At 42.6% G+C, this 72,089-nt stretch overlaps 1 protein-coding gene across 6 annotated transcripts; it reads right to left on the bottom strand.

The window, feature by feature from the left end:
• Positions 1–19,542: 19,542 nt before the first annotated feature.
• On the bottom strand, positions 19,543–61,250 carry ZNF217 (zinc finger protein 217). Of its 6 annotated transcripts, XM_074317171.1 has the most exons (8): positions 61,041–61,250; positions 55,777–55,866; positions 45,933–46,007; positions 30,110–31,856; positions 27,287–27,403; positions 24,994–26,538; positions 23,374–23,505; positions 19,543–21,752 (listed from the first exon to the last, which is right to left on the bottom strand). In XM_074317171.1, exons 4-7 carry the CDS (start codon positions 31,494–31,496, stop codon positions 23,396–23,398), a joined length of 3,159 nt encoding a protein of 1,052 aa, XP_074173272.1. In that variant the 5' UTR covers positions 31,497–31,856; positions 45,933–46,007; positions 55,777–55,866; positions 61,041–61,250; the 3' UTR covers positions 19,543–21,752; positions 23,374–23,395. The 6 variants fall into 6 exon arrangements, with proteins under 6 accessions (XP_074173272.1, XP_074173273.1, XP_019581624.2 ...); XM_074317172.1 differs by lacking the exon at positions 45,933–46,007; XM_019726065.2 differs by lacking the exons at positions 45,933–46,007; positions 61,041–61,250 and adding an exon at positions 57,253–57,298.
• Between the last annotated feature and the right edge of the window lie 10,839 nt (positions 61,251–72,089).

Below are 72,089 nucleotides of genomic sequence, written 5' to 3'. Positions count from 1 at the left end.
ACCTTCAGGGGGCACCATTCCCCAAGGACAGTGACGTACACAGCCACAGAGACACCTGCAGCAGCCCAGGGAGGCAGGAATCTTTCAGGGCTGCATTTGAGGGCAGGTAACTTAGGTTCAAATCCCCACTTGGGCACTTCCAGCTGTGCAATTTTGGGTAGCTTACTTAACCTCTCTGTGCAGTTTCCGCATCTGAAAAATAGGGATAATAGTCGTACTTACGCCAGAGGATTGTTGTAATTGAGTGAATTAACGTAGGCCTGGCACGCAGTGAGTGCTCTATGAGTGTGTCTATCGTCATCATCATCATTGTCAGCATCATTATTATCTGAGGTGCATAGACCAGAACACAAAAATTGGAAGCTTGCAAAGGTGTCTCATCTGTCCTATTATCTGTGTCTTTTAAATTTTGAAGCAATATTTTTTTATGTAGGGAGATTTCACATAAAAATTCAGGTTTCTGGCTTCTTTATAACAAAAACAAAAATAAAAACCTGAAGCCTCAGTACCGTTGGACTTGCTTTCCCACCTGGCACCCATCAGCTATAGCTAAGTGGGCACTGCTCCTTTTCAATAGGCTGAGGTCTCCAGGTCCCCTCCCCAATTACAGGTGCATATATCCACTCACACACCTGCGCCACTGTGGTCCACGTGCCCCGAAGGCATTGGAGTTTGCTACCTCTGCTCTAGTCCAACCCCTTTATACTCAGATAGGTTGTGTGGGCCCCCCAAAGTCACACAACAGGTTGCAGTGGACCTGGGGCTGGACCCCAGGCCTCTTGGCTTCCAGCTTCCTTATTGTCACTGAGATATTGATAAATATGGGATGACCCTGCTTGATGCTTCAAGATGATAGAAATGAGAAGAAAACGTGAGCTTCCTCTTCTGGTTTCACTTTCAGGCTGGCCATTTCCAAATGATGGGAGCTGGTCCAAAGCAGGGGTTCTTGAACTTTTTTGTGCCAGAGACTCCTGCGGGGCAGTCTGGTGAAGCCCGCAAAACCCTGCTAGAAGAATGTTTAAAGCCACATAAAATGAAATCCACAGGCTGACAAGCAAAATCAGTTTTTTTTAAAGATTTTTTATTGGGGAAGGGGTACAGGACTTTATTGGGGAACAGTGTGTACTTGCAGGCCTTTTTTTTTCTTTTTTCCAAGTCAAGTTGTTGTCCTTTCAATCTTAGTTGTGGAGGGCGCAGCTCAGCTCCAGGTCCAGTTGCCATTTTCTAGTTATAGGGGGCATAGCCTACCATCCCTTGCGGGAGTCGAACCGACAACCTTGTGGTCGAGAGGACGCGCTCCAACCAACTGAGCCATCCAGGAGCTCAGTGGCAGCTCAGCTCAAGGTGCCGTGTTCAACCTTAGTTGCAGGGGGCGGAGCCCACCATCCCTTGTGGGACTCGAGGAGTTGAACCGGCAACCTTGTGGTTGAGAGCCCACTGGTCCATGTGGGAATTGAACCAACAGCCTTCAGAGTTAGGAGCATGGAGCTCTAACCTCCTGAGCCACCGGGCCAGCCCAAAATCAATTATTTTTAAATAAAGTTATTAAAATGTAAATTATAAAAACAAATTTGAGATACTGTAACACATGTGCTTCTTTATTGATGCATTAAGTAAGGAAATCCGGAGCAGAGCTGAATAGCTAACATAATTCCAAAGCTACGATGAGAGACTTTCCAGACACCCAGGACTACTGTGACAGATAGAGGAATATCCATGGCTTCTATGGGTGGCAAAGCCACACAGGTGCTTCGGCCACTGCGTGGTTTGTTGCCAACTTTCATAATCAAGGAAATGCTAAATGAGAGTTGGTGAAAGTGCATGTCACGCTCTCCCTGCACAAGTTCATGAACCTGCTGACGTCTAGGTACCCAGACTAAGAGTCCCCATTAGAGGGAGGCAGACGAGGAGATGACCAGCTGTGGGACTAAGATCAGGACAGTGACACACAGATGGGCACTGAGTCGGTTTAAAACATGTCTGCAAATTCCTGATGCTCCTCCATCAAGGGTAGAAGCTGACAGGAAATAGCAGGAAACGAACAGAGGAAATGGGAGCTGGGAAAAGCAATACATGTTTCCAGAAACTCCCAGAAAGGATATAATTAATTCAGAGAGGACAGATACCTGATTAAAAACTCGGAGAACCATCTGGAGAAGCAAGAGACGACCCCTAATGCTTTTCCACCTTGGTGAATTACAATAAATTTTAAGTATTCACTGGTTGCCTTTGTTGAGAATTTACTATGTGCCAGGCTTCTCACAACTGGAATTAATTAACTCATGAAATCCTCTTAATAATATGAGATTGGTATTATCAATATCTCCATCTCACAGATGAGGAGACTGAGGCTCAGAGAGGTTAAGTAACACAACCAAGGCAACACAGCCAGGAAGGGGCAGTGTTGGGATCTGAACCCAGCTTCCATTGCCACTACACACACTACAGTGAGATTTTGACTACAGTCAGGTAGACAGAGCCAGGAACCTACTTATCACTTACTTCCGTAATCTCTCTTCCATTTCTTCTTTGTTCTTTCAACAACCCAAAATCGAGGACCTAACAGCCTCAATGTAGGCTTAGGGACACAAAGATGCGTGAAACCCAATACTATTAGATGCCTAAAATGCTATCCAAGTCATTCTTTTATTTAGCTGGGAGTTTTGATTTCTGCTAACAAATTTGGGGGATACCTTCAGTTGTTATAAAGTGTTCAACCCTCTGTGTGAATGGGTGTCTTGGTAGAGATGTTAGCTGTCCTTGAAAGATTCGTTTTCTCTGTAGTGTAGTGATGTTTCCAAGTTGAACTGTCTTCTCTTTAAAAAAGAAGAGTCTGGGCGGCCGGATGGCTTAGTTGGTTAGAGCACAAGCTCTGAACAACAGGGTTGCCGGTTCGATTCCCACATGGGATGGTGGGGCTGTGCCCCCTGAAACTAAGATTAAAAATGGCGAGTGGACTTGGAGCGGAGCTGCACCCTCCACAACTAGATTAAAGGACAACAACTTGACTTGGAGCTGATGGCCCCTGGAGAAACACATTGTTCCCCAATATTCCCCAATAAAAATTATTTTTTTTAAATGCTCCCCTTTTAGCAGGAGGAGCTTGGCAAGCCCAAATTGATTCAGAGCTCAGCTGCTTGCTAACTCGTAGTCCAGTGGCCTCTGGAGAAGTCACTTTGCACATGTGGATGGGCCTGGGGGCCTTTGGTTTGGATGAGGGAGGAGGCTGTGGCATTTTGTTAGTGGGGGGGTGGGGGTGCATGCGGGTGTGTGGGCGTGTACGTGCACATGTGTGAACTTTGCACGTGGGTGTGTATTTAATGTGTTTGCCTTGCCTGGAAGAGCACCCCCAGGAAGTGAGAGGGAAGGAAGGGGGCAGCTTAGGAGGGTGTCATGGCTCTCACCCTTGGAACCAGTTTGAAGGAGGCGAAACAAACCAAAGGGGCTGATTGATGAGAAACATCTGGGAGACGCTAAGTAGAAGCAGTGTGGCCTGGGCCGAGCTGAGACTTGAAAGAAAGAAGTGAGGTACCCACTTTGGGCACATTTAAGGACTCGCCCCAAAACTGAGTAATCAAGGTAAGTATTTGAATGCCATGTCTTTTAAAAATCAAAATTAATGCCCAAAAAGCTATGATGAAAAAAATACCAAAATTTCAAATCCAGCCAGGGTCAAGGGTTCAGAGACAACATGTGGCAATGAGCTGGAGAGAGAGGCCTTCTTGACTCTTCTGTGGGGAATCTGTATCAATGGGCAGCCACTGGAATTTTTCAGAGGCAGAACCTGCCTCTTAACAGCCGTCTGTTGCAACAAGGCAGGGGTCAAATGCTACAATGAGAAGGACATGTCAGCTTTGTTCCAGTGCTCACGTGAGGAGTACCCCAGGACTCCCCAGGAGGCTTGTGGGAGGCAGAGAGGCCCCACACTCCCCAATTATGGGCTAGGAGCCGCTATAATTTAAGCATCAGTGAGAAAGGGAAGCCTAGAGATATTTATGTGTTCTTTCAACAAAGATGAACGCACAGCATGTGCCCAGCACCTAGAACCCTGGACATTGACTGCTACCCCTCCTACAGTTTCCAGTCTAGAGGTAGGGTGGAGGGTGAACCGGTAGTCAAGGGAATTGCAAATTATTAGGTTGATGCAAAAGTAATTGCAGCTTAAAGGGTTAAAAATAATTGCAAAAACCGCAATTACTTTTGCACCAACCTAATATACAGCGGGTCTCATGGAGGAACAGAGAGAGTCGAGGTCAAGACCTCAGGCTCAGGCGGATGGATGGCTCAGTTGGTTAGAGCGCTAGCTCTGGGCAACAGGGCTGCCAGTTCGATTCCCACATGGGCCAGCCAGCTGTGCCCTCCTCAACTAGAATGAAGTGAATGAGCTGCAGCTCAGCTCCCGGGTGGCAGATGGCTCAGTTATGTGCGTGTGTGGGCTCTCAACCACAAGGTTGCCAGTTCGACTCCCACAAGGGATGGTGGGCTGTGCCCCCTGCAACTAACAACTGCAACTAGACCTGGAGCTGAGCTACGCCCTCCACAGCTAAGATTGAAAGGACAGCAACTTGACTTGGAAAAGTCCTAGAAGTACACACTGTTCCCCAATAAAGTCCTGTTCTCCTTCCCCAATAAAATCTTTTAAAAAGTAAAAATAAAAAATAAAGAGTAAAGATCATTTAAAAAAAAAAAAAAACCTCAGGCTCCTCGAAGACAAATAAGCTCTGGAGACCTAATGTACGTACACCTGGTGATTATAACTAATAATCCTGTATTAGATACTTGAAAGTTGTAAGAGACTAGATCTTAAGTGTTTGCAGCGCCACAACAAAGAAATGGTAACTCTGTGACAGGATGGCGGTGTTAGCTAAGGCTGTGATGGTAACCGTTTTGCAACACAGAAGTGTATCGGATCAACACATTGTACACCTTAAACTTACACAATGTCACACGTCACCTATATCTCAAGAAAGCTGGGAAAAAATAGTAAAGGAAGCTAAAGAGAAAACCAAAAGGCCACAAGTCAGCCCCCTGGGCATTTCCTCCCCGCCCTGCACTCTCAGGTGCCTTCTTACCTGTCTCTTCTCCTCTCTTCACTCTCTTCCCCCCTTTCCCCTTCCATTGGATGTTCTGAGCCTTGCTCAGCCCACTGGGAGAGCTCATTACACGTTCATTATGAAAATGCTTCTGATGTGAAAGAGAGGGAAACGAAGAGGGAAGACTCAAAATTGTATATTCAGAGTGATCTACGTTATGGAAAAAGTAAACTCATTAAAGAAAAAAACCAGAAGACTACCGCAGTGATCCCTGTTAAGGACTGTGCCCCCCTCCCCCCAACTCATGTGTTGAAACCCTAATCCTAATAGGATTTTTGGAGGGAGGCGAGTAGGTCCCGAGACCGGGGCCCTCATGATGCGTGCCCTTTTAAGAAGAGACATGAGGGCTTGCTTCCTCTCTCTGCTGTCTGCCACATGAGGATGAAATGACAAAACAGCCATCTGTAAAACAGGAACAGGGCGTTCACCAGACACCAGACCTGGTGTCACCTTGACCCTGGACTTCCATCCTCCAGAACTGTGAGAAACAAATGTATGGTTCGAGCCACCCAATCTATGGTGTATTTGTGACAGCAGACTGAACAGACTAAGGCAAGCTTTGTCTTGGAATGCTGGGACCTTAAGAAATAAGCCATCCCTCTTCTCTCTACATTCAGATTTTATTCCCCCAAAAAACATAATTTTTAAAAGATGTTTCTGAGTAGACTTGGGCTCCAGAAATGACTAACCAGAAAGGGATCGTTTCTCTTTTCACATAAGAAAATTCATAGATGATATTTCTATGTATATTAGATTAAATCACATGGCCTTTTATTATGACATTTTAAAATTTATGTTCTGCCTCATTTCACCAAGGACTCAAAACAGAAATTTGGAAATCTTATATGGAAATGACTATTTAACTGAAACTATGCTTTGTTACTGTAACAGTCAAAAAGTTTCTGGGAGAATTATATTTTCATGGGAACACATAGGCATCTAAAGGCCAGATGCTGGATCAGGGGTCAGTGAACGTTTCTGCGAAGGGCCAGATACTGAGTATATTAGGCTTCGTGGGTTACACGATCCTCGTGGCCACCACTCAACTCTGCAACACAAAAGCAGCCCCAGACAAACTGTAAGCAAGTGAGACTTCTGTGCACTCATAAAACTTTACTTATGGACACTGAGATTTGATCATATCATTTTCATGTGTCATGGGATATTACTCTCCTTTTGATTTTTTTATTTTTTTTACCATTTAGACATGTAAAAACCATTCTTATCTTGCTGGCCCTACTAAAATGAGCAGCAGGTGGGACCTGGTTCCTGGGCCATAATGTGCCAAACCCTGCACTAAAACGTTTTCCAGCGTTCCTTGAGAAAGAGTCCTTCCTTGAGATGATAACAGATGTCTCTCAAAAATAAAGATAAAGGGTGGGGGGAGCTCCACCGTCAAATAAATTTGCATCAACTCTAGGTTTAACGAGTTTCTGTACTAGAGAACCCTTCTGAGCCCTTGCTGGGCTAACGTTCTCAGTAAATCCATGAGTCACGTGACTATCGTCCAGTGGTTCCTACCTGCCTTGTTAATCGCAAGAATAACGGATCTCATTCTAGGGTGACCTGTGCCAGGGACCAAGGTTAACATTTTCCAGGGATTTACACATTTCTTCTTCAGCAGAGTTAAGAACTCTTGAGTTAAGAATCATGGCTAATAACGTATTCTGGAACACTGTTTTGGAATTACGACTCTAGATTGTCGCGCAGGGTTTATCCACCTTGGCAGTCCTCACATTTTGGGCCAGATACTCCCTTGCTGCGGGGCCGTCCTGGACACTGCAGGATGTTAAGTAGCCTCCCTGGCCTCCACCTATAATATGGGGACCTCCCCCTCAGTTGTGACAACCTGAAGTCTCCAGATAGTACCTGATGGCTCCTGGGAGGCAAAATCACCCCCATTTCAGAATCACTGCTCAAGAGTCTAGGTGAACGTGACAAACGTGAGCAGCCTTTTTTTTTTAAAGTGGAAACTGTGAAAAAGTGATCTTTTGACTGGATTTGAACAAATCCAGTCCCGGGGAACTATCTTAAAACAATTGGTACTAACTGCCTACAGTGTAATCAGCAACTAGTGCTATTTCTACTTGGCCTCTGATACAATGTGTGTTCCTTGTGCACCCTGTCTGAGAAATTCTAAGTCAGTGTAGCCTTTGTCCCAGTAATTCCACTTCTGAAAAAGTCTAACCAGGAGAAAATCTGAAATGCGAAAAAGAGCTAAAAGCACAAAGATGTCCAGCACAGTATTTTTTAATAAACAATGAATAGTTATTTGGATGCAATTTAAAGTAAGTGCTGGGGCCGAAGGGTGGCTGGCTCAGTTGGTTAGAGCGCAGGCTCTCAACCACAAGGTTGCTTCTTCGACTCCCACACGGGATAGTGGGCTGCGTCCCCCACAACTAACAACGGCAACTGGAGCTGAGCTGTGCCCTCCACAGCTAAGATTGAAAGGACAACAACTTGACTTGGATGGAGCTGATGAGTCCTGGGAAAAACATACAACTGTTCCCCAATAAAAAGTCCTGGAAATACACAATGTTCCCCAATAAAGTCCTGTTCCCCTTCCCCAATAAAAAAAATCTTTAAAAAAGTAAAAAATAAATAAAGTAAGTGCTGTGGTCTGTATGTTTGTGTCCCCGTACAATTCATATGCTACAATTCGTGTGTTGCAATCTTAATGCCCAATGGAAGGGTATTAGGAGGTGGTGCCTTTGCAGGGTGATTAGGTCACAAATGGGAGCATGCCTTCTAAAAAAGACCCCACAGCGTTCCCCCGCCCTTCCTACAGCAGAGCAGGAAGTCTGCAACCCAGGACAGGCCCCAGCTGCACCTTGATCCTGAACTTCCAGCCTCCAAAACTCTGAGAATAGATTTCTGTTGTTTGTAAGGCATCCAGTCGGTGGTATCCTGTTATACGGCAGGAGCCAGAATGGACTCAGAAACTGAGCATAGGGTGGTAGTGTCAAAATACACGTCATTCATCAGTGGAAGACATTACGACCTTCAAAATTATGGCTGCAAAGAGTGTTAATAACTAGGGGAAATGAAAGCATATCTTATACTGTTAAGTAAGCCAAGGAGCATGCACTTTTGCTTATAAAAGTCAACTTCAAAAAAAGAAAAAAAACGCCTTTTCTTTAGTAATGAAAAGAACCACACTCACACATTAGCTACCTCAAAACTGGGAGATTATGGGTGATTTTCTTTTCTGGTGGTCAACTGAGGTGGTTGTTTCTTAATTTATCAAGAAACCCACTGCTTTTTTTTTTTTTTTTCATCCTAGAGCAACCAGAGAACAGGAAGGCACGATGCCCAGTGGTTAGATGGGCTTTGCTCTTGCCCCAGCCTGGATTCGTATCTCAGCACCCTCACTAGTAGCTGTGTGCAGTTTACATAAACTTTGCAAGGTCTGGCTTCCTTCCCTGTAAAATAGGAATGATAAAAAGCGCCTATTTCAAAGGGGAGTTGTGAGAATTAAATGAGACATCGCTTGGAAAGTACATGGCCCATTGCATGTGCTCAGTAAAGAGGAACTCTTCTCTGGCCTGGTGGAAATGGGCCACGTGTTTGGGGAATTCAGAGGACTTTCTGGTCCTTTGTTATCTTGATGTCCTTAAGTTTCTCTCAAACCGAAGGAATTACCTTTAGAATAATGCCTCCCAGCGGGGGTCTTCGAGCAAGTCTTAATGAAGTTTTCACTGATTTGCTTTCCATGAGAGAGGGTTGCTTTTTGTGCTTTTTGGTTTTGAGGGGGCGGTTGTTTGTTTTTTGGTTTTGGTCAATTGAAAGGACTGCTCTTTATTCTTCAATATATTTTTGCGACGGTCTTGCCCTGGCTTTTATGAAATGATGGTGACACTAAATACCAACTGTGGGGTTTTTTTTATACCCTTAACTGACAAGATCAAAACTTGGTATCCCTCCCTACGATGACACCAGGTTTTTCAACGGTATTGGTTAATGAATTCCAAAAATTCTGAGCGCCGCTGTCCCCCCACCACAATGAAAGGTCGTCCTGGACGTTTGGCTTTCATCTGCTTTTGTAATAAGCCTGTGAAATCGGCCTGCCCTCTCCGAAAAAGGAGAGTGCGAACGTTCTCCCCGGGCTGAGTGGTGCCCTTTCGCTGGCGTCATCTGTCTGTGACAATATAAGCACTCAAGGGGAGTAAACCCCTTGGTCGCGTCGGGGCAGCTCTGCGTGCAATTGTCCGGTAAACAGGCCCTTTCCCTCCCGTTACTTAGGTGAGAATCCTCGCTGTGATTTTCTGAGCGGATGCCTGGTCTGTTTTATACTTGTTTACCCCGAGTTCTACAGTTGCTGATTAATTTCCTAAAGTTGCCCTAGAAATCTAGTAGCCACCTTCTCTGTGGGTGACGGCGCCTTTGTTCCAACAATTGCTACTCTTAGCTAATACTGCCCCCCTGTGGATAGAGGCTGCATTACCATGGCCTGGGAGGAAAAACCTTCGCTCCGCTCCACCACCATTTAAGGAAGTCGTTCTAATGGGCTTTTTAAAATAAAGTGAAAGCGCCCTCTCTACCAGTGTCTGGGTTCTGAGTGTTCCAGAGTTCTCCGGAGAGAGAAAATCACCCAATTGGAACCCACACTAGATGTGAGATTCAGACAGAAAAATTAAAAACACAACACGGCCTATGTTTGTTGGTGTAAATAAAAGTTCATTAAACATTCACTATAATTCAGTTTTTGTAGAGACTCAATGACATGCCCATATTAAATATAACAAATTTTCAGCTGTTGTAACAAATAAGGTACAAAATCATTGACAAGCACAATAAAAGTCGCCAACGAAAGGGCACCACTCAGCCTGGGGAGAACGTTCTCATTCTTTTTTTGGTGTTTTTTTGTCATTAAGGGTTGCAACGATATCATTCATTCATTTACCATAATATATTTATTTAGCGTCTCCTGTTTATCAGTTACTGTTCCAGGCATTAGAGATTCAATAGTAAAAAAGGGCAATTGCTAACATTTAGACTAAAAGTCTGGGGAAAAGTATCACACTAAAAATGAGTTCCCATATTTTAAAATAAGAGAAAAAAAATGTGTGATTTTTTTTTATCACTCATCTGACCCAATAATTCCACTCCTGGGTATACACCCAAAAAAACTGAAAACAGACTCAAACTAAAACCTGTACACGTGTGTCCATAGCAGCACAGTTCACAGTGTGGGGGCAAGACACACTAAGTGTGGAGGAAACGGAGGCGAGATGGCACTACTAGAATTACACAAGTGTAAGCAACAGGCAGAGGCTCTCAACTGAAGGGAGGCACCACCCACCCAAAAGGACGTTCAGACACACTTTCCTCATGTCACGGGCAGTTCCTCCACTTTGGGTGGGGGTGGGGACAGGAATACTCACAGTCCATCTTTCAGTGGCGGACAGTCCCACGCAACAAAATGTCCCACCCACAATGCCAACAGTGCCTGCAAGGGGCAACCCTACGATGTGTCCGCTGAAAGTCCCGGCCAGAGACATGAAGAGGCTGTGAGAAGAAAGCGTTAACAGTGTGCCTGGAGGTATCAGTAGAAGTTTGGCCAGATGGGAGCCTTGCATCTTAAGAGCAGGGATGGGATGGGGAGAGCCAGTGCAAGACCCTCGTTTTTCATTATAAATACTATTTGATTGTTTTAACCAGCTGCAAATCTCATTTTCTTCACGTTTGTTTAAATAACAATTTCAATGGTCCGGAAAGAGCTGTGCCATAAAGGAACGCGATCACTACTCAATTAAGGGATTAGCTACAATCTTTCATTTGAATTTTTAAGTGGTTTCTTTTGCCAAATGGCCTTTGGTTTCAAAGGCATATCCAGCTTGGAACTACAAGCAGCTGTGTGTCTTTCCAGGGAAGAAAACCCAAAGCCCCAACATCATTCGAAGCCACGTCTTTCAAACCTAATCTCAACAAAGGATTGCCCAAATTTCTCTTTACCTGATGACGGGCGCCCCCATGTGGCAGTGATGTTTACAATCTTCAATTCACCTGAAATAAAGTTCTCTGGGAATTTACTTCGTGGGATTCTCACCACTGCAAATTTGGTGCATACAATGGAACTCAACATGTCGCTAAGCCACAATTTTAGATTTGCCTCATTCAAATTTATGTGCAATAAGACCTCCCTGTGTCAGCTGGGGTCCAGTCAGGCTGATGCCGCTTTTGAAAATCTTTAAGTTTGTCAACTCCAGGCGTCGCTTGTGCTGTGGATGAAAGGAGGCCATCGAGCTGGCTGTGATTTGTGATTATTTGTTTTATATTAAGGATCAGCAAAAAGCAATAAAAAGAGTCATTAGAGGATTCCATTTTCCATTTCGCTACACTTGCCTGCTCACCTTCAAAGTCGAACCAGTAATAATGAGGGAGACAATACAAGTTCAACCAAAAGTTCAAGTCTTGCCATTGATATCTGACATTGCCTTTCTGCTTCTGATCGATAAAACCATGGATCCCATCGTGCTGCCACTTTGCACCCTGCATTGTTTCTACTGGCCACAATATGATGTGAACTCCCTTACCAGCTACCAGCACCTCTACAGCCTCTTCAGATCCCTCCCTGGCAGGAAACTCTACTCAAATGGTCCCCACCTGCTGATGAGCCCTTGTGCTGCTTTCATCCTCCCAGCTGCAAGCTCTCCTGGCTCCTAGTGCAAGTCTCAGATTAGATGACACTTCTTCCAGGAAGCCCTCCGGGCCTTCCTCATGGGAGTCAGATGCACCAACAGGTGGCATCTTCCCGAAGTGGAAATCAAGTTCCACATGGTGGGTTGAGCAGCCCTGTCAGTGTCTCTGTTGCATGTATGGTCAACCCCATTTGGAGGCAGTAACATCAGCAATTCAGTGACAATGGTCAGACACCATACTGGGAGCTGGGGATACAACTGGAACTACGGGCAATCATATTAATCCTGTGCTCAGAGCCCCCAGTGGCTTGCCACCACACTCAGAGCAAAAGCCAAGATCCTTCCAACGGCCCAGCAAGGCCCCATCTCCTCTCCGCTCCTCACCCACCTGAACCACAAGCCATCTGTGTCTCCTCACCATTAAGTAATCCAGGGCCTTTGAAACTGCGATTTCCTTTGTCTGGAATGTTTCTGTCCAAATCACCACATGGTTCACTATCTCACCTCCTTCCAGTCTTTGTCCAAATGTCATTTTTCCGGTGAGGATTTTTCTGAACATCATATTTGAAATTGCACCCCAACCCCGAGCTCCTGGTTTTTTCTTACCAGTTTATTTTCTACATAGTTCTACCATGAGCTCTGCCATCCTATGTACTTATTTATTGCTACATAAGGCCAAAGGTGTTTCTCTTTTCACGTGATGGGCCCTCAAATAATGAGTGAGTGAATGAATGAACAAATGAATGGAGCCTGCCTCATGGAGCTCAGTCTTGCAAGAGGCAGTTGGCCCCTGGCCGACTTCACACAAAAGGACATCTCGTTTTGTGATGGTGTAACAATAATCGTACATCCAGGAGAGGGGCCCACTGTGCCGGAGACACCCAAGGCTCTACAGGCAGCCACACCCAAGACCCGAGCCCCACGCGGCCCAGCCCTACCTCCATCCAGACTCACGGTGCCAAGCTGTCTGAGCCTCAGTTTACCTGTTTAGAAAATGACATTAAATCATGCTGATCATAAAAGCACATTGTGAGTGGAAACCTCAATATTGCTCTGGTTTTTATATTCCGGCATTCCCAAATGCCTTATGGTGCTTCCCCCACCCCCATTTTTAAAATAGAAGTGTCCTATACACACACACACACACACATACAAAAGTACCCAAACTATACTATAGACATCAATGAATTTTCACAAAATGAACCAGCACCCAGATATAGAAATGAAGCATTTCCAACATCTCCGAAAGCCCCCTGTACCTACCTCTCTGCGGTCACCCCATCACCACCACACCTCCCCGCCACACCCTGACTTCTCACAGCATAGGTGACTTTTGCCTGTTTTTGTCCTTTACATAAGTGGAATCCTACAGAGTATTCTCCTTATGGCCTGGCACCTTCTGTGAGGTTCATCCTTGTTGCTCTGTGTAATGGCAGATCGTTCATTCATTCTCACTGCGGTGTAGTATTCTACTGGAAGGAAATCCCACAATGCCCTTGTCTGTTGTTCTTGGTAGGCATTTATTTGCACCTACACTGTTTTAAGGGACTGACACATCAGTATTATTGTTCTGGTATACCAGCATTTCTAAATTTAAAAAAAAAAATCTGACGTCAGAATTATTTATATCATGTGGCACAAAAGGGATATTTGTTGCATTAAACTCGTATCTGAACAGAAGTGCAAGAAGTCTCGTGATCACTGTCATCGAGTTGTCTTAATCCCCCTTTGGGGGTGACTGGGTGAGTTTGAGCATTCACCTGGTTGGTTTGCTTTAGGTCCCAAGATCCACACTAAGGTCTTGATGGAGTCAGAGCGGGAGGGGGAGTGGAAGGAAGCAAAGTGGACGGACACCACCAGCAGGAAGAGGGTGCGGTGGACAAGAGGAAGAAAGAGGGAAGGAGATGACAGGCTCCACGCATCCGCCCTACCTGCAGCCCGAGATACCCTTTCCCCAGGACTCGATTTCCTTTCCTGTAAGGACTCAGCCCTCCCTTCCAGGATAATGGATTCGAACCTGGACCTTTTTGCCCTACACCTTTCCTGCGAGCCAGAAGGCACAGGCCCGTCCGTCCTGCCCCTGGCTCACTCTCAGAAGCCAACATCGGAGGGCAACGTGGAGAAGACAATAGCGACCAGAGTTTCTTTTTTTAAAAGAAAGAATTAAACTGGGTTTTGGGCATTACTGGAAAGAAATACCAAAATAGATGTGGTGTCATTCTGCTTTACTGTTAGAATCACCAGTAAGTGCAAAGACTAAACTATGTCATGAACATAAAGGCTAGCTCATGGAATGTTGAACTATAAAAATGTTAAATATTTCAGTAAATTCATATGAATAGTCTCAGATTTCCTGCAGCATTGGAAATAGCAAAAATACTCTATCTTTGAAAATTGGTCCCAAATAGATGATTATCAAAACTGATTGGGAAAAGAGGTTTGTTTACAACAGCGCCGCCTTGTGGCGCACTTTATTTAATCCTCCTCAGTGTTAAAACGTCTCTGGGACTTCGTTTCCTCTTCTGTAAAATAAATCTGCCACCTTACGATAATGCCCTATGCTGTCTCTGGCACATAGTAAATGCTCAATGCTTAAGTCGGGGGCGGGGGAAGAGCAGTTTTCAAAAGGCTATAGAATAATCTCCTCTCTGGTCATCACAACACATAAATAAATAGTAACATGGGCAGAGAGAAAACAGAAGACACAGATTCTGAACTAGTAAAGGTAATTATCTTTAGGAGTGAAATTTCACCATCCACACTGCAGACTTACATGAGGCTTGCTTTTTTATAAAGACATATATGTTAGGTTGGTGCAAAGTAATTGCGGTTTTTGCAATTATTTTTAACCTTTTAAATCACAATACTTTTATATATATTATGCTTGTAATTTTTAAATTCGGGGGGGTTGTACGGGGGTAAAATACACATAACATAAAATTTACCATTGTAACCATTTTCAAGCGTCCAATTCTGTGGCATTCGGCACATTCATTGCTGTGCCACCATCACCACCAGCCATCTCCAGCACCTTTTCCGTCCTGCCAAACTGACACTGTCCCCACGAAACACTAACTCCCCCCCTCTGACTCCTGGCAACCTGCATTCTGCTCTCTGTCTCTATGGACTGGACTGGTCTAGGTACCTCATTTAAGTGGAATCATACAATATTGGTCCTTTTGTGGGTTTTTTAATGGAGCAAATAGGAGTCAAATAACTCTGTCCCCCGGGAAGTCCTCCGTCCTCATACTATTACCAAGTTCTATGTGTGTGTTCCAGGGACCGCTGAAGGTCCCAAGACCCCTCCCGGGGGCCACTGGGTGAAAACAATCTAATCTTATGAAGTTAGTTGACTGTCACACTCTCATTCTCTCGTGAGTGGAGTTTTCCAGAGGCCACACGATGTGTGATGTCACAAAAGACTGAGGCAGGACAGAGACCATCCGCTTTTATTACGACACTAGTGACAATTACAAAAAGGGGAAACAGTACCACTCTTCTCATCAAAAGATTTTGCTTTGAAAATTTTATTTACCATGAAACGTCATTTATATTAGTAAGCAGTGGGTGTATGGTTGTTCCTCGTGAATTAATGTTTTAATTCTGTTTTAAATTCTAATATGGTAGATGTCAATAGGCAAAATCCACATGAACAAAGTGGATAATTTTTAAGAGTGTAAAGGGATTCTGAAGCCAAAAGTTTTAAGAATGGCCATATTATGTTAACCTTTCCTATGATGAATGGTGCTTGGATTGGCATGAACCAGGGAAAGCTTTTTCTATATATATAGGTGACTTGAAAAGGTCTACTCTTCTCGGATGTGAGTAACACCCATTTCTAGGCACTACAGGCAGACCCCGGAGATATTGTGGGTTCCACACCACAATAAAGTGTCACAATAAAGTAAGTCACACAAATATTTGAGTTTCCCAGTGCACAGAAAAGTTACGTTTACACTATACTGTAGTCTGTGAGGTGTGCAATAGAATGTCCAAAAAAATTGTACTACCTTAATTTTAAAATACTTGATCGCTAAAAAATGCTAACCATCATCTGTGCCTGTTGGAAAAACGTCACCAATTGACTTATCGACGCAGGGTTGCCACCATCTTTCCATTTGTAAAAAAAAAACCAAAAAAAACAACCACGTAGTAGTGGTGAAGTGCAATAAAATGAGGTGGACCTGTCTCTCATCTTCTATAATCTGATTATCAAACTCTACCCTCCAGCCATCTCCACCTCTCACCCCCAACCCACACACACCCAGAAAAAAATACCAACCATTCAAATACTCCAGAGCAAAACTGTCTTACTGGCTACCTTTGATTCTTCTAAAATACCTGCCACACCCACGCATTGTCCCTTCTGTAAAACTCCTTTCATTTGGTATAGTGATGTGTAAGGAATAACAAACTAACACGCGCTGAGTGTGCATTCCATTCACTGCTATGGATAGATGGAAATGCTTCCATGGATTAATTTAGTAAATAATCTCAAAGGAATGCAGTTATTCTGAGATCATTCTAGACCACTTGTCATTATAAACCACGTATATTCATCCATCCATCCTAACAACAAATGGTAAGAGTGCCAAGCCCTGCACTAAGCCCAGGAGATAACATAGATAAAATAAATTTCTGCCCTCAGGGGGCTCACCTTCAAGAGACTGACAAATAAATGCACACTATAATGGCAGGTAGTGCTGAGTGCTAGGAAGAAAATTAATGCCAAAAGCAGAGATACTGAGGGCTGGAAAGGCTTTGGAGGAAGGTGACATGAGCCCCCAAATGTGCATTATCTGAGTGTTACAAGCTTTGAAACAGCCAAGGGACCACTGCTGAAAGAGAAAGGCGCCTAGAAGTTTCCAGAAGGAAAACCAAGTCCCCTGCAGCTGCTATAATAAAGAGGGATAGAGGAAGCCTTTAGGTCTCTGCTTAGAACTGGGCCTGACCACCCAGCCTGTGACTCTCCCCATTATTGTCTCCTGTGGGTTTCCTCCTCCTGTTGCAACGTGTCAGCTGGGTCTGGGGGCCAGTTCTCAGCCCATCTTCAGCAGCCCACAGAGAACGTAAGCTCCATGAGGACAGGAACTGGAACAAGGGCTCATGAGAGGCAGCACCTGGCACCTGGAACCTAGCACTAAGCACTCAGCACTGAGTTCAATAACTATGTGCTGAATAAAGAAAATCAGGCAGCAGTCACCTACTTTCACCTCTCCAAATGAGATTTTTTTCCCTTTGAGTCATTTGATTTTCAGAAGAAAAGTGTCCTTTCATTCTTAAGAAAATGAAACAGCCCTAAAATCTGCCTGCAGTAGGTATTGTATGCTCCTTTTATAGAAGGGGACATGAATTACCTGCATGTATACCTATCCTTTCAAAAAGAAACAATGGAAGGATATAAATCAAAAACTAATTCTTAAAAATGGTACTTTATACGAGGGAACAGGGTGAAAGGGATGAAAAGCTAAAGGGCTCTGAATATACCTGGTTCTATAGTTTTGACTGTGAAAGTATGTCTTACATAACAAAATTATATTAAAAAGGAAAAAAAAAACCCAGCAGTGTCTAAAGATGGAAAGCACTGGATCTAACAGTATATGAAGTGGTTGCCATACCACCCAGATAAGTAACTGCAGACTCCCCCATAATACATGACTGTATTCCAGAGGCCAGTAAACACAGCCAGACTTGATAACGCTGGCCTCACCCCCAAAGTTCCTGATTCAGCAAGTCTGGGGTGAACCTGATAACGTGCATTTCTAACCATTGCCCAGTGGTGATGGCTTCGCTACTCTGGGACCACAAGTTAAGAACCACTGCTGTAAACAAATAAAACTACATACAAAAAATTTTTGTTTGAAAGCTTCGCTTAGTTAATCATGTTGTAAATAATATTGACATGATTTGTTACATACAGTAGGACAAAGCAGGTAAGTCACTATGTGAATATCATCAGGAACCCAGGTTTTCAGAAATATGAAATATCAAAGAAGTAAAAACATTTTAAATCTGAATTCGAAACAGTCTAATTCATCCAGGTATTTTATATATATTTTGTATATGTAAATGTATTTCCTTGTTCCCTTCATCAAAAAGGCCCAGCTGAAGGAACCCAGTTGTAACCGTCACCTCTTACCCACAAATCACCATATCCCATAACAGGAACCCAGGATCCTTGGAGAGAGACCGTGTTTCCCCAAAAGTAAGACACAGCCGGACAATCAGCTCTAATGTTATCTTTTGGAGCAATAATTAAGATCTGGTCTTATTTTACTATAAGACCGGGTCTTATATAATAAAATGTAATATATATATATAATAATCTATAATAAATATATAATAAACATAACAAATATAATACCGGGTCTTATATTAATTTTTGCTCCAAAAGACACATTAGAGCTGATTGTCCAGCTGGGTCTTTTCAGGGAAATACAAGCAAATGCTCCAGGTCTGGGTCAAGAAATGCTCGACATGAGCTGAGAAAATGTCGTCACGGCAAAAAGCCCAGAAGCCTTCAGAATGTCATTTCAGAGTTAGCTTAGAGCCCCCATTGGTCAGACAGGAAACTGATGCCTGCAATTGCTCAGAGCACATTGCATGTACCATGAGTTCATACCAAAGAATGGAAACGTTCGTTCACCAGTCGTGTCTGGAAGATGCTGGGCACCAACTCATTACTCCCAAAGCTGGTTCATCGAGGAAAATCAAGGTTTATCCCTTTTTGTTTAAGCTGTACTTCAGGATAACTAAATAATAGCAAGTGAGGTGTCCTTCATAGAATTCTAACTAGTAAATACAGAAGGAAGAATTAAAAAAAAAAAAAAAAAAGATGGGGGTGGGGGGGATCGAATGTATGGTGGCGGCGGGAGGGCTGACTCTGGGTGGTGAGCACACAGTGGGATTTATGGATGGTGTGATACAGAGTTGTGCGCCTGAAATCTGTGTAATTTTACTAACAATTGTCACCCCAATAAATTTAATAAAAAAAAAAAAAAAAATCACCTTCGTAACATTCCTGTTTAGCACTGGCTGCTAAAATCCAGAAGAGAGAGGTTGATGGGGAACTTGACAGTGGCTGGTTCGTGTGACATCTGAACGCACTAATGAAACCTAACATCATCACAGGTGAGCAAGCCAAACATTGTACGTGCCCAGTGGTGATGCCGTAAGAAGTTCACAGCCACCTCCTCCCGTAACTGAGCTCAAATCTACTTTAAACGTCGAGATGTAATTTACCAGTTTAAGGAACATACAGAGGTTGCAGAAACAGGTTAGATGAAACCACAGATATTCAAGAAACCCAAATAAGACTGTGAGAACTTCTATAGGACAAATGACCCAGTTTCTTCAATAAATAAAATGTCTCAAAGTGTGTGTGGGGGGCAGGGGAATTAGATTAAAACAGGCTTAAGAAACCTTAAGAAATCTGAACATAAGGGGATCTTGTTTGGGTCCTGATTGCAACTTACCAACTGTAAGAAGACATTTTTGAGACAACTAGGAAATGTCGACATGGAGGCTGGTTATGAGAAGTCACTGTGCATTTAGCTAGGTGTGATCACAAAAAGCCCTTCCCGGCCAGAGGTACACACTCAAGTATTTTAGGGATGAAATTAAACCATGTCTGAGATTTGCTTTAAAAATACTCGTGGGAGTCGCAAAAGGACGCAAAATGCTGCTGACGAGACTAAGGGTGGTCATTATACTCATCTCTCTACTGTCCTGTATGCTTAAAATTACATTTATGAGAAGTTAAAACAAAATCAGAAACCAAGAACACAATAAAGAGCCAAACCCAAGAATGCAAAACACCAAATCTATATTTACATCCACATATAATAACATAACTTTAAGCTGAAATATATCATAAATAAAACAAGTAATGTCTACTGTTTGACAACATAAGTATCAACAATTAAAATAAATCAAACTGGAATGAAATAAATACATAAACAAAAAATCCAACAGATTGTACCTCTATTATATGTACTGTTGTTCTCAAAGAAAAAAAAAAAACATATAAAACCAGTAGTATCCCAATAGTTAATACTGATGGACAAAAAAAAAACAAAAAACAAAAAATGTCTTTTAGAGTACAAGGGCTGTGGAAAAAAACTGGTATTTTTATGCATTCAGAAATGTGGTAAGAAAGTAAAAATATGAAAGCCCCCTCCCCCCCAAATTTCAGCATAACATGAACTGACTTGTTTTCAAATAGATTTGGTGATTTTTTTTTTTGATTTTTTTTTTTTTTTAAATACAGGTTTAAATCTCAGTCCTCTATTATCACATATCCCCTTTTAAGATTTACATTTATAGTCAGGAGCAAGCTTTCTGTAACACTCATTGCATTAGGCAACGATCAAGTCAATCATCTTGCGAATGTGTTAATCTTCAAAAATACGCTATAAAAGTGCAAAACTATGAAAACAAAAATCTAGGTTATGTACATATGGCTCAGCTTGTGAACAGGAAAACAGGTTAATAGTGTACACTTTCCTGATACAAAGCACTTCATTGCAATGCCAGCAGACGGCCCTCAGATTCGCTCTCCCTGCCAGGCGGGAGTTAAGACTGTCTATCAAGTACGCTTCATGTTGCATAATGAAAACAGAACAACAGGGAAAAAAATATTCGGATTCTTTTAGGACTTCACCCTTGCTCTAATGGAGAAGGGCAGGACAAGAAAAATTAACAGTGCAAATTTATTTTTGCAAGTTTTCTTAGTAAAATATTTTGTGGTTACTAAACGCAGGGACTGTTGAAGACACTCAGCGATTACAGCAAATTGAAGGAACAAAAGTTTAAAACACCCACTAAACCCACTGGGGGCTCTCCTCTCTTTAAAACCCAAATTGCATATGTACTGAGAAAATGCTTCAAAACAGCCCCAAATGAGAAGACAACTGAGGTCTAGACACAGATTACCTCTTCCCCTATTCCCAGAAGGCTCAGCCAGCAGTTCCTTACTCAGAACCAATGTGTCTGCAAGTCACTTGAACATGTCCATGGTTAACTCAAATGCAGACACACCAAGACTCCAAATACAACCTAAAAATTGACCCCAAAACTTGCATTTTCCTTTAAAATTGCTTCCAACATATGCAACTCACATGTATCATTGAGAGTTTATTTTTTTTAATCTACTCATTTAGGCAAATGCCCAAACATTGAATTTTCCAACAAAAATGATTAATTTGATAGGAAACTAACTTAAGTAACTCCACATACAATTTGGTATGTTTACTGGCTAGCTGGCTGCTCTACTGAGGAAATGCTTCCCTGCAGACACATGCACTTAAAAATCCCATGAACGACCCCCCTCCCGCAGCAAAGGATGATGGCTCTGGACCCTTCCTCAGCTGACATGCTGAGATTTCCAACAAAAGGGGCACCTAATTCCGAATGGCTGACCCCAATATATGCAGCAAGTACAGAGGGTTACTACTTCCATTACGATTTTAAGACAAGAGACTGTGGACGATTTAACATGATACAAATCATTGCAAATTTTTTTTAAAAAAACATACGTTTTAAATGAGAGCACAAAAAAGCAGAAACAGCTCAAAGTGATGAGCTACATTAGAGAAAAAGAGTACACATGGTATTTCAACGAGCAGGTTTACAACTTATATATTTACAGATTTTTACCTGAGGTGCAAGCAGTATATACTTTCTCCCCACCCCACCCCCCAACCCAAATGATTTCTTTTCAGCAGCGCTCAAGTATGCAAAAGACTCCATTTCTTATTTGGTCAATTCTAAAAAAAAATATTATTCAGGGACAAAATAGAGATTTGCAGTCTCTATTTGTGTATAACCCAACTGTTCCAACTCTAGTTTTTTATTGCTATTTGGTACAAAAGTTACCAGAACAACTTTACAAAACTGTAGTGTTCCTTGTATGTTGTATACACAGTACAATCACAGCTTATTTCAGTAGCTTTCACCGTTTGCTTTCTCAAAGGATGAACTTAACAATGTCATGGAGAGTACACACATCCATCAAGACCTACGGAGGAAAAGGGTTTAAAAAATGATTAAGATGTAGTGATGTAGTTTAATTTTAAGAAGTATAATAAATAAAACTAAAGAAATTTAGAAAGGGTTATATGTAAGCTTGCATTCTGCAATGAAAGTATCAGGAGACTAAGTAAATAGATAATGTTGCAACTACCTGGATGGTAATAACCACGATTTAACAAAGATGATTTAACCAAGAATCAGAAAGGATATCAGTTACACTAAGTCTGGCAAAGCCACCGCCACCTACAAGCAACTCCCAAAAGTCTGTACCTTCTGAAGGGACAGGTACGGCATGGACCAGGAGAAGTTAACAAATGACGTAGAACAACCTCCCTCCACGAGGAGGGAGCACGAAACGTTTATAACATTCTGTGTTTGGCCAAACATCTATCAAGGTCTCAGCAGCATTCCCGGCAATGGGCTGAGCATTGAATAAAGGAACCTCCTCCAAGCTCAGCTAGTGGTGGGAGCGGGACACACAGGGGAGACAGGCGGAAATGGGGATGAACAGCACGTGCGCAGGGAACACAAAGGGGGGCCCCTAGCTCGCGGCAAACATCTGCAGAAAAGATACACGAGCTGGTCGTGAAGTATCAGAAAGGGTGTTTGACAGAGGGTGCAGAGGGGTGTTCCGGGCAGAGGGACATGCAGGCAGGGAAGCCCCCGGGTTGCAGAAAGAGGCCAGGGCTGGACAAACAGGACAGAGAGCATCTGCTATTACTGGCTGGTTATAACGTACAGTACAACGATCTGATACGAACGTCTGCTCCTGAGTAACGTACTGCTACGGGAGTCCTACGGGAACTCTTACAGGCACATCACACCCTCTGCCCAAACCTGGGATGAGCTAAACTAACCTGCGTACAGCTCTGAGAACACGAGATTCTTTCGGGGTTACTCTCCAGTTAGATCCATGCGCCGCGTGACGCAAAAGGTCAAAACAAACCCAGTACTTGCCACTGTCCTAATCCCCTTCCCCGACAGACAAGGCTTGACAAAGGCTTTGAACAAGCTCTCAATGGATGACTGGGGCACAGGCTTGGGACCTGCAGACTTTGGACAAAAACCAAGCAGAGCGGGGCGTTGGGCAGGTGACGTAACCCAAGTCTCGGCCTCCTAATCTGTGAAGTGTGTACTGGGCATCCCCACCTGGGGTCAGAAAACCTTTTCTGCAAAAGGGCCAAACAGTAAGTATGCTCAGCTTCACAGGCCATGGGGTCCCTATCAGAACTACCCAACTCTGCAGTGGTAGCACAGAAGCAGCCATATTCAAAGGGGAACGAACGGACATGGCCAGGTGCCAATAAAACTTGACTGACAAAAACAAGCAGAAAACAAACAGTTTGCTAATGCCGGACCTATCCCTACCCCCCGGAAGAAGGATTAAATGAGGCCATGTTCATAAACCATTCTACGCCTGGCACAAAATAAATGGTTGGTGACTTCCAGTTGCTATTTTACTGTTTCTATCCTGAGCACTCTGAGTTTTAAAACACCTTTAAAAAAAATCAAAATGAAAATTAAAAGCAATTCTACTTGATATTATACTGGATAAACTAAATGGTTTACTTTCAACTAAATAAAATCAATACATTATATATGCTCACCTGTCTTCCCCAAAATAGGAAATCAAGTTTTTTTGTCATTTGGTCGATAATGTGCATGCCCAATAAAATTCTCATAGTTTCTCTTTTGTAGCATGTTGCTAGATAAGTGTTGATACGACACAGGCCTTTTTCCTGATTGAAAACAAAAGTGCAAAAGGGCATTTAGAATTAAGTTCAAGCAATTAGGTAAGCTGTGAGTAGGTTGTTAGAGGTCAATTTTCAAAATTCCTAACTTTGATAATGTAGTCAGAATATACTAGTCACACACATGTTGTCAAGTTATAGCTGCCATGTTTTTAAGTACCACGAAGACATCCAAATTATCTAAGTACTAGGTTGTCATTAGAAAGAATTAAAAAGCCAAAAGAAAATGGCAGCAGAACATATTTTAATCCTATATCCATCATGAACCAAAGCTGTGTGGGTGGAAGAGGAAGAGAAAAAACACCCATTTAAAAAAGGACTTTACTTGCTCACGGCCTTTTCTCATCAAGTAAAGACAAAGTTTAGACTCATGTCCATTTGAAATGCTGAGGGGAGAAAATGGACACTTTTAATCAAAAGGCAGCAAAAATTAGTATTTCATTCCAGTGTTTGTAAGTCACTGGAGTGCTGAAAGCAATTTTTTTAAAATTTGCCATCCGTACTGGATCAACTGGCCTCAAGCTCTCCTTGATGGAGTACTGTCATCAAACAGAATCCTTAATCTGAAATAAATACAAACTGAGAGGTTTCAAATGGCTTCTTCTCTTTGGAGCAGCACAAACCAGCGGAGGTGGGGTCCCACCAAGGAAGGCGTGGTGGTTTAATCAGGTTTGCGGGGGGCCAGGTGTGCAGGCCACTCTGAGCTACCCTTTTACGCACAGATACGTGCCAGCCACCTCTGGGAAGGGCTGCCGTGAGGAAGCAGGGGCTTCAAAAACATTTCCAAAGAGAGAGAACTCCAGGGTAATCTACAAGTGTAACAATTTACAAATACGGGGAAGTAATGTCACTTTTAAAATTCACTTAGTACTTCCCACGGGCTAAACAGGCAGTGTAATTCTAGAGGTCCGAGCGTCAAAACTGCTCAAAAGATTGTTTCACCAGCAGTTCTTACCCGTCCTATCCTGTCAGGTCAAGGGTCCTGTGTACCCCCAGCCCTCGCACCCCCCTGGGGGGTGGGGCATGTGACAGGGCTGCACGCCATGCAAAGCTCTGGAAGATGCGTTTTCTGCTGTGAAGGAGTTCACAGCCCAGTAGGGGTGGCAAGACGTGGACAGAAGTTCCCCTATGCTCCGTAGGGTGGGCACACCATTAAGTGTGCAAAGGCCGCTTGATGGCGGGCGGTGAGCGGGGCCTAAATGACACCCAGGGCCAGACCAGTAGCTTCTCCACCTAATTATCTTTTTTGTTATCACCCCACCCCCACAAAGGAGAAAAAGGAGCAAGAAGGTAAACACTCCGGGTTAAGACTTTGTCCTGTAAGGTTGGGCTTTGGGGGCCACAAACCGTTGCCAAATCTGAGACCATCTCGCCGCCCACCCCCGCCTGAACGGTCTGTGCCCTGCGGCACCCCGAGTGCCCCAACTGCAGAGGGAGCTCAGGCGTCAGCGGGCTCGGCCCCGGGGGAGCGCGTACCTTCCAGCGCCGCGCCCGCAGCAGCGCCGCCCGCAGGCCCGCACGCGTAGAGCTGCCCGGCCCCGCCGTAGGGCTTGTGCACAGTCAGCACGTTGGCAGAATCGATCTCACCGGAAGCCAGGAAGCGGGGCTTGGGGGGCAGCACCGCCGGCGGCGGGCACGCGTACTCCTGCGGCAGCAGCGACGTGATCCCTCGGACCACGTGGTACTTGGGCAGGTCGAAGCTTCTTCTGTAGTTGGGCCCGGGCGGCTCGGCGTCCAGGGCCAGCGGCCCGGGTTTCGGCCTTTTGGGAAGCGGCTCTCCGAAGTCCGGGCCGGCGCTGCCCGCACCCCGGCTACAGAAATAGTCTCGTCCCGGGGGCGCCCACGGGCCGTCGTGCTTGGCCGGGAAGTCGGCAGCGCCGTTGATGGAGCTGCTGCCCGCAGTGGGCGCCGGGGCTCTGAGCTTGGCCTCCGGCCTCTTTGTTTTCTCCGGGGCAGGACAAGCACCGCTTTTAGGAAACATCTCCGGCGGCGGCTGCCTGGCGGCCGGGGCCCCCTGCGCCCCAGTGCTCTGCTGTGGCCTGTGCGACTTCAGGTTACTGGGGGCTAAAGTGCTCGAGTCAGTCCCCGAAGTCAGAGAGGCTTTGCCTGGCCCTGGGGGCCCCGGCTTCCCCTTGTCCGACTGCAGGCACTTGGACGGGGCTGCGAAGGCCGGCTTGGACTTGGGCTTGGGCACACCGGGTAAGGGAGGCACGTCTTTTCCCAGTAAAGCTGGCGGGCATCCAGTCCGTCGACTTCTCAGCCAAGACTTGCTTCTACAGTTCTTGTGAATGTCAGGGTTGTACTTATGCTCCAGTCTCTGGTGCATCATTAAAACTTCCGGATAAAACGTCTTGAAGGTACAAAATGGACAGGTGATACTTGGGATTAAACTTTTACTCAAAGAAATTGCTGGGCAACTGTGAAGCGCCCCAACGGATAAATTTAAAGGTTTTTCTTGACAGTCCACGCTGGGCTTGAATTTGCAGTCCACTGCCACCTCCCTCTTCTCCTTGTGGCCGACTTCAGCATTAGGGGCGGTGGTACTGCCACCCGGGTGAGCAATGACATCCACTTCTGTCCTACAGATGAGGTTACTGGCCTGAGGTTCAACTGCCGCTCTTTTCTTCAATGTGTCCAAATAGGCAGGGGCAGGATTCCTGCTCATTCTATCAGCACTGTCTTCAGTTGCATTTTTATTGAACTCCTGAGTATCTTTGTGTACGTGTGAAAGGACAGCGCTGCCCAGAACATTCTGGAAAGCAGGGGCCACCCCCTTAAGTTGCTTTGCAGGTGGGCTGCCTTTAACATCTTTGGCACCATCAAAAAATCTTTTCAAATTTTTGGTTTGCGCACTGTCGGCGGTTAGTAGTACATCTTCCGTCTCCAGGTTTTTCCCATCGCTCTTCACTTCGGCGGCAACGTCAACCTGCTTGTCTTTGTGATGTCTTTCCAAGTGATACCGCAGAGAAGTCTTCTGGGCTGCAGCATAGTCACAGAATTCACATTTGTACGGTTTTTCACCTAAAACAAGAAATACTGCTATATTACAGAAGTTGATGAGAGGCATCAAAATAGATCTTTGGAAACCAGAAGAATCTAATACAGAATATAGGGTTCTTTCCTTTTCCCTTCTGTATCTACTAATCTTCATATCCGGGATTCCTCATGAAGTGTTTGCTTTATCACGCTTACTATACTGAATCTCTTAATATGTGAATACATGTCTTTAATTAAAACAACAAAATAACACTTGCAACTTCTTTAAACTTCATAAAAGCCCTATGGAAGTAAATATTTGTTATCCCACTTTTACAGCTAAGAAAACTGGGGCTCAGAAAGGTTAAATAACTTGCCCACAGTTGCACAGCTAGTGACTGGAAGAGATGATGCATGCAGCCTCCTAAACCACTGTTACAGCTGCTTCTGCAATCTAAAGAAAAGGGTACTAAATATATTCACATTTCCTTCTAAACTATAAAAATACAAAGAAGCTATGGCATTAAAAGACATTTAAGAGGTTTGAAAATGAGTCAGGCTACCGTAGTCAGAAACTAAACAAGAAATTAACTTCAAAACAAGAATAGCAGTTCAGATTACAATGACACTGAAAGAATTAAAATGACAGCTGCAATCTGCACACTCCACATTTATTCTTAAGCTACTCTGGGTGTCTAGCAAAATATTTGGGGGGGAAAAATCAGACACAGAGCTATGTCCTAATTATTTTCACTAATACATTCTTTTGAAAAAAAATCTAGAAGCTCCTTACCTGTATGCGTTCTGAGATGAATATTGAGGTAATAATTTGAACGGAAAAACTTTCCACAATAACTACATTCTCTTGAGGATGTAAGATGTTTTATTTTGCCTCCATCATCATTTTTATCTTAAAGCAGAAACAAAAAATATGTAAGAAGACAGCGCAAGTACATGAGTAAGGGCGGTGACATAAATGTTCTTGATAGAAACATTTTTGGAAAGCATTTTTATTAGTGTTGGGTAAACCAAAAAGGCTAAACACACACCAAATGTTTTGAGCTTGTCTGAAGTTTTGAAGTCGTATAAGACGCATGTGGTTTTTTGTTTTTTGGATTTCTGTCTGAGTCTAGCACAGTTCACTGTCAACGATTCGGTTTTCCATTTGCCTTAATCACAGGTAAGATTGTTGAATAGACAGATGCAGGGGCAGCTTTCTTTCTCTCGACATGGCTGAACTGGGCAGGAACTGGCCAGCTGGAGCCGCACTGACACAGGGGGCTGGAACAACCAGCTTCTTCAGGATAAGTCATTTGGAAAACTGAGCCAATAGAAATCACCAATTTTCCCAACCACCAGGGGCAAAAACAAGTTTTCTATGTTAAGATTGGGCCAAGTTACCACTAGAGGGTAGCAAGCACAACTTCATCTGCACAGAAAAGGTATGGCACGGGCAAACACCTAGGAAAGTTGGTCAAAATTTAGCAACCTTTTGGAAAGCAGACTGTATCATCCACAAGCACTCACGTGGCCACGATACAGCTGACAAACCAAAGTCTGTCCTCAAAGGACAATGCGTTAAACTTTCAACTTCACTCTAGGCAGGAGGATCAGGACAGTGTGTTACGTGCAAAGGGGAAAGTGTCCACTGGGGACACTAATTAAAAGATGGCTGTACTTCACGCCAACACCAGCCCTCCAAAGGTAATTAGATGGGAGACAGTTAAAATACCCATGCCCCCAAAACAGCGTGTTTAAGTTTTACATCAACGAAATGTCCTCTTATTGTAGCTCATAGTACAGACATTACAATATGACAACTTATGAAGTTGGGCTGTCTCTTCACTGGTCGTTTTGTCTTGAAAAACTGTTATTTCCAACGGAAAGGCCTCTCTCCTGCTCCTTCCACATTTTACATTCCAGGTTATTTATAGCTTACTGATTGAAAAAAGCAGCCTACAAGCAAACCTCGGTGAGCCTCCAGATACAGTAAAGACAGAACTGTACAATCTCTGTCACCCCTAAACTCCCCTGAGGAAACCGTATTCACCTCTAAACACTCTAAAACAACAGGGACAATCCTCGATCTGAAAAGGCGTCATGAAGACTTTAAAAAATAAATCATCGCATGAACAACTATTAAAGACATTTATAAAAGTTGAAAATTATTTTTAAATAATCTACTTTGCTTTTTAATCTTCTTAAAAATTAAAAGTAAACCTTAAAAAAAGCCAGTATGATGGTAAATTACAGTAAGGTATTATAAATGGAGACTAGACCACATCAGAATACAAATCTAGGAAAATCAATTCCCTAAGTACAGGATGCCCGGCTTGCTTTCTTACAATCACACCCAACGAGCTGGGTTTGCAGCTGGGGTTGAACCTTATTGCAATTTCCTACTTCCAACTGTGTGTTCACAACTTAGGGTACGTTGCATCACATCCAAAAAGTGATGAAATGCCTTTGCTTTAACAGAAAGGACATGAAATGTCCACATCTACCTGCTTCCTGTCCTTTAAGCATCACCTTTGCTTGGTTTTACAGTGCTGTTCTTTAAAGGACTGTAAACGCTTTATAAATAAGGCTGTTGAAATTCCTTGGAGGGCTGAAAACAAGGGTCTATGAGCCAATTTTGCAAACAGGGAAATCAGGACAAAGAAAGGTGAAGCAACACATAATCGGTCCCAAAACAATGCAGTGGTAGAACCAGACTAAGCCCAAGCCTTGGTACTCCCAGCTATTACAGGTAATCCAGCCGCCTGACGACTGAGTCCAAGTTTTCCACCCGATTCTTCTGCCCGCCTACACCACCTACTGGCAGAGCATGACTGGACATTTGATTTCTTTCAGGGCACCGGGCATCTCCTGGGCCTAATTATTTCCCCATTACTGCATGCTCCTCAACAGTCCTGAGGGTGACAAAAATCACTTAGAAGACTGGAGGTCTGGGTTTAAAGCTTTTTATGATGTACTAAGCAACTACAAGATGTTTTCTAGATTTCTGAAAACTAGTTCTCTAAGTGCTAGGTTTCCTGTGTTCCAGGAAACTTAACACATCCTGAATGATATGAAAACTGCTCTCACATCCATCACATGATCAAAAAAAGAACCGGGCACGGGCTTAAGAGGAGATGAAGAGTCCCATATATTGTCTGGCCTCTCGACCCTGGCACTACTGACATTTGGGGCCAGATGATACCTTGTGGGGCTGTCCTATGCATGACAAGATGTTTATGGTGGCATCTCTGACCTCCACCCACTGTGTGCCAGCAGCACACACACACCCCCACCCCCAGGCGTGACAACCAAAAATGTCTCTTGACGATGCCAGCTGTCTTGTGGGGGCAAAATCACCCCAGTTAAGCACACTTTAAAGCAGCACAGCTTTCGGTTGATCCACAAGTTACAACAATGTGTGCGTGTCCATTCAACAAAATAAAAAAATCACTGAATTTTCAGAACAGGAAGTGACCCTGAAAGGACTTTTAACTCAACCCAGAAGGGTTGGGTGACTTACCAAAAGAGCCTGGGCTCAGAGCCAGCCCCCAAACCCCCTAACCTGACAGTGCTCCCCGAGTGTAAAGAGAGGACAGCACGCAGCGCAGCAGCTTACCCAAATGGAACCCTTCGGGAAGCCCATCCTCAGATCCATCTTCAGAACCACCTTCACGATCGATGGCCCCGTTCTCGTCCATGGTGGTGGTCAGGTCCGGAGACCCTGTCCTCGGCTGCCTGCCATCGACTGACATGGTTGGTGACTCAGCGTCCACCCTCCTGTCCTTCTTGTGGACACGCGAGTGCAGGACCAGCTGATGGTAGGTCCGGAAAGCTTTGCCACACTCAGAGCAGTGCGTGGGCTTCTCCTTGTTATTTGACAGCTTGGGGTCCGCATCCCCGGAAGGCACTTCACCATTGGCATGTCTGGGCTTCTCCTTATCCTGGGAGAGGCCCGGACAACCGCTCTTACTGGTTTTGGACTTTCCAGAACCCTCAGAATGGCTTTTACTCACGTTCCAAATCTCTCCAAGCTCTTCTTTGTCCGAATCGTCGTTGTCGGTGCTTCCTTCCTGCCCCGGTTGCTCCTTCACTTCTCGGCAGACAGCGACCTTGCCCTTGGTGGCCAGCTGCCAGGCCTGGTAGGTGGTGAACGGATCGAGCTGAGGTATCCATCTGGCGGGCTGCCTCCCGCTTTCAGGGGGCACTTTTGGTCTCAAGTTTAAGAACTGCAGGAACTCCTCTCCCGGGGCCGGCATCCCCTCCTGCTCAGAGTCTGTTTGGGTGCTGCTGCTACCGGAAGCTGTTTCTTTGGTGTGCATCTTCCTGTGATCTATTAGACTTTCTTTATTTGGAAATAGGAAGCCACAAACCATGCAGATTTTGTAAGGAGAGGAGATGCTCTCAGCTGCGTGCTCCTGGACCACCTCGTTGATTGTGACCGGGCTCTCGGAGCCCGGCTGCAGCTTGCCCTTGGCCCCAGACTTGCCGTTGTGTGTCCGCATGTGGTTCTTCAGAAACCAGGGCTCCTTGAACCGCCGTCCACACACGTTACACCCGTACGTGAAGGAGTCCTTGTGTTTCTTCATGTGGATCTCGACGTCGAAAGCGACTCTGAACGTCTGCCCACACACTTCACAGCTCAATTCTTCACTTTCTTTGCCATTCTTGTCCTTGGGAGGCTCTGTTCTCACTTGGCTTTTATCAAGAGGACTAAGGTACTCTGCTTCCACACGCAAAACTGCGGGCTCACAAAGGATGGGCCGGTGCTGCATTAAGACATGTTTATTAAGGTCTTCTGAGTGTGTGAAGGTCTGACTACAGAACATGCAGTCCAAGGGCGTGTGTCCTTCTATCTGGATTGTACTTTTCTCCTGGGTGGCTCTGAAAGGGACAGCAGTGGTGCCTTTCAGGGACATGGCATCATCTAGCTCCATTTGGGTGCCAAGAGGATTGCCAATAACTTCCGGTCCATCCATATAGACTAAGAGGGATTGAGTTGGCATGTTTCCTGTCACTTTATCTAAAGTCAGAATCCGACTGAGGAATTCCTGGAGTTGGAATAAGGCCACTTATAAGACTTGTTACTCACACCCCAAGCAGCCCTGGGCTTCAAAACTAGAGCAAATCTCTGTTATAAAAGCTCAAAAGAAAGTGTATATTCCTCTAACGTCCTATCTTCAGAAGTCTTAGGAAGCTCAGTGATAGACAGTATCACTGGTCCTTTCCACAAAAAGGCAGACGGACTCCCCAATGCTTTGGTTCAAATATGAGTCAGCACAAAGCATTAGTTCTCTTTGTCTCCACTGAGTGATTCAGTGGAGCAAGTCAATTCCAGCAACCTGGAGACAAGGGATTTCCGAAACCTAGAGAAAAAAAATAGGACCGGTGAGCTCGTTAAAGAGAAGGCTGGCATTTGTGATTCACAGTGGTCTTTTCCACTATGGCAGAGAAGATACCTAACTCAATCACTTTACTTTTAACTAATACAGTGCCATCCTTTAAACATGCTTGTTAATTACATCGTTAGCATTTTATCCAATCAGTGCCTCTATTCAATCCCTAGATTTTCATCCAGTTAAGACACTTGTAACTTAAAAGGTTTAATGGCTTTAAGTCTAAAGCGTGAAGTTCCAGGACAGAAATTGTTAAATGCAGCTGAATAAGTTTAAAATACTACTAAAATGCAGGTGTGTATCCTATCCTTATAAACAGCCTCTACGAGTCTAGAGACTTATTATAAGATGACAATGAAAGAAAGCACTTTAGGTAAAAATTTAAAAGCCAGAGCTTCAAACTGTTTTATATACAAACATGCGGGATACAGAAATGCCTAAAAGCACACTGGAACATTACACACACACAGGTCAACAGTGGCAGCACAGAAACACAGGAACCTTTCCTAAAACCCCCATTCAGGACATACAGAACACCTCAGAATGGGTGCCATCTTGGCCAAGGGGAACCTGGATAAATTTTAGTTCACTGGATATTCCAAACCTCAACCCACTGCCCAAATCCCAGTTTTCTTTGGACAACTCTGCCTTCAACAAGCGTCAGGGTAGGGCTTCCTTGTCCAAACAATAAATAAGGAAACACACACACACACACACACACACACACAAAGCTACTCTGTAAATGTACACATTTAAAATAACAATCGTCACCATGGATTGGAGCTGCTTTCAAATGGCTTACTCTTTAATCAGAAAATGGATCCTCTCGTTATTTTATCCATCTTTCACATTCTGCACTGGCCAGGTGAAAAATGGATAACTTTATTTAGCTCTGCAGGCTCTGATTTAGAAGCTAATTTTCACTCTTGGAGAAGAAATAACCTCTAAAGCCAATAATACCCTCCATCTTTATGGCAAGCATAGGAATTGTTTTCAAACAGTGCCAACTACTTTAACTGAAGTCAGTTAATTCCACCCAAGAAAACAAAAGACATGCAAACTACTCCCACCACAGGCATCGTTAAAAAAAAAAAAACCTTTCCTTCTCTCCACTTCCTCAAAGAGAGGGCCTGTAGGCTCAGAAGACCAGGAAACATTTCTTCCCCTTCTTTACACTCATAAAAAAAAATTCTCATATTCCCTGTTATCTTTAGTTTTGAATAAACTAGATTTTTAACATTAAGCTTTTCTAAATAAGACTTCAGATCAAAGATTAGGGTAAAGAAAGTATGTACTGAAAAGTGTTTTATCTTAACTTCTTAGTCTTTTGTTGCAATCACAATGGAGGATAAACACGTGGGCTGACTACCAGCTTGGTGGGATAAAAAGGACACACCAGAGACCTGAGTTCTAGTCCTGACTGAGCCACAACCTGACACTTGTCACCGCCACCTACCTCATCTGCCCCTATTTAATGCAGATGGTTAAATTCTAGGATCACCTCAGAGTTCCAGAATTCTATGCTTCTGCGGGGTAGATCTGTATTTATGGACAGATAGCTTCAAAAGAATATTTAATGACGCTAATCAAGGTATTAAACGATGTTTGGATATGTGACTGATCATTTAGGTTTCTATGTAGGCATTTACTCATTCAACAAATATTTGCTGAATGCCAGTGTCCCAAGTAATATTTTAACTAAAGAAATTAACAGCACATATTCTGGAAAAGAAGTTCCCAAACTCTGACAACTGTCTTCACTGGCCAATAGCTAAATGAGAAACAGAGAACAGCGCAGTGAGTTCAGATTAATTTCAATTTAAATAAAGATTGGCCTTTGAGGTCTTTTCTACTTTTCGGTGCCAAAATACCCTTTTTTAAAAAATGAAAGAATGGCAGTGGCAAATAGTAGAGGGTTTTGGGTTTTTTTTCAGATGTCGTAATTTAGCAAAATCAAAGTTAGTCCCCCAGGTCTAACCTCAATGCTACCTTTTTTTTTTTCCCCCAAGAAATTGGACTAGTTTGTGACATTTTTAAGTTTTGGGGAATTCCACTTTTCTATAAATAACCTTTCCCAAAAAGACCCCAACCCTAAACTCGATCTCTGGATTAGAAAGATGACGTGAGTACATCCTGTTATTTCCCACCTAAGGTAACAGCATAGACTGGAAATGCCTATCTTAGGAAGAGGTTTAAGTTTCAATTTTTATCTCTGAAATGTTCAAATATCTGGGTTGAGTACGTTGTCATCAGCTTCTAACACAAGACCTGAGGGACTGACACAGGAGGCACAATAGGGGGGGAAATCTTAGGAGAAAGAAGAGCTTCAGTTTGGGGGGAAGGGGGTGAATAGGGGGAGGCCTGAAGATGGGGGGGAAGCCTACGCCAGGGAGACCGCTCCTGCGATCAAATGAGGAAGACCTTCCTGAGAAAACTGAAGCACGTCTTCCTCCAGGAAAGCTTCTGAGACAGAATCTGAGAGTCACTCACTTTGCCCAACTGTCCCACGCACTAGATCACCTTGGGTCACAGTGATCTGTCCTACTCACCCAGAAGGGATGAAAACCTTGGGCCATCCCTGTAAAGTAAGATCCTAGGGGCAGACCCTATCCACCTTGTTCACCGCTGCCCCCAGGGCCTAGAAGGGGTCCCTGGCACAGGGCTGGGGACAAACACCTGGTGAAGAAATGAACAAACGCTACATAATCAGCACAGGTGGAGAAATCAGTGTGCACATACATCTCTGGCGGGTCACCACCCACCATAACTGATCTGACATTGAAATTAACTGGAATGTTCATCAAAACTTCCACATGGCTATCTATGGCTGCCATCTAATTATCATGCTCCACAATTTCAAGAGTAATAAAAAAAAAAGAATCACTTAATCGTACCATGAAGGCCAGCACACAAGCAAAACTGCATCCCTTGAGTTTATATAGGCACTCTCCTTATCGACGCACCAGAACAAAAGTGGGGGGCGTGCTACGGAAATCGCTGCCGGCAAACGTCTTCAACCCTTGCCTGAGAAACTATACATAAACAAAACACTTCCTTAAACTATAAATCAGTATCTACATCACTTAAAACCAACCTGCTAAACAAAAACCTTTAGAGTGATGATACTAATAAAGACTTTAATAATCACAGAACTTAGGAAAACCAGACATTCCAGCCCAATTACTGTCCACAAATCGCCGTTTCCAATGGGGGGCGGGGGGTGAAGCGTGTGTACAGCGCATGCGCACATCCTTCCCAGAGCCTCGTTTCCCCACGTGGAGCACACGGAAGCAATGACACCCATGACACTGCTGGTCAAGTCAACTGTCCCGACAAAGCACTGGAGGGGGGGAAGGAGGGCACTAACCCAGCACCTACAGGCTAAATGCTTTTAGTTTACAGCAAAGGGGAGCACTCTGAACCCACTAAGCTTATTGAAAGACACTTTGCAAAAATATTTTTCAATGTTTAAAGTTTTTTTCTGAACCTTTACACAGGTAAATAACAGCAATTAACCTTCAGCCATATACCCCAAGGCACCTAAGGCAAGAGCTTATTCAGTATAACCTTACATAATGAGAGAATACCAGTATTTAGTTTATATTGTGATTACTTACATTTTTAAAACATTAACCACAACATACTCTTTGGAAAAACGTAGGAACTATATTGTTATAATTGCCTGAAATATAAGTCTGATGGTTCTTTAGGTCATTTCTTGTTTTTGTTTTGTTTTTGTTTAAAGCAGAAATTCAGTTGTGAGTAAAGCTACTGCAAATTCTGCCACTATCAGATCTGCAAATTAGTAAATGTCACACATTAGACAGTGCTTAAGGACAACGAATTAGAGGTAAATGCCGCCATGTTGACAGCTGCTGTTAACTTTTCAATATTGTTCTTTTTTGTGCTCAGACTATAAACCTTTAGAGACAGCAAAGCTCTACTAGAGCTGAACAGGTTATCTCTAACATTTCTTCATATGGAATACTCATCACCATAGTAGGCGCAATAAGGCATTCAAAGTCATCAAAAACTGTCAAGAACACACAAAATTCTATTTATAGACCAGCAAGAACACACAAAATTCTATTTATATCCAGCAAATCTACTAGCAACCCCCCCACCTAAGTGCCCAACTGAACAATCATTAAAACATTTAACCTAAACAAACTGCTACTTGTTGACCAATTCATTTGTACCCTTGAAACTGTAAACTTATCTCCAAGATCTAGTTAGGAAACTTACAGTTTTTCTCTAAGTTTCCCTTGTGTATTTTACACATACTTTTTCTGAATCTGACAAGTAGAGAACTCTACCTAGTAATCTACAGTAGCAATCAAAACCTGTAACTTTAAAGCCTTCAACACTATTTCAAGGAAATCACCAAGGTCACACCCATGAGCTAAATGGTCAGTCAACCCAACTTTCCTAATATAGCTGTGGAAACATGTTTAAAAGTTAAGTGGAAGAGAAAGATACAAATACTCAAAGCTGATATTCAACATCACAGCCTAAACTATTTAAAAGCAGATGACTGCTCCAAGGCAAAGTTTGGGAAGGTCCTATTGTAGGAAGGACACAGTGTCATTTTCTTGAAACTGTATATATAAGTGTTCACTTCTAAATAGAATTAGAGACCAAAGTAGTGTAATAAAAATATAATCATATTAGCACATTTGAATGTCATGATTAAAAACTATGCCTGATCATTCCAAATCACTTAAGGTCAGTTAAAGGACCTTAATATGAAATTAAAAAGCACCATATATTAGTTTTAGTTTCAATATTATCAGTATTACAGATACTGTGGTCTGTAAACCGGCTTTGAAAAATTCCATCTTGACCTGAAAGAGAACTATAAGGGAAATGAATTTTAAAAAAAGATTTTTAATGAAGCAAGGTCAAGCACTACTATCAGTGAGTTTCTATTATTATGACCTTACCAGTATTACTTTAAATATTTTGAAAAGGTTTTAGACTAACTGCAAAGAGAGGGAGTGATTTCGGAGAACTAAAAAAATAAACTGTTCTCTCTTTACCTGTGTTAACTCTCTACAGAGAAAACAGTGAATGTGTAGAGTACACACAAATAACTTGTATATAGAGAGAGACATATATAGATAGATATACAAATAACTGTAACCATTATATTATAGCACCACCCTCCACACCTACACCTCTTTTTCCACAAGGCCAAATGGTGAGTGTTCTTAACTGTACCCAACTTAACTTCAGACTAACTACATACATGGCAATGCCTGTCAAAGCATGAGAGCTTTCTTTAGCAACATTTAAATATTCCCCTCCCTATCTATGTTCAGCAAATACTAAATTTGTATGTCTGGCCCTTTCAAATTATCAGTTTGCTTTCAAAATGAAGGAAGAAAGCCTCCTTTCAATTAACACATACAGTCACTGTTCAGTAGATATATATGCTGAACAACAACAAACGTATCCCCTGATTAAAAAAAAGAAACTCTTCTGGTATAGCTGAACTGTTTTGAAGTTATCCAGAGTTGATACACGTAGGAAAAATAAAAACAACTATTTCTCCTAATACAGATTCAAGAACAAAACATACCTAGACTCTCAATCTCCAGGCCATATAACTGTATTTTAAATTCAAAAGATTTTCTGACACTAGAAAATAATGAGCACCAATACACAAAACACTACAAGAACCTGTTAAAAAAGCAGCATCTGCCCCTTGGGTAGCTTTTCTATGTGGAAGACACAGAAAACAACTTTGCTAAAGCTTAAGGACAAAGGCTAAGGAATAAAACTAATTTTCTCATACAACTTACTCAGCTGTCTTTTCAGGTTTAGTAATTTTATTTCTCAACTTTATCATAAAATTACCAAACTGGCCCCAAACTTCCAGTAACTCAGTTATGTTGCTACCCTGGGCAGGAAGTAATGGGGATGTTAAGAACAGTCAGTCAACAAATGTTCAAATGTAAAGCTTTTTAATGAGCATTCCAACGTTAGGCATAAAATGGTAGTGGCAGCCGGCTGCCAGGGGCTGCCCCTCGTTTATTTGGAAGACAGATTTATACAAGAACTGAGCTTGCTCATCACGAGCCGCAGATTTTAGCAAAGAATGGTCCCTGTCCTCTTCCTGCCCTCAGTCTCCCTTCAAAATCCTTTGCCCCACATACCACTGCAAATTGGCCTAACTGTATTATTGGCTGGAGAAAAACAATCCAAGTCACTTATTCCTACAGGCAGCAGCATTTCATCCAGTTTGTGTGCTGCACCCAAAATGAGGCCCTAGAGTTATAAATGACCAAGCTCCCCTCACCCAAATTTAAGAAATTTCCTGTTGTCTGTGTCATTCTTTCTTCCACATGCATTTAAATCAGTCAACACCCCTCCCGGCAAAATGTGGGGATGGGGTGTACAAATCCAGACTGTTCCCACTGTCCCAGGTCTAATTTACATGCTGGAACTAAACCCTTTCCTATCTGGAATACTTCATTATGGCTGGGATTCCTTTAATCCCTGTTCTGTAAATACCTTCCAGGTTTTTACTGTTATACCTCAGTAATTTAAAAACTCTTCTATATATTCCAATTGTCGTCATTTAGTTGAAAATCACATTACACTTATTTTCTTCTCTTGGAACACTCATCAGTGTATAGAACTGTCTCATGTCTGATTCCTACTGTATAACTTTAAGGCTTAAAAATACCCAGCCATTGTTCAGAACGTTGGCTTCACCTTTCCATTTCACTTATTAACCATACTGCCACGGGATTAAACTGAAATAGGGAATTAGGAATAAACCATTTAAAACAAGTCATACCCAGCAACCTCAAAAACCACAGCATACAGGCCATACTGGCATCCATGAGATGGAACAATGTGAACTGAAAAAATTTTTTAAGCAAATGGAAACAAAACTTCATGTAAAATATGAAACAGGTCCAATCACTTCCAGTCCTAAGAATCAGATAAAAGTGTATCTTTTTTTTTTAAGTAGCAGATTGTAGGCAGTCAAGAGTCATTAAAACTACTCAGAAGTTCTTATCAGCCAATATCATGTTTGTGACAACTGTGAGAAAAGAATTTAATTTTATAAAGTGGGAAAACAGCACATCTTTTGGGACCCCTGAGGCTCTCATCAAACGTTTCAGAATTAAGAGTGCTCGGGAGTTGGAAAAAGGCAACCCTGCTGTGGCAAAAACATGCCATTTCATCAGAAACACTGTTAAGAGAGAGAAAAGTGATTAGCATTTATCTGAAATAAGGAGAGGGACTGTCCTGGGTAGGCCATTATATCCTTAATTATTTCATCCGTTTGTAAGTGACTTGATGATTAAGCCTTATTTCCAGATTTCCTCTTTAAAAGGACCACTGCAAGGGAAAAGTGGGGCTGCCATTCCTCCAAGTGCCACGGCCAAAAATGGAGGCTTACAAAGAGTATGCAAATCTACCCTCCACCCACCTGAAACCTTAAAGTAAAGGCAAAGTCAAAACCCTCCCACCTCCTTCTTCCTCCCCTAATACCTGAGGGGGGCGGGGGGATCAAGCTGTTATCTAAATAAGATTCTTCAGGGTGAAGGGGGAAAATATTTTCTACAAATTTTATCTAAGTAATGTATTAGTTCCTTTTTTAAATTAAGAAGTGAAAGGGAATAATATGAACCCAAGACAACTGCTAAACTTCAATCTCGCAGTTACTTAAAAAAAAAAAAAAAAAAACAGCAAAGGTCAAACTGCAAAGTGTTAGGTGTTGTGAAGATAAAAGGATTGAAAGAAGCTGGACACTGAAGAAGTTCTGTGTCCTTCACCTACGAAAGTCAATCTTTTCCCCTACTTCCTCCTCCAGCATGCAAATCAACGTACAGAGCTAACCCAGCAGCCTTCATACCAAATAATTAAAATTCCAAACAATCAGATTAACCCTATTCTAACAAACAAGCCAAACACATTATAAATTTGTCTTGTAGCTCTTGACTTCTAGATTTTTAAATAAGGCACTGCTTCTAGAATTTAATACTTATGTAACTGATTAAAAATGGCAGCAATGGGCGGGGGGTGACTAAAACACCGGGATTAAAAACACACACACCACTACAGTCTTTGGAATACTGAACAAAATAGTATCTAAAATAAACATGACTTCTCAGAAAAAGTCATCTACCATTAAGGACACGCCTTAAAAGTTCTTAGCACATATTAACGAAGCAAGCACAAACTAGTGGTTTGACTGTTATATTTTTCAGACAAAAAGCAATTAGGTTATTACTCTGCACTTGTCACTACAGAGACTGAAGGCTTTTCAAAACTCTAGATCTATTACTCATTCTCAAAATGTTATAAAATTTAGTATTTTAAGTCTTACTTGATATCAAGGCAGTCCATCCATTCCAGGGGAGAAAGAAGTACAGTAAAAAAAAAAAAAAAAAAAAAAAACATTTTAAATGAACTTCTTGACATATAGAAAAGAGAAGATAAAGGCCTGCTCAGACCCCTACCTAGTCACCAGGCCTGGCCGGCAGCTGTTGTTACCCTGCCTTTCTTTTGTTGAGCTTAATCTCATGTCAACTCATTCAACCAACTCAAAAGCGATGAAGACATAATTGAATCAACCTGAACTAAATCAGACCTAGGCTTCTTAAAACATACAGCTTAATGGTTGCAAACGATCTAGAAAACCAGGAAACCAGCTAGGCTGTGGTATGCACGGTGGTCAATAATACACGACCCCAAACGGGCCAAAGGACCACTACAACCGCCATTTATTTAATACACGTTTAGGAATGTTCAACGCTTCACACCCTATAAGCTGATTCAGAAAGATAAACTGAGGCTCAAAGAATTTCAAAGGGGAACACACCAAGGCCTTAAACTCTGAAGTTGGAGTATCCTTTTCCGGGGGGGTGGGTAGTTTCTACTGCTCCAAGTGTGAACAGGCTACTACTCGGGTCCCAGAAGTGGCCACTGGTGGCTCCTTCCTGCCCCTGAAACTAAACCTTGCGAGGAAACTCCCCGCCGGCCCACCCCACCCGCCCAAGAAAGCAGCTTCCCGTCCTCGGTGGCCCTACCCCGAATCCTAAAATGTGGATTCCAACCCGGGACCTCAAATTCCCCGGCGCGCAGGTACCGGCCTGAGCACCTCGCAGGCCAGATCTAGCCCGCTCGGAGGCAGGACCGCCCAGGCCGCCCCAAATCCAGCCTTCCGGGCCTCCAGCAGCGCCCTCCCCTTCCCCGTCCCGCATTTTGGGGCCAAATCAAGAGTGAAGAGGGCTCTACATCTGAAACTGCGTGGTTTCGCCACTCAGCGCCTACCGGCAGAAACTTCCCTTTTAGAAAAAAAAGAAACACTTTTAGGCTAACATTTCAATCCCTCCTGCCCTTTAGAGTTCCTAGTTCTGCTTCCAGCTGGGGCTTTGGGTCTCCCACTAGAATTGAGTTATAAAGATATTCTTTAAGCGTTTAAGGGTTATTTTACAAGTTTCTTAAATCTTTAAAATTAAAGGGGGAGATTTAAAAAAAAAAATCACACATCTAGGAAATGTAGCCTGGTGCACCGCCTGCTCAGAGATGGGCAGAAGACCGGGACTCTGGGGGACGAATTTGGGGGCGCCCGGGGGGCTCGCCGGGGTGCGCGACGAGGTCCGCAGCCAGGCCAAGCCCCTCCCCCGGCCCTGGAGACGCGCCCTCCGCCCGGCCCGTGTGGACGGTCCCGGCCATTGTTTGCGGGGGACGCCTGTTAGGACGCATTGTTTTGGCTGTTTCCAACTTGCCCCGGCCCCTCCCGGGCCATCGCTGGGGACCCCGCGCCGGCCCCCGCCCCTCACCACCGAGTCGGCAAACCGGTAGATCTGCCCCGCGGAGCCTCCCAACTTTTCAAGAACAGCCCCCCACGCACCCACGCTCGCAACCCCCAAGCTCCCTCCCGCCGGCCCTTGGCTCCTGATCCGGAGAAGGGGGACACCCCCGCCCCCAAGCCATCTCGACTATTTTTAAGAGTGAGTGTGATGGTAAAACACTGTCTGTATACACCGGGGGCTCGCCCGACACCTTCTCGCCGGGTGGGGAGGGGGCGCCCTAGAGGAGCGGAATAGAGTAGGAATGGGGGGGCGGGCGGGGCGATCATCCGGGGAGGGAGGCGAGATAACGAGCACTGGAGACTCGAGGTCGGGCTCGGGGGTACGCCGGAGGGGCGAAGCGGGGCGCCCCGCGGGGCCCGGCGCGGGCGGGGGGCGCGCCCCCTTTACCTGCGGCTCCGGCTCCTCGGCCATTTCCTCGCTCGGCGGCGGCCGGGACTGAACTGACACCACACGAGCGAGCCGAGGTTTGAATGAGGAGGGAGCGGGCGAGGAGGGGAGGGGGCGGGGAAGGCAGGAGGGAGGGGAGGCGACGGGGAGTTTCTCTCGGCCTTTTGTGCGGACACCTCCCGGATTCCGCGCCCGCACCGGCCCCCCAAAAGAGACGGGGCGCCACTGGGCGAGGGGCGAGCCATCCCCCACAGCTCCTCTGAGCCTCGCACCTTGAAGACCCCCCAAAAGGAGTGCCCCCACCCCCACCCCGAGGATTTGGGGGCCGGGCTCACCTCGGGCGCGGGGCTAAGGTGAGCGGGGTGGGGGTGCGCACGAGGGGCAAAGGCGCGGGCGCCCCCTACTCGTCCGCGCGGGGACAGTGCAGGCGCGGGGGGTCCCTAGAGCCGCCGGGGCGCGGCGCGTCCGGCGCACGGGGACTGTTGGGTCAGAAAGTGCTCAGAGAGCAGCTGTTGCGCCCTCCCTCGGCCCCGCCGCTCGGAAACGCCCCGCCTCCTGCCTTCACCGGCCGCGCGGCCCCGCCCGAGGCCCCGCCCCGCGCCCACGTGACTCGCGCAGGCGCGCCCCTGCCCCTCCCACCGCCGTGGACTCCGCCTCTGGGACGCGAGCGAGCAGACGAGCACGCGCACCCCCTGTTCTCGCCCGGGAGATTTCCGCGCACGCGCGCATCTTTCACCGCCCCCGCGTCCCCCGCCTCCCGCCGTCCGCCTTAACGTGGCCCGCGCGCGCCCGGCGGTTCCAGTGACAGGTACGCGGGGAGGGGGCCACGGAGACAGCGCGCAGGCGCAAAGCCAGGCCTCGGCCTCGCCACCTCCCCCTCCCGTGTAAGGTGTGCCCAGGCGCGGGGAGGGGCTGGTATCCCGAACTCCTGGGTCATCCAGAATTACCAACAAACAAAAAGCCTTTACAACACCCATGTGGGTAGGTTAAAAGGCAGCTGCGGACAAAACAACGACTTTTTCAGATTTTCTTCAAGGGTGAGGAAAGTCTATGAGATAAGATGATTAAAATGATTTTTGTAATTAGTACCTTCATAAAGCTATCCTTTAATTGTTATTTTTCTTAAAAGGCTGGACTTGCGCTATTATAACTTGAGATTTCTACATTGGGCCTGGGTTCCAAGAACCACTTGGGTTTGATAGAAATCCACGTGGATGAAACCGGGCTTAAACCCGGGGACCAGAAAAAAAAAAAAAAACTAGCCATTTCCTCTCCTCCCCACGCTCAACTCATTTAAAGCGTTTCCCTCCTGTTCTTTTCCTTGCTCACACACACACACACACACACACACACACGAAGTTATGATTCCGAGGACTCTGATTTCCCCCATTTTAAGTAAACTCCAGGGAGGAACCACAGAAGCTACGATCAGATCCACTAAGTTTTCTGCCCCCAGATGCAAACGAATGCAAATATAAACGGAGCTAAGCAAGTCACCACAAACTAGCGCAGTTTCTTTTTTTTTTTGGCCTTCAGTGTGCCCAAAATGTAAACACTTAAAACACATCAAGAAAGGCAAAGTATATACTTAATAAGTCAGGACCAAAAAAAACACTACATAAATGCTCGGCGGGTAAGCAATCCAATCCTTCATAAATAGGAAATGGAATTTGAGAGACAACAGCTTCTTAGCAAGGGGGAAGAACTTGCCAAGTGTGAGCTTTTGCTGTCATTTTATATATAACTACTAACCCCACATATGGTCTGGTTAGTCTTTTTTTAAAAAGGAAGTGAACCAATTACTTACTCACACTTAATTAATTAGCAGCGCCAGAAGTAGATTCTGAGGCCAGAACTCTTTTTTTTTTCATTCAAGTACACTGATACTGATCACTTGTAGTCGTGGGGTTCCTTTTCTCCCGGAAGGTGAATACCTTTCTTTAAAATATTTTTTAGAGCTTTGTAAATAGTGACATCCTACTACACAGTCCAAAGACATACTCTTCATAAACAAGAAGCTTCATTGAACTTATCAAAACAAATGACTTCCAGCACTGCTCAGAAACAAAGAAACCATGAACTAGTGCAACCAGGTTGAGTCTTAACATAAGTTGTAGCCTCACTCTACATGTTAATGGATAACCTTTGAACTCTGAAACCCTGAATGCTGTAAACACAATAGCACTGATAGTAGTTTAAAATCCTGCTATCAAAATTGAGCAAAAAGAAAAGTCTAAACTTTTCTTCAGTAGGAATAGGGAAACAATCAAAAGTTTTGACAAATAATCGTTTCACTTAGAACAATGAAGCTCCTGGCTCTCAGACCTTGTTGTTAATGAATGATTTTCTGAGCAAAAACTGCTGTGCTTTTCTCTACGCCCTCACAAAGCTACCACTTTGTTAGCATAATAGCATCATAAGATTTGTTAGCTATTGTTTCTTTCCTCCCCCCCAAAAAAAAAAACAACCTTATTATGTTGTAGCTTTTGAAATTGAAAGATAATTGTATTAACTGATCTATCTGCTAAGACTTTATATGTGATCCTTATGTTTGAGCAAAGAATTACAAAGAACCTTATTCCTGGAAGCATGCCAACAAAACTGGGAAATCGTTGCAAAATTCTGCCAGTGACTGAGTGCTGGGTTGCAAACACATACCGTGTTTTTAAATGGACATAGAATGATCTGAATTAGCTGTCTGAGAATCATTCTCCCTTTAGAATGTAGAGACTCATACCTAAGATGTATTGGAAAGCACGTATAGTTAAAACAATTAAAAATGGAAACTCCAAAACTAACAGGAGAACACCAGAACATTTGGTGTTGTAGTAAAAGCTAATAATTCTATTACTATTGTATGAAATGAAAATTAAAAATCGAACGTTGGTCTGCATATACTTAGCTCCTCCCACGAGTAATCCTGTTTTGCCATCACCCCCCCTAGCTAGACTAATTCTAAAGGAGTCAGGTGCTGCAAACAGGCAGGCAACACAAACAAAGAATGGAACCAGAAATGTCCCTTCAGATGGGAGCTGATGCTCTGCACATGTTACTTGGGGGAAAGGGCAGAAAAAGCCCCACTTCACCTCTTTTAAATGCGACAAACATCAGCTGCACCTCATTTTTCACAATTATCCAAACAGAGCAGCCCTCCTCCTTAAGATATGCTTCCCAGTGTACGCTTTAAAAATCGCACCATTATCTCTGATTTAATCCTAGTGATCTGAGACCTCTTCTTTTAGCTAACTTCTGGCTTTCTCTCCAGATCCTGCCTGCCACAGCAATCTCAGACCTAATAACAAAACAAAAAATCCTTCTAACTTGGCTATATTTAACATTTATTGAAATCTTCTTTTGAGACTTAGCCTTAATTAGAAGAGCAGAATGCGGTTTGATCTTCTTCTTTCGCAAGTATTTATTTTACTGTGGAACTATTACAGAAAAACGATTTGGAAACTGTGTAGAAAACACTGGAGCTGAAATGGAGCCAACACAGATATTTGACTTAAAAAGAATTCAGTGTTCAGAGCAGGAAAACCTGAAAAACTGCAGTGAGGAGTTAGCAGGAAAAGAGAATGGAAAAGTTAGCCAAACCTGCCAGCTTCTGCAAACTACAAAGGACATTTGAGAAGGAAACCGGGGCAGCCCTTTTAACATGACTCAATACACTCAGTTAAGTAGGGATCACCAGCAACTTGCAGGAAACACCACACTTCTCTTTTCTATTAAGTTTCTTGATTTCACTCAAGTCACCTCAAATTTTTAAACCCTCTATTAAACATCATAATAATAGATGATAAAAGTAAATAGTAGAAATTACCTTTCAGAAGTGGAGGCAGCGTCCGGAACCTGGGGACGCGTTTGAGTTTGCCAGTCCACCTGGCTGGGAACAATACTGAAAGAGATGTGATTGCTGGATTTTACAAGCAAACCAAAAAGGGAGGGGCCAAGAATAAGGTTCAATTTAAATAGAAGTTTAGATACAATCCCGACCTGATTAAATTAACTTGATTAAGTTCAGGGGACAGTGTTTATTTTAACTGTATTCATCCCATTGGCAAGTTTGATCAGTGCCTTTCCCCTTTGCAAGCACAACTTTTGTCTTCCTCTGATATTCTGGATAGTTTTCCAAGGTTGACCTCGCTCAAAATGTAAATGTAAACTTTCTTTAAAAATTACATGTGTCATATAACTTTCAGAGCACCTCTTTGAAGCTTTTTGCATTCATCTGATATTCCAAATGGGGAATTTTGGGAAAGAGGAGATAGAGTTAGAGGACAATAACATTTATTAAAATCTGATTCCTAGCCTCACCTCAATAAATGGAACCATCTACAACTCAACATAAAAAAAAAAAATCCAATTAAAAAATGGGCAGAGGACCTAAACAGACATTTCTCCAAGGAGGCCATACAAATGGCCAACAGACATATGAAAAGATGGTCAACGGCACTAATCATCAGAGAAATGCAAATTAAAACTACAATGAGATATCACCTCACACCTGTCAGAATGGCCATCATCAATAAATCAAAAAACAAGTGTTGGTGAGGATGTGGAGAAAAGGGAACCCTTGTGCACAATTGGTGAGATTGCAAATGGGTGCGTCCACGATGGAAAGCGGTTTGGAGTTTCCTCCAAAAAATAAAAATAGAACTACCTTATGACCCAGCAATTACTTCTGGGTATTTATCCAAAGAAACCCAAAACACTAATTCGAAAAGATATATGTACCCCTATGTTCACTACCGCACTTTTTACAATAGTCAAGATATGGAAGTAATAGACGATCAATAGACAATTGGATGAAGATGTGGTACATATATATATAAAATGGAATAATTCCCAGCCATAATTTTTTTTTAATGAAGTCTTACCATTTGTGACAATGTGGATGAATCTAGAGGGTATTATGCTAAGTGAAATAAATCAGACAGAGAAAGACAAGTACCATATGATCTCACTTATATGTGGAGTCTAAAGAACAAAATAAATAAAAAATAAATAAATGGAACCATTTTCCACCCACCCGCTTACTCAAGCCAAAACCCAGAAGCCAAACTATATTTCATCTCCATCCCCACATGCACCTTTAATCCATCAGCAAACCCTATAATTTCTATCTTAATATATCTCGACTTCATCCGCTTCATCTTTAACACAAGCCTACTCCACAGCACCACAAACTCTCACTGTCTCCTCCAAATATTTGTGTAAGTGAAGTCTCTCCAAGCTTTTCTTTCTAGGTTTGCCTTAATACATTCTCCACCCATGAAGCCCAAGAGGTCTTTTACAGTGTAAATCAGATCATGTCACCGCCCTGCTTAATGGCTTCCTATTGCCTCAGGAAAAAAGAACAAAACTCCCGAGCTTGCCTCACCAGCCCTGTACATCTGGCCCCTGCCCAACTCTCCAGCCTCAAGTCTTGGCCAACCCTTCTTTCTCTTAAGGTTCTAAGCTTCAGCCATTAGACCTCTCTGACTCAGAGCCGTCAGACTTGGGGTTCCCTTTGCCTAGCACTCCCTTCCCATCTTTCAGGAAATCAGATTCAGTTTCTCCTGAAAATGGTTTAAACCCCGTGTTCTCGGGGGGTGGGGGTAGAGAGGGTACCCAGGGTTGGGGGGGTGCTCTCTGACAAGGTGTCAGACTGTCTTCTCTCCAATCACTTGGGCTCAAATACTCCAGTTCCACCTCCTGAAAGCTAGGTTAATTCTAGAATATGATTTAATCTCTCTGGATTTGTTTCCTCATCCACAAAACTGAAGTGATGATGATGATGATGAAAAAGAGGAGGAGGAAAAAGAAGAACTACTTAAAAGTTCTCATCATACAGAAAAAAATTGTAACTATGACATGGCGGGTGTTAAACTTATTGTGATCAGTATGCAATGTATACATACATCAAATTATGTTGCACACCTTTGATACAGCATCATACGTCAATGACATCTCAATAAAACTGGAAAAGGAAATATACACAATTATGTAAATAATAAATATTTGTTTTCATGTAAGACCCTTTGGAGCATGAAATGAGGTACTCTGTAAAGTTGTCGTCCCAGAGTCAGGCTGGGGAGGGGGTTCTTGATACAGGCGATAGAGCTTACAGTAAGCAACAGGTGACATCCTTGCCTTCTTTGGAACTTACCTTCTAGAGGGAGACAGACAACACAGAGATAGTTGTATTTGCAATATAAGGTCACTGGGAGGGGCAGGTGCTTGCTGTTTTAGATGGGGGATCCCTGAGGTGCCGTGACCTCCAGGAAGTCAGGTGGCAGGTTGGGGGAGGAAGGTGGGAGGGCTCAGGGCTGAAGGGAGGCTGGCTTGGAGATGGAACGAAAAGTACAAGGAGGCCATTGCACCTGGGGCCCAGCAGGTGAAGACGGGAACGCAGGGAAGTAAGGCCAGACCTTGGAAAGACAGTGCAAGAACTGGTGGTTGACTCTAACTGCAGGAGGAGGTCAGATGGACAGTTCTCCGTCCCCATTTTATTTACCACGTCAACAGCTCTTGAAAACTCAATCCCTTCCTCTTCCTTTTCCCTTGATTTGGGACATCAGGTTCTGCTCATTTCCCTGAGTCCTCACTGGCTGCTCCTTCTTGGTCCCCTTGGCTGGTCCTCCTCTCCCTGATTTCCAGACTTTAAAGTGCCCCAGGGCCCAGTGCTGGTACCTTCTGTTTCTTATTTATTCCCTAGGAGATTTCATCCAATTCAGTAGCTCAAAACACCATCTGTAAGGCTCCTAAATTCATATATTTCTCACCCAGAGCTTTCCCCTCAACTCCCAAAACATATGAGTATTTCCAACTGTCTACTTCATCTCTGTTTAGAGAGCCAGTAACGAATTCTAGATTTCACTCTGACCTTCTCCTGCAATTCTTCACCACTAATGGATATGCAATATCATGGAATTGTACGCGACACAGGAAGTGAATGTTGATTAAGAAGAAAGAGTGGGTGGAGAGATGCGTGAGCCACTGACATTAGATCATGCACCTCTGCCAGGTACCCCTAGAGCTCAAACCCATGCAGTTATACTCACTACACATTATACTGTAATAATTATTTGTTCCTCCTGTCTTCCTCCTATTAGACTCTCAACTCCGTAAAGATAGATGACACTGTCTTTTCTCCGTGGTATCTCCAAGTCTTAGCATGGTATCTGCCTAGAGCAGTGATCTATAAATGTGTTCAAAACAAATGAATACAGAAATGAATAATAATACATAGAACTCAGCCGCAGTGCGTTCCAGTGGGAAGGGAATTGAAATGTGGGTCTTCAAGGCCCGTCACTGGGGTCTTGGCTCAGTTTCCTCATGGGGATTATAACCTCTACTCGGTCTTTTATTTTTTATTTTTTAAGCAGGGCGCAGCTCACAGTAGCCCATGCGGGGATTGAACAGGCAACGTTGGTGTTATCAGCACCATGCTCTAACCAACTGAGCTAAGCGGCCACCCCAAAGGGTTGTTTTTATGATGACTCTTGCTGGGAATACAGCTGACCCTTGAACAACACAGGTTTGTGCTGCACATGTCTATCTGTACAGGAATTTTTTTTCAAATATGTACAGTACTGTAAAATCTATTTTATGATTTTCTTAATAACATTTTTCTCTCGCTTTGTAAGTATATAGTATATAATATTATACTTATAACTCACAAAATACATGTTAATCAACTGTACATGTTATCAGTAAGGCTCCTGGTCAATAGTAAGCGATTAGTAGTTAAGTATTGGGAGAATCAATAGTTACCTGCACAATTTCAACTGCACAGGAGTGGGTGACCCAAGCCCTGGGTTGTTCGAGGGTCAACTGAACTGAGTTATCAATTCCACAAAGGGCTCTGTGTAGGACCCATTCTGAATATACCTGGATCTCTTGTCTCAGCTCCCCGATGACATTTACATTAGACCTGGAACCCCAGCGATACCGCATTTGCTAGGAAGAACTTTCAGAATCTCTGACCTCACTTTTCTCCTTTTCCTTCTGGCTCTCCCTTTTGGGTGATATAAATGGCCTGTTGTCTGTATAGTTGGTTGGTTTAGAATTTTATGTTCTGGTCTGAATCAGACTGGTTAGCTCCACCAAGAGCAGGAACTTGTCCAAACTCACACCCTGCAGTGCCTTCTGCTGTATTGCTCTGTCTTGGGAAGGGTTGCGTGGACTGTAGCACTGATGTTTCAAAACAATTCTATACCAAAAGCAGGACCAGCAACCTGAAAGGCTAGCTGATAAGCTCTAGCATTCATTGCATTCTCAGTGTATGCTTTTTACTCTGTAACTCATTTAATCCTTTTAACGACCCCGTGAGGTAGGGTCTATAGTTTTCCATTTTTACAGATGAAGAACCTGGCAGAGATTAAGGGACTTTCCCAAGGCCCGCTGGTAATAAGCAGCTGAGTTAGGAAACTAAATCCAGCACCTGCCTCTAGGGCCCATAGCCTTCTCCACAGGTATATGGTCTCCCTCAGAGCCCATTCCCCTGCCTAGGTCTCCAACCTCAGCTCCTGTCTCCCTCTTTTCCCCTCCCTATCCTCAGCACAATGGGCTCCTTTCCGGTGCAGACACTGGCCAACCTCACCCCCACACTTGGTGCATCCCCAGGGCCTTGAACCATGTCTAGCACATAGTAGGTGCTCATTCACACCAGATGAAAAATGAGTAAATGGATACTATGTGCCAGGCACTTTACATCCATTATCTCTTTACGTTCTCCTAGTAACACAACCAAATGGCTATTTTTAGTCTTGCTTTAAATGCGAAGACATTAAGTATACATTCAACCATTAGCACACACACCTACTATGTTGTATACCGACATTTTTTCCCGCATGCCAGGGATATAACTGTAAGGAACATGCATTCCATATTTACAGCTCTACCATGCCAGCAGAAATGCAGACAATCACATATCTGTCACATTGATCTTTTCAAAAGTCCTATCTGATTACATCATGGCCCTACCTGAAACTCCCAGTGTCTCGTAGGATAAAAACAGAATTTCTGATAACATGGCTGGGAGGATCTGGTGGACCCAGCGAAGGATTTTACTCCAAGGACACTGGGAAGCCACTGAAAGGAAATGGAAGTAAAACCAAAAGAACTATTGAACTTCAAGAGTATCTCCACAAAGGTCTCATCCCAGCTAAACAAAGACATGGCAGACTTGTAATCTTTCTTTTTTTTTCTTTCCCCCTTCCTCCGCCTCCCTCCCACCCCACTCCGGTTCTAGCCGTTGTTTCTCCGTCTAGTTGTGCAGGACACAGCTCCCTGGCCCACGCTGGTATTATGAGCCTTGTACTCCCCCCGGCTGAGGCAGTCGGTCACCAGTCATAGGTCAACCACTCACAGCAGCTCTCGCCAGCTGCCGGCCACTCACACTGTCTGCCGGCCACTCACGCTGGCTGCCGGCCACTCACGCTGGCTGCCGGCCGCTCATGGCATCATACGGCAGCACACAGCACCCCACAGCTGCTCACGCTGGCTGCCGGCCGCTCACACTGGCCATTGGCTGCTCATGGTGGCACACGGTAGCCCACGGCAGCACTCAGCAGCTCATGACCGCTCACGGCAGCCCAGCTCCAGGGAGAGCTGTTCTTCTCAATCTTAGCTGTAGAGGGTGCAGCTCGCTGGTCCATGTGGGAATCGAACCAGCGACCTCAGCATTAGGAGCACGGTGCTCCAACCACCTGTGCCACCGGGCTGGCCCTGCCTTTGTAATCTTATCAGTCTTCACCCGGTTAGTTAGTTGTTACTGCCTTTTCTTTAAAAAGAAGAAACTAAGGCTCAGGATGGTTAAGTGGCCTGCCTGAGATCACAGGGGTAACCCTTTCCTGTCCCTACCTTCCAGACTACACTGAGGCCAATGGGCCATTTGAATCTGAGGTCAAACCTCAGTTCTGTCACCAACCTGTTTCCTCACTTCTAAAAATCTATACTGATGCACATTTCTAGACACCCTATTTCCTAAATATTCACCAGTCAGCTGTGTGTGGCTTCAGGGCAAGGGTGAAACATCCTCACCCTAACCTTCCTCCCCTCCTCCCCATTTCTGGAATAGCAAGAGTTCACTTGGCTGCCCCAGGGCTAGTCCCCTCCCACCTCAGTCATTCCCTTGCATTCCTGGTGTCCCTGTGTACTTGTCCATCTTCCCCAATAGACTGCAACTCTCCTTTGAAAGCAGGGAAGAAAGGTCATGCAAATTCATGTTCCAACAGCAATTACCAGAGTGCTTTTTGCATGGAGCTGGGAAGCAATAAATGTTTATAAAATGAAAATGTCCAAGACCAAGTCATACCTGCCTTTACATGGCCCCTCAGAGCTAATCAGTTAGTAAATCTTACAGATCCTATCATCCCAATATCTCTCAAACACACCCTTTCCTTTCTATTCTCACTGTCCTTGTTTCTTGTTGCCTTCTGATCTGTGTAATGATCTCATAACCTCTGCTCCTGAAACTGGCCCCTTCCTAGCCCAGAACACTTTTTCCTAAACCCCACTAATAACCATCCTGCTATACTGCCCTGTGCAAAAATCTCAGATTTTACCAAAATAAGTCATCGTTCTTTCTCTAAGGATGCAAAACCGCACCATGGCCCCAGCCAACCTTTTAGCCGGATTCATTCCATAAATATTTATGGACGACTCCTTTGTCCCAGGCACTCGGCTAGGTAGTAATTAAAGAGTGAGGTACAAAACAAATTGTATTTTTGCCCTCGTGGAGCTTACATGTTAATAGGAGACACAGACATTAAACAAATTAAAACATAAGTAAATAGATAAACATATAGTGCCTACCCTACAGTAATACTCAGGTAAATAAAGAAGCACACACAAGGATATTCACTGCAGCATTGTCCATAATAGTGAAAAATTTGAACCTGCATGTCCATCAGAAGGAAAATGGCCACATAAACTATGCTATATCCAAATTTAAGAATATAGGCAGCAGCTGGAAAGAATGAAGTAGTGTCACATATATTTGGGTGGCTAAATCACCAAGACATTGTGGAGTAAAAAATAAAAGAATCAAGCTGCAAAAAGGTATGCTATTTTTGTTTACACACACACACTATGATATATTTTCTAAAGGAAATTTATGTATATGTGTAAAATACCAGGGATGCCACGAAAATGTATACACATGACTTGTATTCATCTTTTGTTATCGGTGAAATTTTAATACAGTATTTTTCCTTTCTTAAAATGTGTGTACATTTTTTTTTGGCATCTTCTGTATGTATGTGTATATACATATATTATGCATGTTATATATACCTATGTCTGGATTTACACACACATAGATCATAAGAAATATGTATGCTGATCGTTTCCCAATATATACAAATACCTGAATCTAATATAATGTTCTATGTTGATTATATCTAAATAAATAAATAAGAAAGAAACATATATATGCAAATACGTGAAAGTTAGGAAGGCCCATACCAAAAGTGGTTAATTCTCAAGTGTGGGCAAGGACCCAGGACAGTTTGGTGGTGGCTAAATATTTTGATCTTTTTACATATATTAAAACATATTCATATTGCACCGGTATAGCTAAAACTGAGTTGCCTATTAGCAAAGAAGTCCAAACTGTGTTCAATGCCCTGAGGAATAAAACATGGGGAATAAAATGTTTAGGATTTCCATATACTGCTTTTTGATAAACATTTGATAAACCGTGGTCTGCTTACCCATCTCCTTGCTGTGTGTCTGCTGTCTGACCCAGCCTGACTTTGAATCTCCCCAAAGCACGTGCCAAGTATATGCAAAAATTACTCTGCATCCATCCCACCCATCCCCCAAGGTCCACTCAAAATGCCACCACTCTCTTTGTTCAGTCACCCTTTATTCAGTGCCTCCATTATGACATTTGCTGTGTGTTTGTCTTACCACCTGACTAGATGGCAGGCCCCTCAAAAGGGAAGGGTCAATTTCCTCCCTGTCGTGGAACATGGAGGGCAGACAGGAAGTGTCCCAGTATTTAGCTGTTCTATTTAATTAGGTAAATATGCCCCCTAGATTATTTGATTCACTCATTCATACACTTTCTCACTCAATAAATATTTATTGAGCACGTACTCTTTACCAGCCACTGTACTAGGTGCTGGGGATGCAGCAGGAAAGCAAACCTATCAAAATGCCTGTCTTTGTGGATTTAACATTTAATATGATAGTGTATTAAGTGATAAATGCTACAGAAAAAAAAAAATAAGAGGGGGCAAAGGAGCCAGAGAGCGGAGGGAGTAGGTAAGGGTGATGTTAAATAGGCTGGTCCAGGAAGACTGCACAGCTGAAGACAACTGAGCGAAGATCTGAAGGGGTGACAGTGTGAGCCACGCGAAGTTCTGGGGAAAGAGCAGGCCATGCTAAGGACCTGGCATGCAAAGCCCTCAAAGCAGTGTACCCGGTGCCTCAAGGAAGCCAGCATGCACTGTGGTTGGTTCGGAGTAAGAAGTGGAAACAAGTCAGAAAATAAAGATGGCGGACGTACGTATTGATTGCTTGGGGTTGTTGGAGCGTTGTAAAGACTGGATTTTTATTTTACTCTGAATGAACCCGAGAACCCCTGAATGGTCTGAGCAGAGGAGTATGACCTGGCTCGGATATTAAGAGGCTTATTAAACAGACTGATAAAACCAAGAAGACTCCTAAAACAATAAGGACAATAGTCCCCTTTGCTGAAATCACTCAGATATTTAAGTGTGTCCACAACGTCAGGTTACTTTTACAACAATAATAATAGTAACAATAAGAAGAGATAATAAGGATAAGAAAAGCAAAAAACACTGCAATTTATTGAGCCCCTGCTATGTGCCAGTCTTAAGAACACATCCAATTTATCCAATCATGGTGTTTAGTTCTCCTGATAACCCCTGTATATTTAATTCATTTGGTAGATGAAACTGTAGCCATCTGCGGTTAACTCGCTTTCTGACTTACTAACTTCTCTAACTTACTTGAGGTCCTACAACAAGAATAAAGTGGAATTCTAGCCTGATCTAATAGCCCATGCTGACTCATGCCATTCTCTTTTGTACTAAGTGGTTAACCTTGGCCTTAGGAAAATAGAGAATAACAGCGATCATTGATTAAGTACTTATTATAGGCCAAGCACATTACGTGCACCATTTCTGGACACCCAGGCAGAGTCAGTACCCCTCACCCAGATTAGAAAGCTGTGCCTCTGAGCAGTGATCTGGCTAGTGAGCTCTTGAATCCCGCTTTCTGGGTTCAACCTAAGACCCTGGGCTACCAGCTGTGCCACCACACTTGAGCTCCCTCTGCCTGTTTCCCTATTTTATAGATGGAGGTAAGAGTACTCACTAACAAGTGTTTTGGGGAGGAATAAATGAGTCCTCACTTGTAAAATGCTTCAGGGAGAATTTGGCACATAGTAAGCACTCAATTAAGGCACCTATTATCATAAAGACGATTGCCCAGGGCACAGAAGCTCGCAGGCATGCAAAGCCAGTTTTGTTCTTAACCACTGCAGGGCCCAGCCAGGGTCCTTACTCCTCCTGGGCTGGGAAAGAGAAGCCAGTATGTTTACAGCAGGCGAGGGAGACAGTCGGGTTTGGACCCGGATTTGTCCGCTCCAGAAGCTGAGTAGCAATCAGTCATCCGCTAGACCACGCTGCACAAAACAGGAAAGATACCTGGATCTGGGTGATCCTCAGGAAGTTGGGAGACGTCTTCCCTTTCCGTGTTCCTTGGGGATCTTCTCCAAACGGGAGGTCAAGCGATACCTGAGGAGGAGTCAGGAGTGAGTGGAGGCAGGGAAGGATGTGGAATTAATGAGCTCCAAGTCTCCAGACCGGAAGGTGCGCCCTCAAACCACGCCCTCAAGCAGAGTCCCAGGATTTGGGGGAAATGCTGGAGAAGAGATTAAGGTCAGAGCCACACCCTTGATGGAAGTGACCAAAAAATCATGAGTCTAGACTCAAGCTCAGACAACTGCCCTAAACGTCAGTGGTGGACTTGATCCAAAGCCACGCTCCTTCACCACTTTGAGCTGATGGGGTTTTGCTCAGTAGCTCCCAACGAAACACAGAAGGTTTCCCCAAAACCAGAACTGAATAAAACACAGCCTGCAGAGCCTGCCTGGATCCAAACCCTGACTCTCTTGCTCGGCGGCTGGGAGACCTCAGACCTAACCTTTCAGCCTCACCTGTAAAATGGGAAGAATGTCGCCCAGCGCAACGGGCGCTTTTGAGCATTAAATAAGCTAATGTCAATGAAACCTTAAAAATGCCTGGCCCATGGCGAGCACTTAAAATATGTCAGCCAAAATGGTATTAGCCATTATTTTCTCTGGATGTCTCCTTGTTCTAAAGCAGCCCTTCAATTAACTAAATCCCTTTAGTTCCTTTAACAACTTTTTTTTTTTAAATGTAGTCAGCATATTTTGTTCACATATTATTATTATTTGTACAAACACCAAGCCTGCGTGTCCTCTTAAAATTATTTTAAGAGATTATGTTTTGTTTCCATTTGTTTTGAGGAACGACTTCAGCGTCGTTGAGTGGGATGAAAACAGTGAAAAGCAAATGAGGATAATAGGACCATCCTTGAACTTTAAAAAAAAAAAAAAAAGGAAACAAAAAATAAAGATTCAGATGCTGGGCTTTTAAAGACCATCTTGTTAAGTATTTTCAAGTTCCTCTTTTTTTTTCTCCCCCATAAACACGACAGTAATGAGATAGTTTTCCTTTCTCCTTGCCTCAAAATAAATAAATAAATAAATAAAATCTGTCACATAAATTTCTCCAAATCAATACAATTGAATTTTCTACAAGGATTTGTAACTGATAGGCTATATTCTTTTAAAGAAAATAAGCATGCTATATACAGAAATAAACAGTTTCTGAAGCAGTTTTATTTGAAGTCAACAAATAAGAACAACGTGTCCCCAAGGAAACAAAGTAGAATTTGGACTCGAAGCTAAAATGGCTCTGCCTTAATCCTCTGTTACCCAGTACCGTGGGGCTGCGTTTACAGGAAACGCCTGCCACCAGAAGTTTTCTGCTAGTTTTCAACCGTATTTTTGTATCATCAACTCAGCCAGATGGAAACAAATAAAATACCCAGCTTAAAAAAAACAAAAACGTAAAGTAAACGAAGAGAACGCTGACCTGTTCATTTCTACCTTCTTCAGGATGGGAAGAGAGGCAAGAAGAAATGCAGGCTCCCCTCCCCCTCCAGGACTGGGCTTCCCGGTGGGTGGGAACTATCTCATTACCACATTTTCAAATAGACCGGTTTCTCTTTTAATCAAAGTTACTTTGTGGTTGTTTGGCAGTCTGCACATGCCATGTTTTCATAGCTATAGAAAATGTGTATTTATTTATTTTGAGATGGCTATGACCATATGACAAACATAAGCCAGTCTTAGCCAATGATTTATAAGAGCTCTGAAAAGCACTGCCTTTAAACATTTTAATAGAAGCGCTCTCATCCTTTGTAAGTGGAAGTGTAAATTGGTACAGTCCTTTTGTAAACAACTCAGGGACACAAGTCAAGGGCCTTACAATGTTCATACATTTGGGTGCAGCAATAACACTCCTGGAATGGATCCTAAGGAAATAGCCCCAATCAAGGGAAAAGTGTTATGAACAAAGATATTCATGGCAACAAGTTTACTATAAGGGGAAGAAACACACACACACACCCTCTCTCTCCATATACGTGGAAACAAATAGAGGAATGATTAATCATCCAAGTTACCCCCTCCCAACTCTTGCACACAGCCATTTCGAAATTAGAAAGTTTTGAAAAGTATGCCATTGGGAAATAGTTATTATAATAGCAAACTGAAAAATCGAGATGCAAAATCATATTTTTAACAAACTATAAAGCTCTTTATTAGTGAGCAAAAAGGGAGGCTATAGGTATACATAAAAATTTTTAATTGGTTTTCTTATCAGGGAAATTTTAGTACGGACAGGGCATTATGTGATACCAAGAATTTATTGTTAATCCATTATCTGTGATAATGGCATTATGGGTTATTAGAAAAAAATAGGTAGACATATTTTTTTAGAGACATATACTTAAGCATTTAGGAGGAGAATCCTATGGTGGAATTTATAATATGTTTTAGCACATTTTTAAAAATGGGAGAACTGAAGCAAATGTGGTTAACATATTGAAACTGCAGAACTGGGTGTTGGATGGGAGGGGTTCATTTTAATATTCTCTACTTCTGTGTACATTTCAAAATTTATATATATGTATTTTTTAAATAGCCATATATGGCTATTCAAAAAATGTTTAATAAATTTTTTTGTTAAAAATCCTAAATGGTTGTTTTTTGATCAAGGGATTGGCATGGCCTTTTGCTACCTCCTATTTTTCTTGAATTATTTTCTATAATATACCTTTGACAAAAACAAATTAACATTGATTTTACCAAAAAGAGATTAAAAATAAGAGTTGAGAGTCCCACAGAGATGTTTTTATTGCTGTGTAATAGTCGTGACTTCTCAGAATGCTGTGATAAGCCTGTGTACCTGAAAAATGTGAGCTCGTACATGGTCCAAATCCTGTCTGTGGGATAGCACTGTGCCATCTGAGCCTATGCTGTAAATATAATCGGCAGATAAAAAGGCCAGCTGCAACGAGCCTTTTTAAAGATTAGGGACCATTTAAAAACACACACCACGTCCTGCCTCTTAAATGTTACGTGGCAAGATACTCTGGTTTTATTTCTAAAGTTTCATGCAAAGATCAGGCAAGCAGCGTGGAATCCTACATACCACCAAGCTGACTCAGAAGCAAGGGTTCCACATTCCTTAATTAGCAGTATCAGAAAAGCACCCCTTCCTGCAAGTGGAGTTTCTCATTTCATCCAGCTACTCAGTTGGCCCAACACATCGCACGAGGTCATGGAGAAGATTTCCATAATTTTGGAAAGGGAGACAGTATTGTGCAATTTGTTTTATTAGTTTACTTTGTTTTTGTTTTATTCTATTATATGCTATTCCATTGTATTCTAATTTTTTGCAGATGGAAGATGTCCAGGGTGACATTATGCATATTCTTCTTTGTTTCTAGACTTTATGGACACCCTGTCTCTATTGAGATCACAGTTGAGAGCAGAATGAACACTTCACCAACCTGAAAATATAGTTCCCTTCATGATTAATCAAAAGATTCAAAGTAAGGTGCTGGGCCAAAAGTTTGTTTTTGTTTTTGTGTTTTTTTTAGCACCAATTACTTAAATGAAGCTCCTGATCTGTATTAAAGTTCTCTGGCAGAAGTCATACAGGGTGCAAGAACGTGAGGAGGATTTCCAAGGAAGATTACACTGTTTTCCAATGTGATATATTTCATTCTTTTTGAAAAGACAAGGGCCCCCAGCCGTATTGCAGCCTTCACCAAAACGTCAAATTCTCAGGAAACATTCTCCTTGTCAATATTGGATTTAACCCTTATTAACAGTTATTCACTTTGAACTACAGAGGTTTTAAAGAAATGTAAAATAATGCTAAGCAGGTGATGGACAGACACTTTAAAAAAACTATCTGGAAAACATTGTTTTTGCACATGGAGGGACCCTACCTATATCTGTGCTACATGACGTATTATTCTATTTTCCGCTTTTAATCCTGTCTTCCTTACACTGTGTCTTATCAAAGAATTCTCCTCTTTGACCACCAGATTGATAAATTTATATTTACTTTTTAATTAAGTACTTGAGCTGTAAATATGAGGGTAGACAAGAAAAGCTCATAGTCTTAAACCCCAAGAGAAAGCCATGTGTTTGTCTTAGTGGCAAACCTGTCTTCTCAGGTGTCTAAGACAGAGCTAAGAAGGTGTACTTAGGAATTTTATTTCTTCTGATGACGTCTTCTGACATTGGAAAATGTCTGAAGCTGTTTAGTGGGGTAGACCAACTCTTGATGGGATCTCTTAAGAATGAAAACCTTTTCCAAATATATGGTGATGGAAGGAGAACTGCCTCTGGGTGGTAAACACACAATGGGATTTATAGATGATGTAATACAGAATTGTACACCTGAAATCTATGTAATTTTACTAACAATTGTCACCCCAATAAATTAAAAAAAAAAAAAATGAATGAAAACCTTTCCTTCTGATGCCAGAAAATAATTACTTCTTAACACTACACGATAACAACGTGATCATTACAATGAAAAGTGTATTTTAAAATTCATTTACTTTAAATAACAATTATGTCAAGTTGAGTCCAGAGCTAATGGACAGTGGCTTAAATTAAATAGCACTTGGGCTTCTGGTGTTCTTGGGTTATATAAGAACAACAGTTTGAATTGTCACCCCAATAAATTTAAAAAAAAGAAAAAAGAAAAAAGAACAACAGTTTGACATTACCCCTGACTCAGTTTGCCTATTTCCTCCTTATATCACAAGATACTATGAGGGTGAATGAAAAGTACCCTGTGGCCATTGTATTGTCTTTGTGAAGAAACATTAAGATGTCATAGTTTTGTTTTGTTTTTCCTCGAAAATAATGTTTATAAAAACAGTACATTGTAAGACATGGACCAGAAATCCAAGAAGCTGAGTCTTCTCTCACCCTTCGAAGAAATCAAGACTGAAGTAAAATTGTTGTTATTCATATTTTGGGGATATTATTCATACCTAAGAGAGTTTTTCTTGTGGCAAAAAGATGATCCCTGAATTCACTCTATAGTCTGGTCTCCTTCCGTGTCTGTATATTAGAAAACAATTTCTGCCCTTCTCTTTACTTTTCCAAGTTATTAACGATTTTATCTTTCTGAGTTTTCAAGCAGGCAGTGCAACATTTAAATCCACCAGAGAAACACTGGAACTTTAACCTGTAATAATTCAAAGCTTCTGCTTTGGACACAGGACACCCACCCTCCGCAGTATATTCTATTCTATTCTGTTTATATAGATCCATGTGAATGGTGCCCACCTGGAGTCGGTCGATGGACTGAAGTAATCTTAGCAGACTGTGATGGTTTGCACACAACCACTGCTTCTTTGTCACATAGCTGGGCCTGCTTCTGGTGAACCCCGTGCTAGATAGAGTGATCTGAGAGGCCTCCTGGCCTTGTTGATATTTCTTTACTTATCAGTGGATCGTAAGTTGGAGTATTTCCTTAGTCATAGAGACCGGCCGTTTATTGGGACGTTCTCCGTAGGAACTACAGTTGAAGATAACAAAATGGTTATTTAAACATGAATATGAAAGAAAAAAATTTTTCCTGGGGTTTAAGATTATTTTGCTATTTTCTGACTCTTAAACTTGTAGCTGTTTTTGAGTGGAGATCTGATTTTTTTAGTATGATTCTTCTTCTTTCCTAGTATGACTTTTGAATGTTTAAGTCTTTTGAAAACATTTACGTGTTCTGACCAGCCAGCAACCCTGAATGTCTTCTATAGTTCCTAAGATTAAGAAAATAGGAGAAAGCTAGAGAGATTTGGCAAGCAAGTAGGTAATGATCTGGCAAGGAAAATTCTTGAGCAAGAGTATATGGGTTTGAGTTTATTGGAACATTTGAAAGCAATTAAAATTTTTTTTTCCCCCTCAAACTTATTTTTGTCCTTTTTACTTTAAGCACACACAGGCATACAACTGAAAACTAACAATACAAGTATAAATGAATCATTAAGCTGATCAAGCCAAGAAGAGACTACCAGGGAATTTTATAACATATTGATGGAGTTTCTAATCCATTCTCAAGCTTATTGTAGGTGTCAAGATATATCCTTTAAGAAAAGTTGACCAGATCCTCAATATTCAATTTTAATTTATATGTATTGACCTGATACAGAATTCCTGCATAATGTCAAAAAAATACTATCTTCCAAATTGTGGACCTAGGCATGGAAATGAGACCTCTATGGTTAAACTATATATAAATGTGTGTTGAACTAATGCAAATAGAATATAATAGAGGCCCAGTAGACGAATCACACTTATTTGTGGTAACTCCACAATGACCTAGAAGACTGTTATTAAGCCTATGTAACCGCCATATTTTAAATACAAGTATTCTCAAATTTTGCAATATCCTTCAAAAAAACCAGAGGATATATTCTAGTATGCAATGGACCACCTTAAAAAATATTTTTTGATTTTTATGATTAGAAAGGCTTACTGTTCCTCATAAAGTTTGAAAATTGCAGAAAACACCCATAAATCCAACACATATAACACTCAGAAACAACCATGGGTCCTATACTGGTATGTTTCCTTGCAGCTTTTTTTTTTTTTTCAGCTGTACAAAAAACAATGTAATAGTTCGATTACACCCCTCACAAAGTGGTCACCCCCCTTCCCCAATCGACTACCCCTCTGATATGTATATAGCTGTTACATCCTTGCAGCTTTTTAAAAATGGAACAGTACTTAGTAACATTCTGCCCTTCTTCACCTGATTGTTACAATGATGATTTTCCTCAGTATTAAAAATGTTAGCTTCTTAAGTCACATCTTTTCTTTCCCTTGTAAAAATGTGTAAAATAGAAATGCTGTACAAGCTCCCCCACCTCCCCTCACCACCATTCCCCCACAACTCCCTTTGTTCGAGCAGAATGGTGCAGAATATCTGTGAAAGTGAAACAGAAACAAACAAACAAACAAAAAACTCATTTCACTGACAGTTGAATCAAAACCCTAATAAGTAAAGACTATGATACCACTGAAATTCTCTTTCCCCTCCCCTAGTATCTTAAGATATTTCAGAGTGAATTATCCAGGAATAAAGACTACAAAGGGGATATTCACATTGTAAAGTAAAACCAAGTTGACAGAGTAATTATCTCCTTTTAAAAAATCTTCACTCTGGTCATAGTAGTGACCTCTAGGGAGGGGACCAGGGAGACTGGGGACCACCGTGGGAGGGGGACTGGCTTTTCCCTGTGCCCTCTTTGGACCTCTTGAACTGGATATCAGAAGCAGGTATTAACTTCTTTTTAAAAATACATATGTAGATTTTTAAGTACAATAATATATGTGTCTGTATTACAATCTTAAGGGACCAAGCTCACTCAATAAGAAACAAACCGTCTCTCTCTGTCTCTTCGTCCAGAAGGTTCTTAGAACGCCTCCCTTGTCTCACTTTCCATTTCAGAATCAAACTTTATTTGGGGAGGGCGGTGCACTGCAACTAAAAATAGGACACCTGTTCCATTTTGTCCCTGAGTCAATTGTCAGAAAAGCCTTGACAACGCCCCCAAAACTAATTTATCTGCCCATATAAAATAGAAACACCTGAAGATATTTATGAAATGAATCTTGGCAGCATTTTATATGGTTTCTATTCCAAGCGTTTTTGGGTTTTTTTCACTTTTTTTTTTTTTTTTCACGCATTCTCCTGACTCGTCCCACCTGAAGATGGTAAATCAGGGACTGGAAGTTTTACTGGTGTCTGGTTTGGAATCCAAAGTGGGAGATGCCATGTGAGGGCTGCTTCCGGGCACCAGCCTCAGACCGGCTTCCCCTCCCTCCCACTCCCCTGCGGGTGTGATTAATTCATTTTCTGAAGCGTCTGTTTAAATCCATTCTCTTTCTGAGTCAGTATGGACTTTGCTCATCTTATTTCCTTGAACTATTTCCACCTGACACGGATGAGCAATTGCAATGAAGCAGTTTCTTCCGGAGTACAAAATGGATAATTTGTGCTTACACAGATGTAAAAAGATGGACAATGTGAGTTTTCCTTCCAAAACGACGAGTGAATCTGGCTATAATTCACAGTATTAAATATCGCAAGATCTGTAATTTGATATACAGCATGAGAATCTACTATGGGACGCCTCTCTTTTTTTGTCTTTATTCTATTTCAATGGGACTTTATTCTATTGCCATTGGAGAATGAGCCAGGGACACACTAGTAATTAGCCCAACAACCCAGGCAGGGCCACCCTTGTAACAGAATCTGCCCTGACCTAACACACCAGACTTGACTGACAAAAAGTTTGATTGTGCAATTTTCTCAGTAAGCTGACCTGAGGCTAGTCCCGTGTTTGCTTTCTATATACTAGACAATGTGTTTACGACATTTTGGATTCTTCCACACCAAGCACTTTTTGCTTGTTAACACGGCTGGAACGGTTGTGCCTTATTCTGAGATTGTATTTTGAGAACCGGCGGTGAAAGTTGGGATTTTTCTCTTCCTCCTCTTTTTTGTCCCTCCTGCTTTAAAAACAAGATAAGCCTGTATGCAAATAGAGTCCCCAGTAACCACAGTAACATTCTCAACTTTATTTATTGAATTGCAGAGTCTTCCTTCGCCCGCTTAAGCTCTATTTGCATACCTTTAACATTAGCAACATTTATTCCAGTAATGAGTCATTTGAGACATGTTCTGGGTTTACAGCTCTCAACCCAGCTGGATTCAACAGTACTAACGCCAGAAGAATGGATGCCTTCTATATTAAAACTCAGGACTCTTTATGTGCAGAGAGAGACAGAGATAGAGGGTTTTTTTTGTTTGTTTGTTTGTTTGTTTGTTTTTTGTTTGTTTAATTCTGAAGTTGAAATGTGCCTGAATGACTTCAAGATAATATTTGAAATATATTTAGTTATGTATTTCACACACTAAAGAAATATACTATATGACCTTCTCATTCTATAAAGGGGTAAATGACAGGCTATGCTCTTCTTGTGCTGAATCTAACTATAGTCTCTTAAAGGGGAGTAACAGCTTTATATTTTTTAATATTTTTAATAGCTTTAGTGAGATATAATTGACTCGTAACATTGTGTACGTTGAAGATATACAATGTGTTGATTATATTTTGATTGTTTTTAAATGTAAAGAAAAAAAGGGAAAAAAAGAGAGAGAAACGACCTCAATGCTTTTTCTCAGAAAGAACAGGAAGCCTGAAGGAGGAAGTATGTGACGGTTTATTTTTCAACAAGTCCATGTTATCAAGTGAATGAAATTCCTCTGGAAGCTCTAAAAATGAAGATCGGAGGGTGGCTATGTTCAGATAGCACAAAGGCTCCGCAATATTTAGAACCTTTTTTCAAAGTTAAGTTATTAATGAAAGCCAATTATTGCACTTTTCCAAAAGGAAACACTGAGTCATTCATGAAATGATCTAAGATTTCGAAACTTGCTTACACCATTTTTTTTTTCCTTCTCCTTCCCTACCTGTGCCAAAAGCAGGCTCAGAAAAGCCAACCAGTAACCATGGCCTAAATCCAGGGAGCCGGCAGCAAATTAGCCCTGAGACTGGAGTAATTTAACCAAGATTCCTAAAGTCCTAAAGGGAGACTGTCTCAGCAGGATGCCTCCACCACTGCCTGGGTCCGGAGGGGAGGGGACAGAAGTCCCTGGGGGGGGGGGGGGGGCGATTAACTAGTTCTGGCACAGCCATTATTTGGCCTTACCCTTGGCCTGCCTCCAAGTTTCATGTGGAACAGCAGATGGGCGTGGGCCCACAGATAGGCAGGCCCGTGTTTTCAGGAGGCATTACATATTTATGGCAGAGCCCTACAGAATTTGGCTGGAGGTGGGGTACCGATGAGCATGCGTTTGGCGAGGAAATACCGACTTCTTGGTCCATTTATGGAGAGAGCTTAAGCTCGTGTCATTAAACCTTGTCCAGAGACAGTCAATAAACGCTTGGGTCAGGAATAAACTTTGTGAGTGAGGTGGTTTTAACCCCAAGAGAGCGTCACCCTGTCCCTTGCCAAGGAAGAGTATTTCTAGGTACCTATTTTTCCAAACATGACTTTGGAGAAATTCACTAAGAGTTAAACCGTCAACGTTTCTGAATGGGCCGAGTGGAAGCAACTTATTTCATCTTTACAAATAACTGTAAATCCATGTAGACAAATAATGTAGACAAGGAAACAATGTTTTGATCCAAACAATACAGAAAAGCTTGGAATCGTGCCTCCTTAACAAACGCCTTGCGTTTGCATTGTACTCTTAAAAGGAATTTACAGATACGTTATCTTAATGTCACTCTGCCAGGTAGAGAGGGGACCCGCATACTGTCCCGTTTCACAGATTAGGAAAGGGGTGGCTCAGAGAGACCCTCAGCTTTCCAAGGTCACAAAGTTAATCACTTGCAGAGCCCAAACTTCCTTCCAGGACTCCTGGGAAAGAGGACTCACTGGTTCTCCCACTGTACTTTCCTGTGATCTGTATGTCCCCTACCTTATATCCAGACTCCGTGAGCTCCTAAGTCAGCTGTTACGTGCAGCCAGTGCTTCTCAACTCCCAGAATTCCCAAGGAGCATTCAAGTCTTGTTTTCACTCCCTACCGTGAAGAGCCTGCTCCTTTTTCACAATGGGGGATGTACCTATTTGAGAAGGAAGTAGGGTCTGGTATTAGTGTAGAATGACTTCCTCTTTTTCTCCTTGAATTTATTTTGGTATTACTTTATCCCAACACCTAAAAAAATAAAAAAAATCCCAGATTCTGTACTACATATGAGGGACATTTTTAGAAACACCATGTCTCATCCACTGAGGTGTTACTAATAGTCCCCAGTGATTTTTAATTAATTTCCTGTGTGTATATTTTTCACATTTTTTTTTACAGTGATCTTTTTTTTTTTTCCTCAGTCATTTAGGACAAAAGTTATTTTTTAAAGCTATCTTATTTTTGTGGCACTCACATTGTGTAATTCACACAATGGGTTGTTATTCCTAACACCACTAGAAAGAAATACTGCGGAGTTTCATGACACACCATTAGACAGTCATTCAGGTCTCACTTATTTAGAATACACCCAGTGAGCACTGGTTAAAAATTGATGATTCCGGCGCAGTCTTTCTCAAGTGATTTTTGTAAAATACCTAGGAGACGATTGAACATTCTGTTAGCGTTTACAATCACGGGGAGAAGGGCAGAGGGTGGTGTTCATGAGGAATATTGCTTTATTACTCAGCTAAAAGTCCCTTTGGCACCGAAAGTCCCTTCTCCTTGGTGTTGCAGGCTAGGAGAAGTAAGCATTTTCTCTCTCGCGCTGGCATTTTTACTATACAGAAGAGCTGTCTTCTGTAAACAATTCCATTTTCAAAATATGTGAAAAAGAAAAACGTTGTTCTTTTAGTAAATGATTTCCCACCCCCAATGGTTACAGATCCTTCCCTCTCATTGAAGACTTATTTGCTGAGCAGTCACCATTGGGGGAGGGGTAGTTGTCCCCAACTCACACTGCAATAATGGCAAACTTTTTTATATCTTGCTCACCACGTAACAAGTGCTATTCTAAACATGTTATATGCATTAGCTCAGTGAATCCTTACTACTGCCCCATGGGGCAGGTCCCATTTTACAGAGGAGTAAACTGAGGCACAGAAATGTTAACTAACCTGCCCAAGATCACACAACTCAGGGGTCTCGTTATTATTCTTTGTTCCCTACAGGCATTAATGCAGGCTGCAAACTTTCCACGAAGGTAGCTCACTGACCTCTGTCCCAGAGGCATCCTTTTTTCCCGAATGTCACAGGAGTGTAGGTGAAAGTAGGAGAGTGTCTGTAAGGAGACTTGCATTGAATAGAGAGCAGGAAAGCCATGGAGAAAGAGAAGATGTGTGACATTGGTCTGGGTCAACACTTTACTTCTACCCATTAATGTTTCCTATAAATCTTTGAGCCAACTGGGTTGTTGCGACACAAACACGTAGTGATACCCTCGCTAGGTCAGGTCAACTAGAAAATATGACGTATGCTTAAAAGTAAGTGCTACATGCTTTAGCTTTGAACAAGCACATTCAGGTCATTTTAAATGCTTATGAAACTTTAATCATACAATGTTAAAACTTGGAGGATTTTATTCACTAGCTGAAGGACTCGTAGTTACTATCTAAAAAAACAGCAACCAACAAGCAAACTAGAAACAAACACAAAAGAGAAAAATGAAAAAAACAAACACAACCAAGCAAACCCACAACAAATTAAACTTAGTCATTATGCTTGAGAAAACATATATTCTGCCTAATTATATTTTCTGCTTACTCAGATTTCCACGAACAAAAGTTTGCTTTCATCTTTTATATATGTAAGTGCGTATTTTAAAGTGTTTATGTGTCTATGTAAGTCTTTCTTGTACATTTTTCAATGTACAAGAAATATTTTTCAATCTTTAAACATGTGCAGGATGGTAAACATGTCACCTTTTATGAAACAAGGTTAGATATCAATAAACTAAACCTAGAGTAGAAAAAAGTATCATTTTTCTCAGATAATTCACAATTCTTCAGTGTTCTCATTGTGAACCGAATGAATAATCCTTTATGATGAAGAGAACATTAAGTTTCACCTACATGGACTTCATAACATTCCCTGGAAGCTTCTTTTTTTTTTTTTGGACCGAATTCCTAATATCAGTTCTGTTCTCATGGTTTATCTCTTCCTCCTTCTAAAGGGAAGTGAAAAAATAAAAGGGCTCAGTTTTTATACACACACACACACACACACATACATTTTTAAATGCAGCACATGCTGTGTGGATATTGCAGTGCAATTTTAATAAGAGAAAGTAAAGCTATCTCTGGGACACAACTGAACTGTGCAGAACTTATGTGGGTCAGGGCGGCCGGTTGGCTCAGTGGTTAGAGCACGGTGCTCATAACACAAACGTTGCCAGTTCGATTCCCACATGGGCCAGTGAGCTGCGCCCTCCACAACTAGATTGAAAACAACAACTTGACTTGGAGCTGATGGGTCCTGGAAAAACACACTGTTCTCCAATATTCCCCAATTTAAAAAAAAAAAAAAAAAGAACTTATGTGGGTCATTAAAACTTTATCTCAAGTTGCTGGACACTAAAGAATGCATGCAAATGCTATGACAAGTATAATTTCATTAAGCTTTCCATTCTGTTCTCATCTTAAAGTTGAACTGAAGGTTTTCATCTTAAAGTGAACTCAGGATAAATCTCCTCAGAAAAAGTCAAAATGATTTCATTGTATGAAAGAGATTGATGGAATTTTAGTTCTTATTAAGCAAAATAGATTTATATTGATAAAACCAAACACCACAAGTGCCAAAGGAGGAGAAGCAACCTCCTTCCCAACCCTCCTTTCATTAAGGTCTCCATTCACCCAAACCTTAATGAAAGGGAAACATGGTAACTAAATGCAGCCAAATGTACCGTCTATGTACAACCCTTGGATTTCTCCTGCCTTTAGCATTACAAATCTTGGATTTAAATAGATACAAGAAGAGATTTATGAAATGATTAATCTGCAATCTGAGTAAAGTCATGATAGAGTGCAAGATACATGAGAATCTTACACCCATGGAGAACCATTCAACAACATACATCGATGGCAGACCTGCTCTTCCAGGCAATATTTTAGGGGACAGGGGTACATTGATACGTAATGTCAATATGCTATATATAATATATAATGTCAATGTAATAATATATAATATACTCACAAGGTCCTTGAAAATATAGTTAACTTTCCTGCAGCCATGACGAGATTGGAGCCTTACAAAACATGACTAGGCACATTCCTTTTCTTTGGCTTATTCGCTGAAAATGTATTGAGCACCTACTATGTGCCAGAACCTGTGCTGGCGCAAAAATGCAGAATTGCACACACACACAAAATCATTGCCCTCACTGGAGTCAGAGTTTTAGCCAAGTAAACAGACAGCTCATTCTAGTGGATCTCAACCATCTATCTGTAAGAGCTAGAATTAACAACTGGCTTGATTAAAATGCAGATTGGTGGGGCCTTCCTGGAAGCCTAGAGGTCTCTCACCCTCTGAGTGTCACCCCAGGGGATTTAGATGCAGGTGTTCTTAGCCTGCATCTTGCAGAAAGTACTTAACGACAATTGGAGTCAGTGCTCAGTAGAAAATGTACCCAGCGCTGAGAGGGCCGCCTTCATGAGAAACAAGAGGGCCCATCCATGACGCTTTTAGGGGCCCAGAAAAATGTTTTTATTTTAATGTCTTTTAAAGCCAGAAGATAAAAATGAATGTAACAATAATGAGTATATAATAATAAATCCAGCCTGGATTTTATTTGTCTTTAGGCCCAGGCCATTGCAAAATGTAATTTTGAATATCCTTTTGTGGAGGGAGAGGCCCACGAAGGCGAAAACACCTTAGGCTCACGATACTCCTGCTGCTATGGGAAACGTATACATATGTATAAGGGACCTGGCCCTGGAAGTGGTGAGAGTTGGATAAGGCTTCCAGGTAGAAGGGACAGTTGAACTGAGAAGACCTGCAGAGAGAATAGAAATCAACTATGCTAAAGTCAGGGAAGGAAGAAATAAGCAGGGAGAAGTTAGAAAATGGAAGGGATTTCTAAGTAGAGGGAGCAGGATATGCAAAGTCCCTGGGGTAGGAAAGAGCATGACAAAGTGGGGAACTAAAAGACAACAATAAGGTTAAAGAAACCACAGCCTGGGAAGGAATAGTGTGAACTGGGGCAGGGGCCAGTAAATGCCAGCCTTACAGACAATGAAAACTACGGGTCTGTTTTTTCTCCCCTCCTTTGCCTTATTCCTATTTGCTTCCAAGACGGGATGAATCTTTCAGATATATTGATTTTTGTCTCATTGATTTGCCAAGTGTGCATGAGCATCTACTTTTAGCTTTTGCTGTTGTTATCTTTTTAATGCTACTAACCATCTAGATTTTTGTTTCTTAGGGTTTGGGGGTACCTTTTAAAAAAAGAAGGAAGAAAAAGTTCAGCATGAACAAACTTCTTTGTCTTCCAGAAGTTTGCTTGGTTTCTTTGAAACGGAGATTTGATAGTTAGGTGACATAATCGCGTTGTCATCACTCGGGCCACAGTTTGGAAGTATCTCAAAAGCTTTATGTCTGATTGTAAGAATATTTGTGAAGACTTTAGTTGCAAAATACTAATTCTGTTCTGGGAGGGGAGGGGAGAAATGAAACCGTGAAGACTATGATTTTCATTTATCATCACACTCCACGTTTGCAGTACAAGGCACACGAAATTGCCTCATCGTGTCACACAGGGGCCTCCTGTAACCACACCCCTTTAGCACATTAGGAAGGGCTGGGAATGGTGACAAACAGAGGAAACACGCAGTCTGAATGGGCAGCTATATTTAGCGTTAGCCAGATATTGAAGTGTGAAAATGCCGATCTAATACTGATGAATAGTCCACTTTTTCAAAAGAAACCAGAAACCTGGGTTTTTATGTGAAGTCTCTCAACTTTCTAAACACCACAGACCAACCAAAATGCACCTGTGGCAACCTTCTGCCTGTGAACCTCAAGTTTGGGGTCACTGCTGTGGCTTTCTACAACTCCAGGGGGCGCCACTCATAGCACAGTGCCTTGGAGCGGGGCAACATGGAAACCTCACCTTCCCATCTCAACCTTCTCATTCTTACCGCTAGAATTTACGCTCATGCTTGTTTCAGTCTCAGCCTGAACAGTGGCCGACCCACACTAAGCACTCAATAAATATTTGTTGAATGAACCAAGATCTTGCCTTTTGTACAAAGATTTGCCATCTGACCCTCACTGTTTCTCTCCTTCCGAAATCTTCCTAATCAATACCATCTATCCGTCCTATCTCCACAGCTGATAAGCTGTCTGACCTTGGACAGGTTACTTGACCTTTCTGTGTTTCTGTTGTCTCACCTGTAAATGACAATAATTGCCCTTAATCTTATGAGAACCAATTAGTTACTGTGTGTAAAGTGCCTAGACAAGGTCTGGCACATAATAAGTACTCAATACATGCTAGCTGGTGATTATTATTAAATTGTATCTTAATTGATCATCTTGTATTTTTTGTATCTTTCTCTCAATTGCACTTAAATAATCTTATAGGTGCTGATTCTATGACTTTTGTCTTGGTTTCTCTCACAGCAATTACCATGGCAACAACTACAGAGTAAATACTCAATAAATATTAGGGAATTGATAAAGATAAATTTTAGCCACTCTATTACTTAGAATAAGAATCAGTTGTGAACAACAACAACTAAAACAAGATAAGAGTTGATTTCTCCCTCATGAAAAATAGATTTGGAGGAAGCCAGTTTAG

This window comes from Rhinolophus sinicus, linkage group LG13 (genome assembly GCF_036562045.2).
Source record: "Rhinolophus sinicus isolate RSC01 linkage group LG13, ASM3656204v1, whole genome shotgun sequence".
Taxonomy (NCBI): domain Eukaryota; kingdom Metazoa; phylum Chordata; class Mammalia; order Chiroptera; family Rhinolophidae; genus Rhinolophus; species Rhinolophus sinicus.
This window is presented reverse-complemented; position numbering and strand designations above follow the sequence as displayed.

What these genes read in the sequence shown, in the direction of transcription:
- ZNF217 (XM_074317171.1), bottom strand. Translation starts at nt 31,496, where the DNA reads ATGCCAACTCAATCCCTCTTAGTCTATATGGATGGACCGGAAGTTATT. An exon ending in TCATCTCAGAACGCATACAG is followed by an intron (nt 26,539 to 27,286) that starts GTAAGGAGCTTC and finishes TTCTTGTTTTAG; the next exon opens with GTGAAAAACCGTACAAATGT. An exon ending in TGCGGGCGCGGCGCTGGAAG is followed by an intron (nt 23,506 to 24,993) that starts GTACGCGCTCCC and finishes GTTTTCAATCAG; the next exon opens with GAAAAAGGCCTGTGTCGTAT.